Below are 72,089 nucleotides of genomic sequence, written 5' to 3'. Positions count from 1 at the left end.
GCAAGACACCCCAATAAAGGAGTGGTTCTGCAGGTGGTGACCACAGACCACTTCTCAGTTCCTATGCTTCCTGGCTGATGTTTTGGTCACTTTTGAATGCTGGCGGTGCTTTCACTCTAGTGGTAGCATGAGACGGAGTCTACAACCCACACAAGTGGCTCAGGTAGTGCAGCTCATCCAGGATGGCACATCAATGCGAGCTGTGGCAAGAAGCTTTGCTGTGTCTGTCAGCGTTAATGTCCAGAGCATGGAGGCGCTACCAGGAGACAGGCAAGTACATCAGGAGACGTGGAAGAGGTCGTAGGAGGGCAACAACCCAGCAGCAGGACCGCTACCTCCGCCTTTGTGCAAGAAGAAGCAGGAGGAGCACTGCCAGAGCCCTGCAAAATGACCTCCAGCAGGCCACAAATGTGCATGTGTCTGCTCAAACGGTCAGAAACAGACTCCATGAGGGTGGTATGAGGGCCCAATGTCCACAGGTGGGGGTTGTGCTTACAGCCCAACACCGTGCAGGACGTTTGGCATTTGCCAGAGAACACCAAAATTGGCAAATTCGCCACTGGCGGCCTGTGCTCATCACAGATGAAAGCAGGTTCACACTGAGCACTTGACAGACGTGACAGAGTCTGGAAACGCCGTGGAGAACGTTCTGCTGCCTGCAACATCCCCCAGCATGACCGGCAATTTGCAATTTGGGGCACAGACATTGACTCTCTCCCATGTGTATTAGGATTGTATTACAGCAGCCTCACTCAACCTCCTAAAGACAATGACAACAGCATTGTTCCAATGCTGAGAGAAAATAGGGATTTTAGATCATCTCAAAACACAGAGCCCCCACAGAGCTACCTTCATCTTGATCTTTGGAATCTTGCCAATTTTGGGTAGGAAGCACCACTTCCTGTTCTTCTTAGTCTCTTCCCCTCTGGCAGAGGGAAGGCGGGCCATGCTGTCAGCCTTTACATCAGCAGGGCTTAAGGCCCCTGGCAGGGAATTCCTCAGTAGCATTAAGGTCAGCCACAGCACCATGAGTGATGTCACTTGCGGCATTGCTGGTGTCTAAGTAAGAAGAGCAAGCTGGTGTGACCGACCTGCGTACAATAACTGGGAGAAGAGGGCGCAACAATGGAAATCAGTCACTGTGTCCCAAAAGGCATTCTCTTCCCTTTATAGTGCACAACTTTTGAACAGGGCCCATAGGGTCTGGCTCTGGTCAAGTAGTGCACTAAATATGGAAGAAGGTGCCATTTTGGACGCAACCAGCAAAGTTCACATCATAAAACGCAATGTAGTGAGCATCATGTTACAATGAAGTCCTATGCAGATGAAGAGGTACTTTCACTTACCATCCTCCATTGCAGACTTGACAGATCAGTCAGGCTGTTTAAGGTTTAAGATCAGAAAAGCAGAAAAACAATATTCATGCCTTTTTTTTGTCTGTCATCAACTTGATGACCTGATCCAAAACCCTGTCAGTGGTGGGTGGCATAGGCCTACCCAAACACTGCCCCAGGAGTCTGCTAACAGAAGTCTGGGCAAAGCTGTAAACGAGCTCTTACGCATCGTCCTTTGACAGTTTCCTCAGTGCTGGTTTTGGCAGTGCTGGTTGAGAGAGGCTTCTGTGGCCTGTCATGGATTGAAGCTGGTGGCTTATGGTTATCTCCTGAATGAGACCAGGTTGCCAGGCTGACTGCCACTGTTCCATCTTGTAAAGCCACAAGAGGTTCACAACTTTCACTAAATCCACTACCATGGAGAGGCTCTCTTCAAACTGGTGTTTCTCACAACTGACATACTCCTGGTGGGCAGAGTGACATCCTCACTGCATGTGTCAATTACATGGTGGACTGTGGAAGAGCCACTCGAAGACACAAGGGCTTTAGACCTTTTAGTCAAACTGACTTCTGAAAATCGCTTCTCATTTCTCACAGACGGAGGGTGGCTCCTGTCCTTAACAAGAGCAGTGTCAGGAGACTTCGAGCATCTGAGTGTCTCCACAGGGGAGGAGTCCAGCACATCTTTGGCTGTGGTGACTGACACGGGTGGAAAATACAAAAATGCGTTCTATTCTTTACTCTGTGGTACATGGTTTGAGCAGCATCGAATAAGGTGTCAAAGACAACTCTGGGTTTGAGCTGGGACTGCAGCTTTTTCTCTCCTAGTGGGAAGGCGTCTGCGTCCTCCACTTTGTACGGGGATACACATTCAATGTCTTGCATGATCATATTCACTATATCTTCAGTTGTAGAAACCACATGGTGTGAGAAGGTGATGCTAGGCATGCTCTATGGCAAAGAACAGTTGGCTTCGAAGGCAGCTCTGATAATGGCCTCACGCACAATCTGTTTGGCTGTAGCTCGGAACTCAGCACTGTGAAAGCTCTGGATGGAAATGTTAGAGGTTCTGCTGGCTGCACTACGAGATTGCGTGAGCGTGGCAATCTCGGCTGATGTCACGTCACTCGAAATGGTGAGGTCCTCCAATTTCGAAATTATCGAAGTCCAACTTCTGGATGAAGTCAAAGGACGGATTTGACGTGCTCTCCCAACAGAAGCGAAGCAGTCTTCCTTTAAAGTCTCCTCCCTCAGCACCGAGATCACCTGTTTGATGACCCCTTTAGTGTAGGTGTTGAGGGTGAGCTGGTGGGCTGAGGCTGAGGACATTGAAGAGGTATTACTGTCTGTCTTCTGTACAGGAGATACCTCCACAGTGGTCTCAGTTACAAGTAGTCCAGTGTCATAGAGCTCGATTTGCACAAGAGTATTTTTTTCCCTCAGTGAGAAGGTGAGAGGTGAAAAGCATCCTTAGTTTGTCCAAGGTTTTGGTATAAATCTTCTGGGAAACTTAACTTACTTCCACCCAGAACATTTTGCGACCTGATTTTGTGAGCATGGGGGCCTTATTGACCTCAGATACCTCATGCAGGTCGGAAATAATTCCACCAAATAGATCAGAGGATGCCTCCTCAATATTCTCTGCGGAAAAACAGACAGACAGAATTTCCGACAGTTTCCCACAGTTTTATCCAGCACGCCAGTATATGTCACATATGCATCCTGAATGACCTGAGTGATGCATTGCTTAGCTTTGACGATATACTCCACTGGTTGACCATGGAGGATGTGAACTTTAACAGCAGGGAGCACCTTCTGAATACTCACATTCTCCTCTGATGGGCATGGGCTGTTGAAGATAATGCTCTCAGTGACCATGTTAGAGGAGACGAGAGATGAGTCGAGAAGCAGAGACCTGTATATTGTCGAGGTGGACATCTCTGGGTGCTTAATAATAGCAACCTCTTCCAAAATGGCCGACGGGCCCAGGAGGATGTCAGAGAGATCCATGTCCTCAATGTTCTCTACCAGAGACGATAGTAGGTCTCTGGCTGACAGGTTGGTAGGACTCTGGCTCTCGAGCTCTGTTTTAATTGCTTGACAGACAGTTGCTGCGGCAACAGCAGAGCTACAACACAACTGCTTCAAGGTGGAGTCAGAAATAGATGATGACTGATCTGTCATGGACATGGTGGAGAGTTGACTCTCAGAGACAAAAGGTCTGAGTCCCTTTGTCCCCAGCAAGAGCTCTCATATCTATTGCTCCACTAGATGAGTTGTAGGAGCAGGCACTCTGTTGCCTTGACGGGCTCCTGCTATCCAAAAATCCTGTTCTCAAAAACCTCAAGTACAAGATCCACAACATTGGATGACACTTCTGTCATTCTGTTGTCAGACAGAAATTTACTTGGATGAATGGTGCCTGCATTCAGAGTCCAGTCGCAAACAGAGTTGTTGGACTGACTTTGGACTAGTGGAACTAGACAGGTTTCACTTGAACCTTGGCCAAAGAGTTCTGCCATTTTGAGTAGAATTTATCTTAAGACCTTTGACTTGGAAATGTTCAGCAGTGGGTCGTTGTTGGACAGTCTGGTGGACGGTCTGCTAGCCAATCTCTGAGCAACTAGGCTTTGTATTTCTGCCGAAATGGCAGTGAGAAAATAGGTCAAGGGGCTGGTCGCTCGCCCCTTGTTTCCTTCGTTGGCTTTAGCCTTGAAGATGCTATCTATGATGATGACTATAACCTGTCCAGCCAGAGGACCCAATATGGCCTCAAGCTCCCTCTCTAACTCAAGGGGAGACTTGTGGCCGTGCGCAATATGCTCTATGGCATGGGAATACATCTTAGCAGACACCATGCTTAGCATCTCTTGGGCAAACTGCTGACTTGCTGAGATACTACCAGACAGCGGAACTAGAGTTCCCTGACTGAAACTTCGCATTAGCTCAGCCAATCTGGAGTTGAGAAGGTTCGTAACCAACTCTACAATACCCATCATAAACCTGGTGTCCGTTGGTATTTTGACAGGTCTGTAATTCTCCCGTCTACTCCGACTGGACGGCAGTACGATGTCACTCTGCGACTGGCCGCTCTGGACCATGTTGAAGACAGAGTCCTCAGAAATTCCAAACACAGATCTCAGTGGTGCTGAGTGGTGTGTCTCATCTCTCTATTGCCACTCTCAGGTGAGGAGACATATCGCTCTTCGTACTCACCCAGCAAAGAGGTCATGGACCTGCAGAATGCACAACAGAAATTAATAGCACATGGTAACAAAATACAAAATACGATCCAAGAATTTGGGAGTATCTAAGTAGTATTTTTTACTAAGTGGATCTGGAATGGATATTTGTACTTATAACAAGGGACATGGGAATAATGTATTTAGAAAGACCTACAAGAAGAGGAGGGGAAATTGGTAGGTACCTATGAGAGGAGGGGATAGGGGTAAGTACCTGTAAAGAGGAGGGGAAATTGGTAGGTACCTGTGAGAAAAGGGGATAAGGGTAAGTACCTGTAAAGAGGAGGGGATAGGTACCTGTGAGAAAAGGGGATAGGGGTAGGTACCTGTGAGAAAAGGGGATAGGGGTAGGTACCTGTGAGAAAAGGAGATAGGGGTAGGTACCTATGAGAAAAGGGGATAGGGGTACCTGTGAGAGGAGGGGATAGGGGTAGGTACCTGTGAGAAAAGGAGATAGGGGTAGGTACCTGTGAGAGGAGGGGATAGGGGTAGGTACCTGTGAGAGGAGGGGATAGGGGTAGGTACCTGTGAGAGGAGGGGATAGGGGTAGGTACCTGTGAGAAAAGGAGATAGGGGTAGGTACCTGTGAGAGGAGAGGATAGGGGTAGGTACCTGTGAGAGGAGAGGATAGGGGTAGGTACCTGTGAGAGGAGGGGATAGGGGTAGGTATCTGTGAGAGGAGGGGATAGGGGTAGGTACCTGTGAGAGGAGGGGAAAGACGTGGGAGTTTGTGTGGTGCATGCAGTTCTAGCGCTGGTGCGCCTACTGGGTCCTCCACTAAAGCTGAATCGGACTCTGCGGCCAAGAGAGGTCATTTCTCTTGCCTCATTACTTCCTGATCCAGAAGAGCTTGACGAATCAGAGAGCTCTATCTGCATGGTGAGGTCAAGGGCGGGAACGACCACAGTGGATGTAAACTCCATCACCCAATTTGTAATATCCATGCACCTGGCACTAAACTCATGTCTGCTCATCTGAAATGTTAAAAGACCATATAGAGTTAGTTTGTTAACGGAGCTGCACTGCTGCACCATGTGTTTACTCAAGCTAGTCAATTAAAGCAGTGGTTCAGGATGTTCCCCAATGCTGGAAGGGGGGCCTGAGTGAAAAAGTTTGGGAACCTCTGAATTAAAGATCCTGCACAATTTACACAAATAAGAGTTTGGAATGTTTGGTCCATCTTACCAACATTAACTACTATAACCCGGCACGCATATTCTCACTCAGCATATTCCAATGGCTGAAAAGTCAATAAATAAAGGTACAATTAAACTACATGACATTACCTCTATTCTCTTAGATTACGTTATGGATGGACCTCTAAGGAACTAGGCCACATCTAAACACATTATTTGGACAGTTGAGTCCTTGTATTTGCCCGAGACTCCTCACCTACTTCTCAAAACCCATTGGGCGAGAAGGTCAAAAGGGAGGGCTTTCTCATCCAATGGGTTTTGAGATGGAGGCGAGAAGAGAGAACGCGAGGAGTATGCAATTGAGATTGTCCCTATGGGTGCGTCCCAAATGGCCCCTATTCCTTAAATACTGAACTATTGTTGACAAAGACTCTAATAGGGAACATATCTAGGGGATGTATGGGGAAGCCAAAGAGCAACTTACCAATCCTTCATGTCCTGCACAAAGGTTTGTAGGTCTGGGTATCTTCTCTTTCCCCTGCTGAGGGTGAGGCTGGTCTGGGAGGCTGCAGCCTTGGGGGTCACAATAGCTGCCTGACGACAGAAAGCAGAGTTAGGCTGGAATTCAATCAAATTCGCCATAGGACTGTTAACGCAATGTCTGTTTACGAACTACTGTCTGCATGCACAAACAGACACAGACATGTACACACACACACACACACACACACACACACACACACACTGTTATCTGGAAGCATTTACCTTTGCCACTCGTTCAGTCTCCTGGGATTGAGATGGCCACGGATGTTTCTAGATCATCATTCTCCTGCATCACACTCTCTCCTTCGACCTCCAGTGTCAGAGTTGATGTGGCTGTCTTCAGATCAACCTGATTCAACTCACTCTCTCCTTTGGCCTCCTAGATTAGAAGACCTTTACTAGCTCAAGCTTGGAAAATTCATTTGGAATTTTAATCTTCACTGAATCATTAAAACACAAAACACAATACATCATACCTTTTGTGACTGAGATGGATGACAACGGCCTCGTCCAACTCACTCTCTCCTTCAACCTTCTTTGACTGAGATGGGATGACAACAGCCTTGTCCAATTCACTCTCTCCGTCAACCTTCTTTGACTGAGATGGGATGGCAAAAGCCTCATCCAACTCACTCTCTCCTTCAACCTCATGTGACAGATGTTTCTCAGCCTCTCTGATCTTTATTGGATCTAAATACAGAAAATAAATCTCTCCAAGGTCACTATAATGTGGTATAATGTGAGTGTGAGGATGTGTTCCAATTAAAGAATTATAATCATAGAAGTAGAATGAATCTTTCTAGAATTAGAATAGAATCAGTCTAATTCTATGGTTCCAATACTCTGAGATGACTCAGCCTATCCAGAGTCATTTATTTAGAGAATTTGGCCAGCTTTTAGAAAGGACTCCATGTTAGCGCCTTTGAGCCTTTCAATGATCCTTTCACTACAAGTCAGTTATAAAATAGATGTTCTGTTACATAGCATTGTTTAAAATGTCAATATTGCCCATGGGGAGCCAGCTGTCATATGGATATCTTTGATTATACTGTGCCATGTAATGCATACATATTGATGTAAATGCAACATAATGCAGATGTTCCATCTCTCTAAATACATGGCTCTGGACCTACCCCACCATAGGCGGTGACCTTTGACCTACGACAGTATCTGTATCTGTAGATCTATGTGATCTTGTAACCAGTTACAAATGTGTCCTTAGTGTAAATCACTTACCTGACTTCCTTCATAACATCAGCATCATTGATGGGGTCATCCAGGTCTATGAGGGTGAGGTCATTCCTACTGGCCTCTGACTCCTGAAAGACAGCACAAAGTCATGTTAAGATGTCACCTGCTGTGTCGTGTTTGGCAGTGTTCAAAACAACTGGGAACTGGGAAATCTCTGACTTCCGACTTCAGTGCGTTCAAAACAACCGGGGGGGGGGGGGGGGAATATGGAAAAATAGTTTGGATAAGATATGGAAAAATAGTTTTGAACAGTCATCCAACTCGGATTTCGAAGTCAGAAGCAGCGCGGCTTGGTGCGTCCGGTTGCAGACTCCTGACTCGACCTTTACCTCTCCCGAGCCCATTGGGAAGTTGCAGGGATGAGACTAGATCGTAACAAGATCGTAACTACCAATTTGATATCACAAAAAATGACAAAAAATGTAATTAAATAAATAAAGTCGGAAACTCTGCCATCTTTCTAGAGCTCCAACATTACGACCTGAAGATCACGGAAGTAATTTGACTGAGTTCAGTTGCCTTGAAAGCACCATTAACCCAACTCTCATTGTCACATCATATGCATAGAAATAGAATGTCAGGTGTACAGTTCAGTTTGCCAGACAAATTGTCATGGTCAGAGGCTCTATCCTTTCTAGTGATTGTATTTCTATGGTCACTTCATAATGCATCATATCTATGCTTGTGTCTGAAATAGCACCCTATTTCCAATATAGTGCACTTCTTTTGGCCAGAGCCCTATAGAGTGCCACAGTAATGAGTCATAATCCCCATAAACCCAGTAGTCAAACAGGGAAATGGTTCCAATCGTTTTTCCCCATAGTGGATTTTAGAAACACTTAAAATAAGGGCTGTGTTTCAGGTAGGCTTACCCTGGTGTGACATTTTGATAACTGTGTAAATCTCTCTAGGACAAGGTGACTTTTATCAATATATTTGCCTGTATTTTCCCCCCCAAAAAATGAAATGCTAATTAGCTGCTAATGTGGCTATCATAAAGAACTACAAATGTCACGACGATCATGCCGATCGAGGCAAAGGTAAGAATCTTTTGATTAACTATCTAATGTTAGCTAAATGTAGTAATTAATAAATTGGCTGCATTTCTTTAAAATTGACAATTCTGTGAACTGTTTAGTGCAAGTTTTAAATTGACTCAATACCTGTTCGCAAAGGTGTCAACTAGAAATGACGTGTAGGAGCTTGCAGGGATTTGTAGTTTTGCATGTCTACTTTGATGCTAATTAGCATTTTCGAATCTGAGAGTAAATAGAGCCGGATATATTGCTAAAAGTCACCTTGTCTGTGAGAGATTTACATGGTTATAAAAATTTCACACCAGGGTTAGCATACAGTGCCTTGCGAAAGTATTCGGCCCCCTTGAACTTTGCGACCTTTTGCCAGATAATATTGAAATGGAAGGAGTATCAGACCACTGCAAATCTACCAAGACCTGGGCGTCCCTCTAAACTTCCAGCTCATACAAGGAGAAGACTGATCAGAGAAGCAGCCAAGAGGCCCATGATCACTCTGGATGAACTGCAGAGATCTACAGCTGAGGTGGGAGACTCTGTCCATAGGACAACAATCAGTTGTATATTGCACAAATCTGGCCTTTATGGAAGAGTGGCAAGAAGAAAGCCATTTCTTAAAGATATCCATAAAAAGTGTCATTTAAAGTTTGCCACAAGCCACCTGGGAGACACACCAAACATGTGGAAGAAGGTGCTCTGGTCAGATGAAACCAAAATTGAACTTTTTGGCAACAATGCAAAACGTTATGTTTGGCGTAAAAGCAACACAGCTCATCACCCTGAACACACCATCCCCACTGTCAAACATGGTGGTGGCAGCATCATGGTTTGGGCCTGCTTTTCTTCAGCAGGGACAGGGAAGATGGTTAAAATTGATGGGAAGATGGATGGAGCCAAATACAGGACCATTCTGGAAGAAAACCTGATGGAGTCTGCAAAAGACCTGAGACTGGGATGGAGATTTGTCTTCCAACAAGACAATGATCCAAAACATAAAGCAAAATCTACAATGGAATGGTTCAAAAATAAACATATCCAGGTGTTAGAATGGCCAAGTCAAAGTCCAGACCTGAATCCAATATATATTATATATATATTATATTATAATATAGATATTACAGAATGAATAGCACATTATTTACTTTGTTAAACAATATTCAATCCACAGTAATTAATATAATTGAGGATTTAAAAATAATTATAAATTGGGTGGTTTGAGAACTGAATGCTGATTGGCTGAAAGCTGTGGTATATCAGACCATATACCATGGGTATGACAACATTTATTATTTAGTGCTCTAATTATGTTGGTAACCAGTTTATAATAGCAATAAAGCACCTCGGAGATTTTTGATATATGGCCAATATACCATGGCGAAGGGCTGTGTCCTAGCACTCCATGTTGCGTCGTGCGTAAGAACATCCCTTAGCCGTGGCATATTGACCATATACCACAACCCTTTGGGCCTTATTGCTTAAATAACATGCCTACCTCAAACTCTTTCTTCTCCATGTCCTTGCAAAATCAGCACATTTCCTTGCCAAAATGAATGCTCCTCCAGCACTAGCGAGAATCAGACTGAACTACTCCCGTGGTTTCTGATCAGTTTCAACATTTATCAGTGATGACGTAACAATGCTGTACAGATTTGACGCACTTCCAATCTCGTGCTGATGCAACGGTTGAAAGCTCAAGCATGGAAATCCTGCAAGTTGTAAACAAAGGTAGGCTATTATTGCCCTTAAAAATGTAATGTTGAGAAATTGTTATCTGTCTGTTGGCCGGACACTTTCTACCATTTTGGACCTTTGTGGGTAAAGATAAAGGTGGGGTATAGCAGCAGCAATTCCTCTGAAGCCCGGTATCTGTTGGAAAGACACCTGGTGGTACAAGAGGATGAGTGTGGGCCAGCCAGCCTGTTGTGCCCCCTCTCTCTCCCTCCTTTTTTTCTCTCTCAGTCTGCAGGACTCTTAAGGCTCCTGTGCGGACTGTCTCAGCTCGTGCCCTCCCGAAGCTGGCTGTGGTGATTTAAGACATGCTATGCTTATGTGTGTATTTGTTTGTGGCCTCTGGCTCACTTTGCTGTCCCTTCTCCCTGGCTCCCCTCCTGGGCAGCGACCACCACCACCCTCATAATCTCTGAGTTTGAGTTGTTGAGTTCCTCATCCTTGTAGAAGCCTTCGTCGTGGCCGCAGTGGCCAATGTTGTTGAAGCTGCAGTGTATGGGCTGTGCTCGCTGCGCAGCACGGGCAGGCTGTCGAAGGTAACACTCTTGGAGGGGCTAGTTGTGTAGTGGTTAATGGCATTGAAAGACAGGCTGGGTGCCGAGGTGCAGGGGGACACGGGCATAATCAGCGCCAGGCAATTTGTTGGGGGCGCAGGCCAAGGCAGGTGTGTAACCTGAGGGGTACAAACAGAACAGCAGAGGATAACTTCAGGAACATCACCGTTTACGCTTTTGGTGAAAAACATGAAATAACAGCAGGCTAGGAGAGGTTAAGAATAGTTCGTTTCTACAATCCCTCATCCAACCCCAGGTAATTTTCACGTTGTCATTGATCACAGCACAGTGAAGGGGGCTGAAGGAGTTGCCCTCGGTCTTGTGGAAAACCTCCTGTTCCATCAGCACCTCTACACACGTGTCATGGCCTAGTGGAAGATTGATTAATTTAATATAATTAAAAGTAATACGTTGCTCCAGCGGGAAACATTACATACAGGAAACAGATGACGTCACTGCAGACCACAACAATACCCTCAGAGAAAGCCAAGGATCTGACAATGGTGAAGTCACAAAAAACGCTTTAGCTACAACATATGCTATGTCAATCCCTGACAAACTCCTGTTTCAGTGTAAGCTCCTCCACTGAGAGTCATAACCCTACTTCTCCCACAGTGTTGTAGTCTTGTTCATTCTCCCACATTGCTCCATCCAGACCAATCTAATGCTTTTTAATCCACAAGAGGGAGTGAATGAGTGCATACTTCATGGAGGAGAAAAAGAGCTCCAGTCCAGTTAGTCCAGTACGTACCATTGTAAGACCTGCCTAATTCAGGGACATGTTTACAGTGTGGGAGAGTGAATCAGAAAAGATCTTCAGTCCAGTCAGTCCTGTACGTACCGTTGTAACAGGCCCAGTGTAGTGGCGTGTAGCCCTGGTTGTCTGTGATGACAGGGAGGGTCCACACTGACTGGGTGGCGTGTAGGAGCCACCCCAGCACCCCGATGTGACCGGATGCCGCCGCCAGGGGAACAGGGATCCGCCCCTTACTTTCCCGAACCAGGAAGCTGGCGCTGTGTTGCAGCAGGTCCTCCACACACTCCTCCTGACCCGTCACCGCCTGGTTAGGAAGGGAGGGGAGACAAGAATGGATTTGAATAATTCATAATCAATTAAATAATAAGGAAACATAATAGGCATATTTGGGCATAATTTATATTCAATGCTAGATCCCTCACCAAAGCCATCCCTAGTAGTTCAATTACCCCATCCCTAGATCAGAATAAGCCTCCCTCTCTCTCTCTGTGTGTGAGCGCGTACAGCCAGCTCTACTCACTACCCTTCTGTGTAGAGCAGTTCTGTGCCACTTGTCTTTGGCTTCTACACTGGCTCCCTTGTTGAGCAGTGATTACACACAGTCTGTGTGTCCCCAAAGCACCGACTGCATCAGACGGGTTCTGATACACAAGACAACAGGTCATATTACAAATTGGTAATAACCAACCTGAGTCCCAAATGGCAACCTATTCCCTATATCGTACACTACTTTTGACATGAGCCCATAGGGCTTTGGTTTAAAGTAATGCACCAAGTAGGGTATGGGTTGCCATTTGGGATGCATACCTAGTGTCAAAATCTCTTTATTTCAGGAATTGTATCCAAAACCCAATTCACTTACTGTCAATTCCCGTCTTGAACGTGTACTGCACTATCGAGGTCAGCATTCCAATCAGCAAATGCAAACACTCTGAATGACCGTTGGTAGCTAGAGGTAGATAAACAGAGAGGATATAAGAATGTGAGATGATTGACCTTCAATAGCTAGAGGAGGTTAAACGGAGAAGATATAAGAATGTGATATGATTGACCGTCGGTAGCTAGAGGAAGATAAACAGAGAGGATATAAGAATGTGAGATGATCGACATTCAGTAGCTAGAGGAGGAAAAACGGAGAAGATAAAAGAACGTCAGATTATTGACCATTGGTAGCTAGAGGAGGATAAACAGAGAGGATATAACAATGTCAGATGATTGACCGTTGGTTTAAAGTAGTGCACCAAGTAGGGTATAGGTTGCCATTTGGGATGCATACCTAGTGTCAAAATCTCTTTATTTCAGGAATTGTATCCAAAACCCAATTCACTTACTGTCCATTTCCGTCTTGAACGTGCACTGCACTATCGAGGTCATCATTTCCAATCAGCAAACGCAAACAATCCGAATGACCGTTGATAGCTAGAGGAAGATTCTAGTTTGTTGGTGATGTGGACACCAAGGAACTTGAAGCTCTCAACCTGCTCCACTATAGCCCCGTCGATGAGAATGGGGGTGTGCTCGGTCCTCCTTTTCCTGTAGTCCACAATCATCTCGTTCCAGTGTTGGATCAGAAGTGTTGCTACCTACCCTCACCACCTGGGGGCGGCCTGTCAGGAAGCCCAGGATCCAGTTGCAGATGGAGGTGTTTAGTCCCAGGATCCTTAGCTTAATGATGAGCTTTGAGGGTACTATGGTGTTGAACGCTGAGCTGTAGTCAATGAATAGCATTCTCACATATGTGTTCCTTTTGTCCAGGTGGGAAAGGGCAGTGTGGAGTGCAATAGAGATTGCATCATCTGTGGATCTGTTTGGGCAGTATGCAAATTGGAGTGGGTCTAGGGTTTCTGTGATAATGGTGTTGATGTGAGCCATTACCAGCCTTTCAAAGCACTTCATGGCTACAGACGTGAGTGCTACGGGTCTGTAGTCATTTAGGCAGGTTGCCTTCTATTTGGGTGGAATGCAAAATGGAGTGGGTCTAGGATTTCTGGGATAATGGTGTTGATGTGAGCCCTTACCAGCCTTTCAAAACACTTCATGGCTACGGATGTGAGTGCTAGTGGTCTGTAGTCAGTTAGGCAGGTTGACTTTGTGTTCTTGGGAACAGGGACTATGGTGGTCTGCTTGAAACATGTTAGTATTACAGACTCAATCAGGGACAAGTTGAAAATGTCAGTGAAGACACCTGTAAGTTGGTCAGCACATGTCCGGGGCACACGTCCTGATAATCCGTCGGGCTCCGCAGCCTTGTGAATGTTGACCTGTTTAAAGGTCTTACTCATGTCACCTCCATGCCCTTCCCACATACCTAAATTCATGCCGATCGTAAACACAGATCAGATACTGCGGCCGCACCCAAACGGCCCACAAATCTGTAGGCTCAGATTTTTGAACGAGTCACACAGGACAAGTTTGGATCAGGATAGAAAAAAACTACCATCAATCAATGGACCATTCTCTAAGTAAAAGAAAACAGCATACTATGTCTAATTAAACAGCATAGCATGTCTAATTAACTAATTTCCTCCACACTGTTCAAACAATGAACCCCAAATAAAATTGTAGCCTTATAGAGTCTCCCAAAAATGTATTTGTTTCGAAGTGATAATGTTAATCTAAGCTAAAACATACAGCCATGTCCTTTATTATACAATTGTATTTTTAACTGATATGGGAGCTAATATGGTGAAGCAGAATATCAAATTAGGATAATGTTGAAGTTTACACTGGCAAGTATAAGAATATTTGCCAGGGCATATAATTTAATTCAAAATCTGATGATTTCACATGAAGATGTGGCCCAAAGGCTAGCTATGAAGCCTAGCTAGCTTGCAGTGTTTAGGCAAATTGCAAGAGAAGACAAGAGACTCTTCTTTTGTTTTCACCACACATGTGAAGACAACAAGAAAATCTAAGAATCCACCCAAAAATCTATTGTTTAGAAGTAATAACTACTGATTACAGGTTATTGTTAAATGGTAGAACCTGCTTTAGCCAACTAGCTAGCCCTGTGGCATTTCCCAAAGTGAAAATGTACCATTTGTGGGGACATTTAAGGAGGCATTGCCCTGTGTGTTGATGGCATGGCAGTGGACAATCTCTGGGAGTGGACAATCTCTGGGATGCCTGGTTAGCTCTGTAGTGTCACCATGGTAACTGACCTAAACCTCTCCACCCTGGTACTGGGAAGAGGTTCGACTGGATGAGACCATTCCACCATGCCTGGACACTGATGAGAACAGTTTGAAGAGAACTGTCTTAATATTATATACACAGCAGTAGCTGTGGGCAGATGTGTGGACTCGAGTCACATGACGTGGAATCGAGTCAGTCACAAATATGATGACTTGCAACTCGACTTTGACTTTAACACCAATGACTCGTGACTCGACCTGACTTGATACCCTCCCCAAGCCCAAATATGAAAAATTATGCTATAAAAAAAGTGTGCAGCGCATCAACTCTTCATTTAACGGACTAACTTCTCTGGGATAGGTGGACATAATTTTCACGTCCGGATGAAAAGCGTGTCCAAAGTAAACTGCCTGCTACTCAGGCCCAGAAGCTAAGATATGCATATTATTAGTAGATTTGGATAAAAAACACTCTGACGTTTCTATGTCTGTGAGTATAACAGAACGTTTATGGCAGGCGAAACCCCGAGGACAAACCAGTCAGAATGATTTTCTTTGGAGGTCTCTCTCTTTTGAATGTGTTTTCATTGGGAATCCAGATTTCTAAGGGACCTTCTTGCAGTTCCTATCGCTTCCACTGGATGTCAACAGTCTTTAGAAATTATGTAACTTTTGTAGTCATGTTGCGCGAGTTGGAACCAGTGTTTTTCTGGATCAAACGCGCCCAAAAAATTGACATTTTGGAAAAAATATAGACGGAATTAATCGAACAAAAGGACCACTTGTGATGTTTATGGGACATATTGGAGTGCCAACAGAAGAAGCTTGTCAAAGGTAAGGCATGAATTATATCTTTATTTCTGCGTTTTGTGTTGTGCCTGGAGGGTTGAAATATGATTGTCTGTGTTTGTTTACTGGGGTGCTATCCTCAGATAATAGCATTGTTTGCTGTCGCCGAAAAGCCTTTTTGAAATCTTAGACGTTGGTTGGATTCACAACAAGTGTAGTTTTAATTTGGTGTCTTGCATGTGTGATTTCATGAAAGTTACATTTTTATAGTAATTTATTTGAATGATTTGAAAATCCATTTTCACTGGATTTTGGCCAGGTGGGACGCTCCCACATATCCCAGAGAGGTTAAAGTTTGAATCGGACAGCAGCCAATCAAATTGTGCCAGCGGAGACAAAGTTGCGCGTGGCAATGCAGAGGAACGTCGGCGGGTGAATTAAGATTGAGCCATTGGAAAGATGATACAAAATTATTATTTTCAGATACACAGACTACGCTGTAGTAAAAAAAAAAAACAGATTGCAACTTGCAAAACATGCGGGAAGAAAATGAGTTGCAACAATGTTATGGGTGTAAGATGGCACAGTGATGCCATCTGTTGGTAAATGTTCATTACTGCAACTCTTGTGTTTTACCGGGGTGCTTGAGATACCCGGATGTGTTGTGATGTACTGAACAAGACTGGTTACTCGCATCAATGCCTCTGTCTCGTCATTTAGCATTCAAACAAACAACTTCCACATTTTTTTGACATTTGAAGCTGCACAAAGAACGGTAAGTCGTGGCTAATATAGCCGACAGCTATATATAACTTTGTTAGTATAGCATGTAGGCTAACATAACATTAAATCAATGAGCCTCCACACAGTCAGACAGTGCGGGAACGTGATCATTGCACCGAAGATTGAGACCAGGCAAGATTGTGCTACTGCCCCACTCAATTTTTTTTTTTTATATGCTTTCAGATTTGAACAATACCAGATGAACAAAAGTGTCACAAGTGAACCACAACAGTCTCCAATCTCACAGTTCATGGAGAACCGTGTAGGGCAGTACAGCATGAATCATTCACAGCTAACTTCCGGCGCCGACAGAGATGGCCGCCTCGCTTCGCGTTCCTAGGAAACTATGCAGTTTTTAGTTTTTTACGTGTTATTTCTTACATTGGTACCCCAGGTCATCTTAGGTTTCATTACATACAGTTGAGAAGAACTACTGAACATAAGAGCAGCGTCAACTCACCATCAGTACGACCAAGAATATGACTTTCGCGAAGCGGATCCTGTGTTCTGCCTTTCACCCAGGACAACGGAATGGATCCCAGCCAGCGACCCAAAAAAACGACTTCGTAAAAGGGGGAAACGGAGCGGTCTTCTGGTCAGACTCCGGAGACGGGCACATCGTGCACCACTCCCTAGCATTCTTCTCGCCAATGTCCAGTCTCTTGACAACAAGGTTGATGAAATCCGAGCAAGGGTAGCATTCCAGAGGGACATCAGAGACTGTCACGTTCTTTGCTTCACGGAAACATGGCTCACTGGAGAGACGCTATCGGAGTCGGTGCAGCCAACTGGTTTCTCCACGCATCGCGCAGACAGAAACAAACATCTTTCTGGTAAGAAGAGGGGCGGGGGCGTATGCTTCATGGTTAACGTGACGTGGTGTGATCATAACAACATACAGGTACTCAAGTCCTTCTGTTCACCTGATTTAGAATTCCTCACAATAAAATATTGATCGCATTATCTACCAAGGGAATTCTCTTCGATTATAATCACAGCCATATATATTCCCCCCCAAGCAGACACATCGATGGCTCTGAACAAACTTTATTTGACTGTTTGCAAACTGGAATCCATACATCCTGAGGCTGCATTCATTGTAGCTGGGGATTTTAACAAGGCTAATCTGAAAACAAGACTCCCTAAATTTCATCAGCATATCGATTGCGCAACCAGGGCTGGAAAAACCTTGGATCACTGCTATTCTAACTTCCGCGACGCATATAAGGCCCTGCCCCGCCCTCCTTTCGGAAAAGCTGACCACGACTCCATTTTGTTGATCCCTGCCTACAGACAGAAACTAAAACAAGAAGCTCCCGCGCTGAGGTCTGTTCAACGCTGGTCCGACCAATCTGATTCCACACTCCAAGACTGCTTCCATCACGTGGACTGGGATATGTTTCGTATTGCGTCAGACAACAACATTGACGAATACGCTGATTCGGTGAGCGAGTTCATTAGAACGTGCGTTGAAGATGTCATTCCCATAGCAAAGATTAAAACATTCCCAAACCAGAAACCGTGGATTGATGGCAGCATTCGCGTGAAACTGAAAGCCCGAACCACTGCTTTTAATCAGGGCAAGGTGACCGGAAACATGACCGAATACAAACAGTGTAACTATTCCATCCGCAAGGCAATCAAACAAGCTAAGCGTCAGTATAGAGACAAAGTAGAATCTCAATTCAACGGCTCAGACATAAGAGGTATGTGGCAGGGTCTACAGTCAATCACGGATTACAAAAAGAAAACCAGCCCTGTCACGGACCAGGATGTCTTGCTCCCAGGCAGACTAAATTACTTTTTTGCCCGCTTTGAGGACAATACAGTGCCACTGACACGGCCCGCAACTAAAACATGCGGACTCTCCTTCACTGCAGCCGACGTGAGGAAAACACTTAAACGTGTCAACCCTCGCAAGGCTGCAGGCCCAGACGGCATCCCCAGCCGCGCCCTCAGAGCATGCGCAGACCAGCTGGCTGGTGTGTTTACGGACATATTCAATCAATCCCTATCCCAGTCTGTTGTTCCCACATGCTTCAAGAGGGCCACCATTGTTCCTGTTCCCAAGAAAGCTAAGGTAACTGAGCTAAACGACTACCACTTCCGTCATCATGAAGTGCTTTGAGAGACTAGTCAAGGACCATATCACCTCCACCCTACCTGACACCCTAGACCCACTCCAATTTGCTTACCGCCCAAATAGGTCCACAGACGATGCAATCTCAACCACACTGCACACTGCCCTAACCCCTCTGGACAAGAGGAATACCTATGTGAGAATGCTGTTCATCGACTACAGCTCGGCATTTAACACCATAGTGCCCTCCAAGCTCGTCATCAAGCTCGAGACCCTGGGTCTCGACCCCGCCCTGTGCAACTGGGTACTGGACTTCCTGACGGGCCGCCCCCAGGTGGTGAGGGTAGGCAACAACATTTCCACCCCGCTGATCCACAACACTGGGGCCCCACAAGGGTGCGTTCTGAGCCCTCTCCTGTACTCCCTGTTCACCCACGACTGCGTGGCCACGCACGCCTCCAACTCAATCATCAAGTTTGCGGACGACACAACAGTGGTAGGAGCAGCGCCTCTTCAACCTCAGGAGGCTGAAGAAATTCGGCTTGTCACCAAAAGCACTCACAAACTTCTACAGATGCAAATAAATAAAAACAGTATGGGGATGAGGTAGGTAAATTGGGGGGCTATTTACTGATGGACTATGTACAGCTGCAGCGATCGGTCAGCTGCTCAGATAGCAGATGTTTAAAGTTGGTGAGGGCGATAAAAGTCTCCAACGATTTTTGCAATTCGTTCCAGTCACGGGCAGCAGAGAACTGGAAGGAAAGGCGGCCAAGTGAGGTGTAGGCTTTAGGGATGATCAGTGAGATACACCTGCTGGAGCGAGTGCTACGGGTGGGTGTTGCCATCGTGATCAGTGAACTGAGATAAGGCGGAGCTTTACATAGCATGAACTTGTAGATGACCTGGAGCCAGTGGGTCTGGCGACGAATATGTAGCGAGGGCCAGCCGACTAGAGCATACAGGTCGCAGTGGTGGGTGGTATAAGGTGCTTTAGTAACAAAATGGATGGCACTGTGATAAACTGCATCCAGTTTTCTGAGTAGAGTATTGGAAGCTATTTTGTAGATGACGTCGCCAAAGTCGAGGATCGGTAGGATAGTCAGTTTTACTAGGCTAAGTTTGGCGGCGTGAGTGAAGGAGGCTTTGTTGCAGAATAGAAAGCCGACTCTAGATTTGATTTTAGATTTGAGATGTTTGATATGAGTCTGGAAGGAGAGTTTACAGTCTAGCCAGACACCTAGGTACTTATAGATGTCCACATATTCTAGGTCGGAACCATCCAGGGTGGTGATGCTAGTCGGCCGTGCGGGTGCAGGCAGCGAACGGTTGAAAAGCATGCATTTGGTTTCACTAGCGTTTAAGAGCAGTTGGAGGCCACGGAAGGAGTGTTGTATGACATTGAAGCTCGTTTGGAGGTTAGATAGCACAGTGTCCAAGGAAGGGCCAGAAGTATACAGAATGGTGTCGTCTGCGTAGAGGTGGATCAGGGAATCGCCCGCAGCAAGAGCAACATCATTGATATATACAGAGAAAAGAGTCTGACCGAGAATTGAACCCTGTGGCACTCCCATAGAGACTGCCAGAGGACCGGACAACATGCCCTCCGATTTGACACACTGAACACTGTCTGCAAAGTAGTTGATGAACCAGGCAAGGCAGTCATTAGAAAAACCGAGGCTACTGAGTCTGCCGATAAGAATATGGTGATTGACAGAGTCGCAAGCCTTGACCAGGTCGATGAAGACGGCTGCACAGTACTGTCTTTTATCGATGGCGGTTATGATATCGGTTAGTACCTTGAGCGTGGCGAAGGTGCACCCGTGACCGGCTCGGAAACCAGATTGCACAGCGGAGAAGGTACGGTGGGATTTGAGATGGTCAGTGATCTGTTTGTTGACTTGGCTTTCGAAGACCTTAGATAGGCAGGGCAGGATGGATATAGGTCTGTAACAGTTTGGGTCCAGGATGTCTCCCCCTTTGAAGAGCAAGGCCAAAAAGATCATCAAGGACAACAACCACCGAGCCACTACCTGTTCAACCCGCTATCATCTAGAAGGCGTGGTCATTACAGGTGCATTAAAGCTGGGACCGAGCTCCTATCTCAAGGCCAGAAGCCTGTTAAAACGTCTTACGCCTAGGCGTCCTGCTAGCGGGACAACTTCCTGTGAAACTGGAGGGCACACAATTCAAATAAATTATTATAAAAATGATGGATATTAAACATTTATGAACATACATATCTTAAATTGGTTAAAAGCTTAAATTCTTGTTAATCTAACTGCATTGTCCGATTTATGTCTTTGTGCTTGTCTCCACCCCCTCCAGGTGTCGACAATCTTCCCCATTATGCCAAGTGTATTTATACCTGTCTTCTCTCTTTGCCAGTTGCCAGTTGTTTCGTGAAACCTACCAGCGTTTTCCCTCTTGCTCCTGTCTCTTCTAGTTCCTGTTTTCTAGTTTTGACCATTCTACTTGCCCAGACTCTGAGCCTGCTTGCCGTTCTGAACCTAGCCACACAACACTGGATTATTGACCCCTGTCTGCTCTGACCCTGAGACTGCCTGCTGTTCTGGACCTTTTGAACCCTATCTGGATTACTGACCTCTGCCTGCCCTTGACCTGTCGGTTTGCCTGACCCTGTACTAGTAATACACTTTTGTTACTTTGACACTGTCTGCATCTGGGTCTTACCTGAAACGTGATAGTACGAACTGGCCATGACGGACCAATCAGATCTCAAGCATCTCCGCAATGCCATTTCCTCCCAAGGAGCCACCATTGGAAGGCATGAAGAGTTGCTTCATGTTCTTATGGAAGGGTTCGAGACCTTGGCCGAATGCCGTGATCAAGCGTTGAACACATTGCTGGAGCAATTCCGCAGGTTGTCTGATAGGCAGCCTATCATGACTCTCAGTAACCCGGCTGTTAGCAGCGCCGCCTCCCCGGTCACCCCGGTTTCACAGGAACCCTGCTTACCTCTTCTGTGTTCCAGGATCTGGTTAATGATGTTTTTTGCAACATGTTGTGCCGGTTCATTTTTGTCTAGCTCGATGACATCATCGTCATCGCCCGTTCCGCCCATGAACACATGCTCCATGTCCTACAGGTTCTCCAACGCCTCCTGGAGAACCATCTTTTGTAATAGCAGATAAATGTGAATTCCATTGCTCCATCATTGCTGCAGGGAGTGTACAGGTGAGAGCGGTGGTGGATTGGCCCCAGCCTACGTCCAGGGTGCAGCTGCAATGTTTCCTGGGATTTGCCAACTTTTATCGCTGCTTTAGCCGGGGTTACTGCACCCTTGCTTACCCCCATCTGCACTCACCTCTCCCAAGGTTCCGTTCACGTGGAACCCCAGCTGCTGACCCTGCATTCTGGGATCTCAAACATTGCTTCACCACAGCTCCCATCTTGGTTCATCCTGACCTGTCCTGACAGTTTGTGGTGGAGTCCGATGCTCTGGGTGTCGGAGTGGGCGCTCTCCTGTCCCAACGTTCTGCCCTGAACCTCAAGTTACATCCCTGCGCCTTCTCCCACCGCCTCAATGCCATGGAGAGGATCTACGATGTGGGTAATTGTGAGCTTCTTGCGGTGAAGATGGCGTTGGAGGAGTGGAGGCACTGGCTGGAGGGGGCGGAACATCCGTTCATTATGTGGACCGACCAAAAGAACCTGGAATATCTCCAAGTGCCTTAATTCCAGGCAAGCTTGGTGGGCCCTGCTGTTCACCCAGTTAAATTTCTCCATCTCATACCGGCCGTCAATGTATGGCCAGATGGGCTGTCACGCCACAATAGCCCCAAAGCTCCATCCCCAGAGCCCGTATAACCAAATGTTCATTCCTAAAGCATTCTGCTCCTCGGACCTGCAGTGGGCCTAGTCCTGAAGGCTTTCCTGCCACCCAGGCTCCGGTTGGACCCTGGCCTTTGTGCGACAACTCTTTTGGTGGCCTACCATGGTTTCTGACGTCTCCGTATTCGTCACTGCGTGCACGATCTGTGCACTGAACAACGCTCCTCAGCAAGCTCCGGCTGGTTTCCTTCAACCTCTGCCTATCCCTCACCATCCCTGGTCTCACATATCCCTGGTTCTCCACCCGGCCGATGACAACACCACCATCCTGACCATAGTGGATCGGTTTTCCAAAGCCAACAACTTCATTCCTCTCCCTAAGCTACCCTATGCCAAAGAGATGACCCAGCTCATGGTGCAGCACGTCTTCTGTATCCATGGACTGCCAGTCGTCATGGTCTCTGACCAGGGTCCTCATTTCTCGTCCCTGTTCTGGAAGGCATACTGCACACTCATTGAGTCATCGGCCAGCTTGTCCTCTGGGTTCCACCCCAAGTTTAACGACTAGTCGGAACAATCCAACCAAGACCCGTAGACGACTCTGCGCTGCCTGGTCTCTTCCAACCTCACCACCTGGAGCCCGCAACTAGTGTGGGTCGAATACGCCTGCAACACCCTTCCTTGCTCTGCCACGGGCCTATTGCCCTTTGAGTTTTCCCTGGGGTATCAGCTCCCACTCTTCCCAGAGGAAGAGGTCGGCATACCTTTGGCCCAGATGTTTGTCTGCCGCTGTCGTACCTGGAAGAGAGCCCGGTTGGCCCTCCAGGTATCGACGACAAACGTCTCGTTCAGAAGGTGTGGCTATCCATCCGGGATATGCCCCTCTGGGTGGAATCCCCCAAACTGTCCCCCTGCTTTATCGGCTCTTTCCCCATCTCCAAGGTCATTAGCCCCTCTACTGTTCAGCTTCTGTTGCCCCGAACCCTCCAAATACAGTGGGGCAAAAAAGTATTTAGTCAGCCACCAATTGTGCAAGTTCTCCCACTTAAAAAGATGAGAGAGGCCTGTAATTTTCATTATAGGTACACCTCAACTATGACAGACAAAATGAGAAAAAAAATCCAGAAAATCACATTGTAGGACTTTTCATGAATTTATTTACAAATGATGGTGGAAAATAAGTATTTGGTCACCTACAAACAAGCAAGATTTCTGGCTGTCACAGACCTGTAACTTCTTCTTTAAGAGGCTCCTTTGTCCTCTACTCATTACCTGTATTAATGGCAACTCTTTGAACTTGTTATCAGTATAAAAGACACCTGCCCACAACCTCAAACAGTCACACTCCAAACTCCACTATGGCCAAGACCAAAGAGCTGTCAAAGGACACCAGAAACAAAATTGACCTGCACCAGGCTGGGAAGACTGAATCTGCAATAGGTAAGCAGCTTGGTTTGAAGAAATCAACTATGGGAGCAGTTATTAGGAAATGGAAGACATACAAGACCACTGATAATCTCCCTCCATCTGAGGCTCCACGCAAGATCTCACCCCGTGGGGTCAAAATGATCACAAGAACGGTGAGCAAAAATCCCAGAACCACACAGGGGGACCTAGTGAATGACCTGCAGAGAGCTGGGACCAAAGTAACAAAGCCTACCATCAGTAACACACTACGCCGCCAGGGACTCAAATCCTGCAGTGCCAGACGTGTCCCCCTGCTTAAGCCAGTACATGTCCAGGCCCGTCTGAAGTTTGCTAGAGAGCATTTGGATGATCCAGAAGAAGATTGGGAGAATGTCATATGGTCAGATGAAACCAAAATAGAACATTTTGGTAAAAACTCAACTCGTCGTGTTTGGAGGACAAAGAATGCTGAGTTGCATCCAAAGAACACCATACCTACTGTGAAGCATGGGGGTGGAAACATCATGCTTTGGGGCTGTTTTTCTGCAAAGGGACCAGGACGACTGATCCGTGTAAAGGAAAGAATGAATGGGGCCATGTATCGTGAGATTTTGAGTGAAAACCTCCTTCCATCAGCAAGGGCATTGAAGATGAAACGTGGCTGGGTCTTTCAGCATGACAATGATCCCAAACACACCGCCCGGGCAAAGAAGAAGTGGCTTCGTAAGAAGCATTTCAAGGTCCTGGAGTGGCCTAGCCAGTCTCCAGATCTCAACCCCATAGAAAATCTTTGGAGGGAGTTGAAAGTCCGTGTTGCCCAGCAACAGCCCCAAAACATCACCGCTCTAGAGGAGATCTGCATGGAGGAATAGGCCAAAATACCAGCAAGAGTGTGAAAACCTTGTGAAGACTTACATAAAACATTTGACCCCTGTCATTGCCAACAAAGGGTATATAACAAAGTATTGAGATAAACTTTTGTTATTGACCAAATACTTATTTTCCACCATAATTTGCAAATAAATTAATGAAAAATCCTACAATGTGATTTTCTGGATTTTTTTTCCATTTTGTCTGTCATAGTTGAGGTGTACCTATAATGAACAGGCCTCTCTCATCTTTTTAAGTGGGAGAACTTGCACAATTGGTGGCTGACTAAATACTTTTTTGCCCCACTGTATACTCTATGCAGACACAGAATAAAATGAAAACACAAGAGCCAAGACATGTTGACATAAAAGTGACATAAAAAGGTTACCACTCCTGAAATCAATCACACACAATGCCTTTCCTGGCCTTAAACACTGGTACTGCTTGAACCTATTGAAAGATGCACAATAGCATAGAGATAGTGGGAGCCCATTAATCAAAAGACTTTAATCAGGAATGACACGTTGGTCTTTTTCTTGTGGGTGGTGGCCACAATGTAACAATTGTAATCAATGTAATCACGATTAAGAAGGGAGGTCAGCCATAGAGCCTTTCATATGGAGACTGAAGTGGAGGCAGGTACACTTGGTTAAGAATCACAGACCTAGTCTCACGCAATGTTCAGTATCAATATGAAAGAGCTACTGGTAAGTCACACGTCACAAAGGCTCTGAAAGGACTTTCATATGATTAGGAGACGACAGATGAGTGCTGCCCTGCCGCTCAATATAATTGACTGTTATCTGCTGCTTTTTATCATTCTTCCCCTCTAATCAGGGACTGATTTAAGACTTGTGACACCAAGTGGGTGCAATTAATGATCAGGTAAAACAGAAAAACAGCAATACTCCTTGTAGGGTCAGATTTGAATACCTCTGCTCTATACTGGGGTGGCAGGTAGCCTAGTGGTTAGAGTGCGGGGCCAATAACTGAAAGGTTGATGGATAAAATCCCTGAGCAGACAAGGTAAAAAGCTGTTCTGCCCCTGAACAAGGCAGTTAAACAACTGTAGACTTTCATTGTAAACAAGAATTTGTTCTTAATAACTGACTTGCCTAGTTAAATTTAAAAAACACTATACAGGTGTAGGATGCCAACCTGCTTTATGAAGGCTTCACCAGGTGTGGGTGTGGGTGTGCTGATTGTATTGTACTGATGATCAGAGAGCCTCATTGGCTCTTGGGCGGAAGCCGAATAGAATTTAAGGCTGAGCTACAAACACCCCATCACACCAGTTTTCCAGCTCAGGTAAGAGAATACTGAATTCCAGATAATTGGCATATATTGTTTTTTTATGACACAACCATACCTCGGATGATAATTTAAGAATATCCCTTTCATTGACATTATTCAATGTCCCCATTTCAACACAATTATTACTAATAGCAATGTATTTATTTATTATGATTAAATGTTGCTTTTCTACGTTGTGAAATGGGCATTAGTCTCATTTGACTCATCATTGTAGACACAGGCATTGCTGATGAGAGTGTATAGTTGTCCTTTGGGGTGTAAACTGTATTCTCTGATTTCAGCTATGTGGATGTTACTGTCTAGCTTTGTGGTGCTACTCCTGAGTGGTGAGTCCTGAAAGTCTGGGTTTTGTTTTCCTATTGTTTTCTTTTTTTACCAACGATAATCCTGAAGAACGTTGGTGTTTACCCATTAATTGTGGGTGGTTTCCCATTAAATGACTGGGAGCATACAGTGTTTAGAGTGTGTGACCATCTTTATTTTGTCCCCCAAAAATATTTTTCCAAATGTTAAGAGTAATAAAAACACAGAGAAAGGATAGTCTACAAAGAAATGGAAACCATTGATAAATGTGCAACCGTGAGGTTAATACAAAGGAGGTGCCATGCACACAAGATGCATTTAAATCAGTACTACAATAAAATATTGCATATCAAACCACTGTAAAAGGTTATTCCTACAGTGAGACTGATTCAGAAATTATAAATGGTTGCTGAGTACACGTTAGACTGTGTAAAATTGCAATTCTAAACTATATCCATATAATATTCATTATTATCTCTCTTACAGTTCTTATTTGAACAGCGGAAAATGAAAACACAGCAATATTGTGCTGTGGGTGACTATTAAATTGCAATCTGATAAGACCTGTGGAATATGGAAAGGCTATGGGCTCTATTTGAACAAACCTAACGCAATGGTAAATTTAAGCGCAGGCGGTAGATTTATGCTATTTTTCACTATCACAATTATCAGCGCACTTGCTGGCGTTGGTGCGAAAGGGCTGGGTTTGGATAAATAAACAAGTTGTAGGTGTGTCGAGGCTTGACCCCCCCTCACTGACCAATCTGAACATGCACCATGGCTAAATATGTGGTTGCTTCAAGTTGTGTATTTAAGGTCTTTTTTTGTATTGACTTGGAATCAACTGTAATTCCAAAGTTGGTCTGTTATAGTTTGTTAAATGGCTTACAGAAACAAAATAACAAAATGTAGACCTATCTTTACTAAATACCTTAACTTGAACCCATTTGCAGTCCACATTGTTCTACTGTAAGTAATTGCATGGCTTCAATAGCATTCACACGGATATAGGGGTAAGGCATACTGTAAATTGCATTATGGCTGAGCATGAACATTGTCAAAAAGCAATATTAAATTAATTATTGATAAGGCCTAACAAGAGAACAAATATTTTAAATCAAAACAACAACCTGTTTTAAATAGGCTGTCACACTTACAGGCACCATCATTTCTCTCCGTGGGCATATAATATTAAAACAACAACACCTAACCAACAATGCAGTTAAAAAAATACGGATAAGAATAAGATAAGAAAAGTAACAAGCAATTAAAGAGCAGCAGTAAAATAACAATAGCGAGATTATATAGTCTCTAAGAGACTAAATTAGTCGATGTAATTAAGGTAATATGTACATGCAGGTAGAGTTTTAAAGTGACAATGCGTATATAATAACAGAGAGTAGCAGGGGCATAAAAGAGAGGGTGTGGGGAGTGGACAATGCAAATAGTCTGGGTAGCCATTTGATGAGGTGTTCAGGAGTCTTATATCTTGGGGGTAGAAGCTGTTTAGAAGCCTCTTGGACCTAGACTTGGCAGTCTGGTACTGCTTGCCGTGCGGTAGCAGAGAGAACAGTCTATGACTAGGGTGGCTGGAGTAGTTGACAATTTTTAGGGCCTTCCTCTGACACCGCCTGGTATAGTGCTCGATCCTCTTTTATCTGTAGTCCACAATCATCTCCTTGGTCTTGATCACGTTGAGGGAGAGGTTGTTGTCCTGGCACCACATAGCCAGGTCTCTGACCTCCTCCCTATAGGCTGTTTCGTCATTGTCGGTGATCAGGCCAACCACTGTTGTGTCATCTGCAAACTTAATGATGGTGTTGGAGTCGTGACTGGCCGTGCAGTCATGAGTGAACAGGGAGTACAGGAGGGGCTGAGCATGCACCCCTGAGGTGCTCTTGTGTTGAGGATCAGCGTGGTGGATGTGTTGCTACCTACCCTCACCACCTGGGGGCGGCCCGTCAGGAAGTCCAGGATCCAGTTGCGGAGGGAGGTGTCTTGTCCCAGTGTCTTTAGCTTATTGATGAGCTTTGAGGGCACTATGGTGTTGAACTCTGAACTGTAGTCAATGAATAACATTCTCACATAGGTGTTCCTCTTGTCCAGGTGGGGAAGGGCAGTGTGTAGTGCACACATCTGTGGATGTGTTGGGTTGGTTTGCAAATCGGAGCAGGTCTAGGGTTTCTGGGATAATGGTGTTGATGTGAGCCATGACCAGCCTTTCAAAGCACTTCATGGCTACAGATGTGAGTGCTACGGGTCGGTAGTCATTTAGGTAGGTTACCTTAGTGTTCTTGGGCACAGGCCACTATGGTGGTCTTATTAATACATGTAATATATATAATATAATATATTAATACATGTTGGTATTACAGACTCAGACAGGGGAGAGGTTGAAAATATCAGTGAAGACACGTCCTGGCAATCCGTCTGGCCCTGCGGCCTTGTGAATGTTAACCTGTTTAAAGGTCTTACTCACATTGGCTGCAGAGAGCTTGATCACACAGTCTTCCGGAACAGCTGGTGCTCTAATGCATGTTTCAGTGAGCATAGAAATAGTTTAGCTCGTCTGGTAGGCTCGTGTCACTGGGCAGCTCATGGCTGTGCTTCCCTTTCAATCAAGTGTATTTATAAAGCCCTTCTTACGTCAGCTGATGTCACAAAGTGCTGTACAGAAACCCAGCCTAAAACCCCAAAAGCAAGCAATGCAGGTGTAGAAGCACGGTGGCTAAGAAAAACTCCCTAGAAAGGCCAGAACCTAGGAAGAAACCTAGAGAGGAACCAGGCTATGACGGGTGGCCAGTCCTCTTCTGGCTGTGCCGGGTGGAGATTATAACATAACATGGCCAAGATGTCCAAATGTTCATAGATGACCAGCAGGTTCAAATAAAAATAATCACAGTGGTTGTAGAGGGTGCAACAGGTCAGCACCTCAGGAGTAAATGTCAGTTGGCTTTTCATAGCTGATCATTCAGAGTATCTCTACCGCTCCTACTGTCTCTAGAGAGTTGAGAACAGCAGGTCTGGGACAAAGTAGCACGTCCAGTGAACAGGTCAGCGTTCCATAGCCGCAGGCAGAACAGTTGAAACTGGAGCTGCAGCACGACCAGGTGGACTGGGGACAGCAAGGAATCATCAGGAAAGGTAGTCCTGAGGAATGGTCCTAGGGCTCAGGTCATTCACACAGGACACCGGATAAGACAGAATAAATACTCCAGATATAACAGACTGACCCTAGCCCCCCAACACATAAACTATTGCAGCATAAATACTGAAGAATGAGACAGGAGGGGTCGGGAGACACTGTGGACCCATTCGACGGTACCCCCGGACAGGGCGAAACAGGCAGGATATAACCCCACCCACTTTGCCAAAGCACAGCCCCCACACCACTGGAGGGATATCTTCAACCACCAACTTACTGTCCTGAGACAAGGCTGAGAATGGCCCACAAAGATCTCCCCCACGGCACGAACCCAAGGGGGGGCATCAACCCAGACAGGTAGGTCACATCAGTGACTCAACCCACTCAAGTGACGCACCCCTCCTAGAGACGGCATGGAAGAGCACCAGTAAGCCTGTGACTCAGCCCCCGTAATAGGCTTTGAGGCAGAGAATCCCAGTGGAGTCAGGGGAACCGGCCAAGCAGAGACAGCAAGGGCGGTTCGTTGTTCCAGTGCCTTGCCGTTCACTTTCACACCCCTGGGCCAGATTACACTCAATCATAGGACCTACTGAAGAGATACGTCTTCAATAAAGACTTAAAGGTTGAGGCCGAGTCTGCGTCTCTCACATGGATAGGCAGACCGTTCCATAAAAATTGAGCTCTAGAAGAGAAAGCCCTGCCTCCAGCTGTTTGCTTAGAAATTGTATGGACAGTAAGGAGGCCTGCGTCTTGTGACCGTAGCGTACGTGTAGGTATGTACGACAGGACCAAATCGGAAAGATAGGTAGGAGCAAGCCCATGTAATTCTTTGTAGGTTAGCAGTAAAACTTGGAAATCAGCCCTAGCCTTAACAGGAAGTCAGTGTAGAGGGGCTAGCACTGGAGAAATATGATCACATTTTTTGGTTCTAGTCATGATTCCAGCAGCTGTGTTTAGCACTAACTGAAGTTTATTTAGTGCTTTATCCGGGTAGACGGAAAGTAAAGCATTGCAGTAGTCTAACCTAGAAGTGACAAAAGCATGGATAAATTATTCTGCATCATTTTTGGACATAAAGTTTCAGATTTTTGCAATTTTACGTAGATGGAAAAAGCTGTCCTTGAAACAGTCATGATATGTTCGTCAAAAGAGAGATCAGGGTCCAGAGTAACGCCAAGGCCCTTCACAGTTTTATTTGAGACGACTGTACAACCATCAAGATTAATTGTCAGATCCAACAGAAGATCTCTCTGTTTCTTGGGACCTAGAACTAGCATGTCTGTATTGTCCGAGTTTGAAAGTAGAACATTTGCAGCCATCCACTTCCTTATGTCTGAAACACAGGGAGGGCAATTTTGGGGCTTCACCCTGTTTCATCAAAATGTACAGCTGTGTGTCATCCGAATAGCAGTGTAAGTTAACATTGTTTCCCGAATGACATCACCAAGAGGTAAAATAAATAGTGTAGACAATAGTGGTCCTAAATCTGAGCCTTGAGGAACACCGAAATTTACAGTTGATTTGTCAGATGACAAACCATCTACAGAGACAAACTGATATCTTTCCGACAGATAAGATCTAAACTAGGCCAGAACTTGTCCGTGTAGACTAATTTGGGTTTCCAATCTCTCCAAAAGAATGTGGTGATTGATGGTATCAAAAGCAGCACTAAGGCCTAGGAAAGCGAGGACAGGTGCAGAGCCTTGGTCTGACGCCATTAAAAGGTAATTTACCACCTTTACAAGTGCAGTCTCAGTGCTATGATGTGGTCTAAAACCAGACTGAAGCGTTTCGTACATTGTTTGTCTTCAGGAAGGCAGTGAGTATTGTATATATTGTATACATTGTTGCTTTGGCAATATTGACACAATGTTTTTCATGCCAATAAAGCAGCTTGAATTTGAATTTGAATTTGAATTTGAGTTGCCGTGCAACATTTATTTATTTTTTTGAGAGTAATGGGATTTTCAATATTTTTTTATTTCACTTTATTTAACTAGGTAGGCTAGTTGAGAACAAGTTCTCATTTACAACTGCGACCTGGCCAAGATAAAGCATAGCAGTGTGAACAGACAACACAGAGTTACACATGGAGAAAACAATTAACAAGTCAATAACACAGTAGAAAAAAAAGGCCGATTAGTTATTTTATATTTTCTGGGTCAAGGTTTGGCTTTTTCAAGAGAGGCTTTATTACTTCCACTTTTAGTGAGTTTGGTCCACATCCGGTGGATAGAGAGCCGTTTATTATGTTCAACATAGGAGGGCCAAGCACAGGAAGCAGCTCTTTCAGTAGTTTAGTTGGAATAGGGTCCAGCATGCAGCTTAAAGATTTAGAGGCCATGATTATTTTCATCAATGTGTCAAGAGATATAGTATTAAAAAACCTGAGTGTCTCCCTTGATCCTAGGTCCTGCCAGTTTTGTGCATACTCAGGACATGTGAGCTTTGGAGGAATACACAGATTTAAAGAGGAGCCCGTGATTTGCTTTGTAATGATCATGATCTTTTCGTCAAATTTATCACTGCTGAAGTGAAAGCCTTCCTCTCTTGGGGAATGTTGTTTTTTAGTTAGCTTTGCGACAGTATCAAAAATACATTTTGAATTGTTCTTATTTTCCTCAATTAAGAAAAATACATGTAGTATGATCGAGCAGCAATGAGGGCTCTTCGATACTGCACGTTACGGTCTTTCCAAGCTAGGCGGAAGACTTCTAGTTAGGTGTAGCTCCATTTCCGTTCCAATTTTCCGGAAGCTTGCTTCAGAGCTCGGGTATATTCTGTATACCAGGGAGCTAGTTTCTTATGACAAATGTTTTTTGTTTTTAGGGGTGAGACTGCATCTAGAGTATTACGCAAGGTTAAATTGAGTTCCTCTAGGTGGTTAACTGATTTTTGTACTCTGACGTCCTTGGGTAGATGGAGGGAGTCTGGAAGGGCATCTAGGAATCTTTGGGTTGTCTGAGAATTTATAGCACGGCTTTTGATGATCCTTGGTTGGGGTCTGAGCAGATTATTTGTTGCGATTGCAAATGTAATAAAATGGTGGTCCGATAGTCCAGGATTATGAGGAAAAACAATAAGATCCACAACATTTATTCCACGGGACAAAACTAGGTCCAGAGTATGACTGTGGCAGTGAGTAGGTCCGGAGACATATTGGACAAAATCCACAGAGTCGATGATGGCTCCGAAAGGCTTTTGGACTGGGTCTGTGGACTTTTCCATGGGAATATTAAAATCACCAAAGATTTGAACATTATCTGCCATGACTACAAAGTCTGATAGGAATTCAGGGAACTCAGAGAGGATTGCTGTATATGGCCCAGGAGGCCTGTAAACAGTAACTATACAAAGTGATTGAGTAGGCTGCATAAATTTCATGACTAGAAGCTCAAAAGACGAAAATGCAGTCGTTTATTTTTTGCAAATTGAAATTTGCTATCGTAAATGTTAGCAACCCCTCCCCCTTTGCCGGATGCGCGGAGAATATGGTCACTATTGTAACCAGGAGGTGTGGCCTCATTTAACACAGTAAATTCATCAGGCTTAAGCCATGTTTCAGTCAGGCCAATCACATCAAGATTATGATCAGTGATTAGTTCATTGACTATTACTGCCTTGGAAGTGAGGGATCTAACATTAAATAGCCCTATATTGAGATAACACAATCTCTTTCAATAATGACAGGAATGGAGGAGGTCTTTATTCCACTGAGATTGCTAAGGCAAACACCACCGTGTTTAGTTTTGCCCAACCTAGATCGAGACACAGACACGGTCTCAATGTGTCCAGCTGAGCTGACTACACTGACTGTGCTAGTGGCAGACTCCACTAAGCTGGTAGGCTGGCTAACAGCCTACTGCCTGGCTTGCACCCTATCTCATTGTGGAGCTAGAGGAGTTAGAGCCCTGTCTATGTTTGTAGATAAGATGTGAGCACCTCTCCAGCTAGGATGGAGTCCGTCACTCCTCAGCAGGCCAGGCTTGGTCCTGTTTGTGAGTGAGTCACAGAAAGAGGGCCAATTATCTACAAATTCTCATGATTCATTTTAAGTCTAATACTGCGGGTAATGGAGTCGCCAATGACTAGGGTTATCAATCTGTCAGAGCTAATGGTGGGAGGCTTTGGCGTCTCAGACCCCGTAACGGTAGTAGGAGAGACCAAATAAGGCTCGGCCTCTGACTCCGACCAATTGCTTAATGGGGAGAACTGGTTGAAAGTTTCTGTCGTCTGAATGAGCGACACCAGTTGAATATTCCTACAGCATTTCCTTCCAGAAGCAATGAGAAAATTATCCAGCTGCAGGGACTGTGCGAGGAGATTCATACTACTATCTGTACTTATTGGTGGCACAGACGCTGTTTCATCCTTTCTTACACTTAAATTACCCTTGCCTAACGATTGCGTCTGAAGCTGGGCTTGCAGCACAGCTATCCTCGCCATAAGGTGATCTTTCTTCAGTATATTATGAGTACGGTGACTTTAATTAGAAGGCATAATGTTAATGTTACTGCTTAGCTTTGGCTGGTGGAGGTCCTGACAAACCACGTCCAGATAAATCCTCCGGGGTGAAAAAGTTGAATGAAAAAAGTCGAGCGAGGGCAAAAATAATAATATAAAAGGTAATTAAAAAGTAAAAACCGTAAATTTGGCAGGTAGCAAAGTAAGGTTAACAACAAACCGCACAGCAGCACGTAAACAAGTCTACAAGTTGTGACCGGAAATAGTCTGTAATGGTAGTCTGTAGTGATTTGCAAGCCCTGCCACATCTGACTCGCATCAGAACCGGTGTAGTACAACTCGATCTTAGTCCTGTATTGAAGCTTTGCCTGTTTGATGGTTCATCACAGGGCATAGCGGGATTTCTTATAAGCTTCCGGGTTAGAGTCCCACTCTTTGAAAGCGGCAGCTCTAGCTTTTAGCTCAGTGCGGATGTTGCCTGTGATCCATGGCTTCTGGTTGGGGTATGTTCGTACGGTCACTGTGGGGATGACATTATCGATGCGCTTATTGATGAAGCCAATAACTGATGCGGTGTACTCCTCAATGCAATCGGAGGAATCCCGGAACATATTCCAGTCTGTGCTAGCAAAACAGTCCTGTGGCTTAGCATCTGCTTCATCTGACCACTTTGTTATTGATCTAGTCACTGGTGCTTCCTGCTTTAATTTTAGCTTGTAACCAAGAATCAGGAGGATATAATTGTGGTCAGATTTGCTGAATGGAGGACGAGGAAGAGCTTTGTATTCATCTCTGTGTGTGGAGTAAAGGTGGTCTTGAGTTTTTTTCCCTCTGGTTGCACATTTAACATGTTGATAGAAATTTGGTAAACCTGATTTAAGTTTCCCTGCGTTAAAGACCCCGGCTTCTAGGAGCGCCGCCTCCGGGTGAGAGCGTTTTCTTGTGTATAGCTCATTCAATGCTGTCTTAGTGCCAGCCTCTGACTGTGGTGGTATGTAAACTTCAATAAAATATAACAAAATGGAAAAAAACACATTAGTTTTTCATGTTTCTAAATATGAAGTATACAGGAACCAATAGCACATTAGGCTACTCTTGTTCTGTGCACAAAAGGGCAGTGTGCGTCACGGCAGGATAAGCTGCGTTTCCACAGTTAAAATTCATACCATAGCCAATTGCGTTACCACTAAAACCAGCTTTTCGTTGGTCTTAAATATCCCTATCAGCGCTGCCTGAAATTAGCACTTGGATCATGTTTTTAAGGACACACCTCAAATATTTCAACACAGCCACTCTGAGCTTAAGTGAGCTGATACAGTGCATTCGGAAAGTATTCAGACCCCCAATCAAGCTGTAGAAACATCTCAAGGATGATCAATGGAAACAGGATGCGCCTGAGTTCAATTTTGGGTCTCATAGCAAAGGGTCTGAATACATATGTTTTTTATTTTTAATAAATATGCAATATTTCTAAAAACCTGTTTTTGCTTGGCCATTATGGGGTATTTTGTATAGAAAATAATATGGCTGTAACATAACAAAATGTGGAAAAATCAAGCGGTCTGAATACTTTCGGAATGCAATGTATAAGACAGTCAAACCTGGCGTTAGGGCTGGAAAATGCCAGTGAGCCTGTTTTTACATGATGAAATTGCAAACCAATGTGCGTTTGACACTAGCGCTGCCTTAACGCCACCCCAGAACAAAGCCCTCTAGATAAAACAAAGGGTATTTGCTATGCTGACACTGATAACTTACAATATAAAATGTGTGTGTTAGGTACATATTAGCCCTGCAAATCCACAATGACAGAGATTGTGTTCTATTGACTATCACAAAAAGTGTTCAGCTGACCAAATCTGTGCCAATGGCATAGTATAAAAGTTGCATAATTGCTACAGCTGAACAAAGGACATACAATTATGTTATCTAGACAGATCAAATCAATTATAGGGATTTTCTGTCCACTTTGAGGAACATAACATTTACCATTAGAGCACTTTGTAGGACTCTGCTCTGCAGGACCAGCTACTGTCCCACCAAAGATAGGCACCTGCTGGGCAATGGGCGACCCCCACTACCGCACGTTCGACGGCCACTACTACAGCTTCATGGGCAACTGCACCTACATCATGACTAAGAACTGCCATGTTGACAAGGACCACCCAGCCTTTGAGGTGCAGACCAAGAATGTGGAGGATCGTGCAAACTCGCAGCTTACCTCAGTGGGAATGGTCACCGTCAAGGTTTACGGAGTCAACATTGACATTGTCAACTCTGAATTTGGTCTTGTCCGGGTGAGTGGAGTCACAAGTTTTCCATCTGTGTTATCTGTTCAACAATCCTTGTCTTAGTTTGGTGTATATGGGTGTACTGTATCTGCATGTACCGTGTGTAAATTATTTTTCTAATGTGGTTTGATTTCCTTGCAGATTAACTTCCAGTTGTGGAATCTTCCCATCAGCTTAGACAATGGCAAATTGAAACTCTCCCAGAGTGGATTTTCAGTTGTCCTGGAGACAGACTTTGGTCTGATGGTGCAGTATGATTGGCTGAAGTACCTGGTGGTGACTATGCCCGGGAGCCTGGCAGGCAAGGTGTGTGGCATGTGCGGCAACTTTAATGGCAAACAGGATGACGAACTCACCACTCCCAGTGGCTCCCTTGCCAGTAATGTTGTGACCCTAGGCAAGAGCTGGAGGGTATCAGACAAGGGAGGTGATGCCTACTGCATTGATGAGTGCACAGGCCAATGTGAGAACTGTGAGAGCGGCTTGGTTAAGCACTTAGAAAGGGAGATCTTTTGCACCTTTCTCACAGAGATAATGAATGGACCCTTCAAAAACTGCAATGCCGCCATTGACTACAAGATCTTCCAGGAGAACTGCTTGTATGACCTTTGTCGGGGCGAGATCATGAAGACGTACATGTGTGACACCCTGCAGGTGTACACCGATGCCTGCCAGAGGGCTGGGATCAGAGTGTACAACTGGAGGGGCATTGCCCATTGCCGTGAGTGACTTGCAAAGACAACTGATCATTTTCAGGAGGATTCGAGCATAAAGGACTGCAAATACTTTATTTCCCATTTCAAATGTTGTAAAACTGAGTGTGTTTTGTGATCTTTTCCCCCAGCCAAGCCTGAATGCCCAGAGCACAGTCACTATGAGTTCTGTGGAAGCGCCTGCCCTGCCACCTGTGAAGACCCAAATTCTCCCTCAAAATGCAAAGCCAGCTGTGTGGAGGCCTGTATCTGTGACGAGGGCCACCTGCGCAGTGGGAACAAGTGTGTGCCGAAGTCCCAATGTGGCTGCCAGTACAAAGGCCACTATGTCGAAGCCGGAACATCTTTCTGGGGGGATGATAGCTGTACCAAACGCTGTAACTGCAGCTCCACTGGTGGGAGTGTTGAGAGCCAGGTGGCCAGTTGTCCACTTGGACAGCAGTGCAAGGTGGTTGATGGCATAAGAGGCTGCTACCCTACAACCGTTTCCTCATGCATGGTGTCTGGTGATCCACATTACCACACCTTCGATGGACAACTCTACAACTTCCAGGGCACCTGTGTGTATCAGATGGCTAGTGTCTGCTCCAATGACACCAGCCTGGAGCACTTTAGTGTTGCCATACAGAACGATGGGCGAGATAAAAAGGTGGGGTCCATCACCAAGCTGGTAGAGGTCAAGGTCTATGGGTACACGATTGTCATCAGTAAAGAGCACCCAGGATTTGTGATGGTAAGAAATTACTTGTAATAAAAATCGCACAGTTTTGATTACAATGCCGTCAGAAAATACTCATACCCTTTCATTTATTCCACATTGATTAAATAGTGTACTCCATAATGACAAAGTGAAAACATGTTTTCAGAATTCATTGCAAATTTCTTAAATTAAGTACAGAAATATCTGATTTACATAAGTATTCACATGCGTGAGTCAATACATGTTAGAATTACCATTGGGAGCGATTACAGCCGTGAGTATTTCTGGGTAAGTCTCTAAGAGCTTTGCACACCTGATTGTACAATAATTGCAATAATATTTTTGAAATTCTTCATGCTCTGTCAAATTGGATGTTGAGCATTGCTAGACAGCCATTTTCAAGTCTTGCTGTAGATTTTGAAGTCGATATAAGTCCAAACTGAAGCCACTCAGGAACATTCAATGTTGCCTTGGTAAGCAACTCCAATATAAATTCAGCAAAAAAAGAAACGCCCCTTTTTCAGGACCCTGTCTTTCAAAGATAATTCGTAAAAATCCAAATAACTTCACAGATCTTCATTGCAAAGGGTTTAAACACTGTTTCACATGCTTGTTCAATGAACCATAAACAATGAATGAACATGCACCTGTGGAAAGGTCGTTAAGACACTAACAGCTTACAGATGGTAGGAAATTAAGGTCACAGTTGTGAAAGCTTAGGACACTAAAGAGGCCTTTCTAATGACTCTGAAAAACACCAAAAGAAAGATGCCCAGGGTCCCTGCTCATCTGCGTGAACGTGCCTTAGGCATGCTGCAAGGAGGCATGAGGACTGCAGAAAGTTGCCAGGGCAATAAATTGCAATGTCCATACTGTGACATGCCTAAGACAGCGCTACAAGGAAACAGGACGGACAGTTGATTGTCCTCACAGTGGCAGACCACGTGTAACAACACCTACACAGGATCGGTACATCCGAACATCACACCTGCTGGACAGGTATAGGATGGCAACAACAACTGCCCGAGTTACACTAGAAATGCACAATCCCTCCATCAGTGCTCAGACTGTCCGCAATAGGAGAGAGGCTGGACTGAGGGTTGTAGGCCTGTTGTAAGGCAGGTGGCCAGGGCAATAACCGGCAATAACATTGCCTATGGGCACACCGTTGCTGGACCAGACAGGACTGGCAAAAGTGCTCTTCACTGACGAGTCACAGTTTTGTCTCACCAGGGGTGATGGCGGATTCGCAATTATCGTCAAAGTAATGAGCGTTACACCTAGGCCTGTACTCTGGACCGGGATCGATTTGGAGGTGGAGGGTCCGTCATGGTCTGGGCTTGTGTGCCACAGCATCATCGGACTGAGCTTGTTGTCATTGCAGGCAATCTCAACGCTGTGCGTTACAGGGAAGACATCATCCTCCCTCATGTGGTACCCTTCCTGCAGGTTCATCCTGACATGACCCTCTAGCATGACAATGCCACCAGCCATACTGCTAGTTCTGTGCGTGATTTCCTGCAAGACAGGAATGTCAGTGTTCTGCCATGGCCAGCGAAGATCCCATTGAGCACGTCTGGGACCTGTTGGATTGGAGGGTGAGGGCTAGGGCCATTCCCCCCAGAAGTGTCTGAAAACTTGCAGGTTCCTTGGTGGAAGAGTGGGGTAACAGCTATAACTGGCAAATCTGATGCAGTCCATGAGGAAGAGATGCACTGCAGTAATTAATGCAGCTGGTGGCCACAACAGATACTGACTGTCACTTTTGATTTAGACTCCCCCTTTGTTCAGGGACACATTATTCCATTTATGTTAGTCACATGTCTGTGGAACTTGTTCAGTTTATGTCTCAGTTGTTGAATCTTGTTATGTTCATACAAATATATACACGTTAAGTTTACTGAAAATAAACGCAGTTGACAGTGAGAGGACGTTTATTTTTTTGCTGAGTTTATATTTGGCCTTGTGTTTTAGGTTATTGTCCTGCTGAAAGGTGAATTTCTCTCCCAGGGTCTATTGAAAAGCAGACTGAACCAGGTTTTCTAGGATTTTGGCCTAGCTTAGCTCTATTCTGTTTTTTTTATATAAAAACTCGCTAGTCCTTGCAGATGAAAAGCATACCCATATGATGCCGTCACCACCATGCTTGAAAATATGAAGTATCAGTATCAAATATCAATGATGTGTTGTGTTGGATTTGCCTCAAACAAAACACTTTGTTTGCAGGGCATAAAGTTAATTTCTTTGGCACGTTTTGCTGTTTTACTTTAGTGTATTATTGCAAACAGGATGCATGTTTTGCTATATTTGTATTCTGTACAGGCTTCTTTCTTTTCACTCTGTCAATTAGGTTAGTATTGTGAAGTACTGTAACTACAATGCTGTTGATCCCTCCTCAGTTGTCTCCTATCACAGCATGTTTAACCTCTACAAGGGTCCACAGGAAAAGTTCTGACACTTCATCTAAAAATAACAGTTCAATTATTATATATTATGTTAATACAAGTTTATAAGGGTTTACACTCAATTACAGAAAGGCAGGCCCTATTTGTCTGTCATTCATCCTCCCTACCGTGCCATGTTACAGATAGTTGTATGTGTGGGGTAGAGATAAGGTAGTCTTTCAAGAATCATGTTAAAACATTCCATATGTTAGCTTAGTAGAAGCCTTTTAGAGGTTAAACACTATTATTTCACTATCTGTGAAACTTAGTGGCGCAGAGGTCTAAGGCACTGCACCTCAGTGCTAGAGGTGTCACTACAGACCCTGGTTCGATTCCAGGCTGTATCACAACTGCCTGTGATTAGGAGTCCCATAGGGCGGTTCACAATTGGCCCAGTGTTGTCTGGGTATGGCCGGTGTAGGTCATTGTAAATAAGAATTTGTTCTTAACTGACTTGCCTAGTTAAATAAAAAAATATTTATTTAATCCATTTTAAATTCAGGCTGTAACACAACAAAATGTGGAAAAGTCAAGGGGTGTGAGTACTTTTTGAAGGCACTGTATATGTTAAAAAGGTCAACACTGAGGTTAACTGAACCATTCCTCTACTTTTTTGTTTCCTTCAAAGGTGAATGGTGAACTTGTGAATCTTCCTGTAAAGCTCAATAAACTGCACATATACAAGAGCGGTTGGTTTGCTGTGATCAAAACTGACTTTGGGGTGGAAGTGTCCTATGACTGGAACAGCATAGCGACAGTCACCGTCCCCAACACTTATGCAAATGCAATGTGCGGCCTGTGTGGCAACTACAACCACAATCCAAACGACGACATGCAGATGAAGGATGGAAAGCAGGCTGCCACTGCAGAGGAGTTCGGTCAGAGCTGGATATTAACAAAGATCCCTGGTTGTGTGAACGGCTGCAAAGGCCCCTGTCCTGACTGTAGCATCGCCCAGAGGGATCAGTACATGACAAACAAGTACTGTGGCCTCATCAGTGACCCAACAGGCCCCTTTCGTGACTGTCACTCCAAGGTGGAACCCATGGGTTTCGTTCAAGACTGTCTGTATGATGTCTGTCTGTACCAGGGAAACAGGAACATGCAGTGCAATACCCTAACTGCCTACACAGCTGCCTGCCAGGATAAAGGGGCCATGGTCTACTCCTGGAGGTCAGATCAATTCTGTGGTATGGATGTTTATAAGATTATTTATTTATTTTTTTTACAAATTACATGTCAGGTAATTTAGATGGTGACTACGCATTTACATTTTGCAATTGTCAATTCTCGTAGATGCCCAGTGCCCTGCGAACAGCCACTATAGGCTTTGTGCCCCGGGCTGTTCAGCCACATGTCAGAGCCTGTCAGCACCCACTGGCTGTGAAGCTCTGTGCAAAGAGGGATGTGCTTGTGATACTGGCTTCCTTCTCAGCGGAGACCAATGTGTTAATCTCTCCCAGTGTGGTTGTCTTCACGAAGGAAGATACTACAAAAATGGACAAGTCTTCTACCCCAATGGACTCTGTCAGCAAGAATGCACATGCAATGGCACGGTAGGGATGATGAATGACAGAAAAATAGGACCTACCTTTCTGCAATTGAGTGTAATCCCTTATAAACTTGTATTAACATCTTGTGTACAAAATAATGGAACTGTTATTTTTAGATGAAGTGTCAGAGCTTTTCCTGTGGACCCAATGAGAAGTGTGAGGTGAAGAACGGCGTCAGGGCTTGCCAGCCTGTTGGAAAAGGAGTTTGTTCCATCTCAGGCGACCCACATTACAACACCTTTGACAACAGCACCTATGACTTCCAAGGCACCTGCACCTACACTGCAGCTCAAGGCTGCCTTCTGGAAGGCACACACCTCAACCCCTTCTCTGTGGTGGTGGAGAACGAGAAGTGGTATGCTATGTCATCAGCTCCAAAAGTGTCCGTTGCCAAGCTTTTAGCTGTAGAAGTCTATGGTAACATTCTAATTCTACGCAGGAACCAAATCGGAATGATCATGGTATGTATATGATTTTTTAAAATAATGTGTCTGTGTTCCGTTAATGATCTTAAAAAAAAAAAAAAAAAAAAATTGTCATTCATATTGATGACTGAAACATCCACACAAAAAAAATCATTCGGATTGAGTTTAATTGCAGCCCAGAAGTGAGTGAGAATCAAACACAACATGTCTTCCCCAGGTGAACGGCATCCTGACTAACCTCCCATTGAGCCTACACAACGGTGCAGTGCAGATTTATCAGGATGGCTCAAATGATGTCATATTGACAGACTTTGGCCTAAGAGTTACCTATGACCTTGTGTACCACGTCACCGTCACTGTCCCTGGCAACTACAGAGGCAAGACCTGTGGTCTGTGTGGCAATTTCAATGGTAACAAGAATGATGAGTTCCTGCTACCTGGTGGACAGATGGCCAAAGACGTCAACTCTTTTGGGGCGGCCTGGAAGGTCAGCATGCCTGGGGTGGTGTGTGAGGACGGTTGCAGCGGAGACTTCTGTCCGAAGTGTAACTCTAAGAAGAAAGCCGTGTTTGGTGCTGACTGTGGTATCATTACGGATCCTAAAGGACCCTTTGCCGCCTGCCACCATGAGATAGACCCAGCCTCTTACTTCAGAGACTGCCTCTTTGATGTCTGTATGGCTGAGGGAGATCAAAAAATGCTTTGCCGCAGTGTTGCTGCTTACATGTTAGACTGTCAGGACTTTGGTGTAAAGATCGAAAGCTGGAGATCACCAACATTTTGCCGTGAGTAGTTTAGGGTTTTTTCTGACACTAGACCAATTTTTCTATAACTCTTTCAGGCTGGTCTCATAGAGTAGATGTAACGTAGTAAAGGAAAATCCAGGACACTCAAATTTTTATGATTTTTATGAAGAAAAAAAACTTTATTTAACTAGGCAAGTCAGTTAAGAGCAAATTCTTATTTTCAATGACAGCCTAGGAACAGTGGGTTAAATGTCTTCTTCAGGGGCAGAACGACAGACTTTTACCTTGTCAGCTCAGGGATTCGATCTTGCAGCTTTTCAGTTACTAGTGCAACACTCTAACCACTAGGCTACCTGCCGCCCCAACCATACAAAACAAAAGGACGGTGGTTGGTTGGGTTAGATGGGTGGGCGTATAACGCTAACGTCCAGCATGCATGTTCTTGTTGGAGTTCGTTCCTTGTCAATCATTGGCTCATTGGTGAAATTAGCATTCTGACAATATCTTTAATTAAATCATTCAAAAACCTTTATTAATGCAATTGCAGACAGAAGTTAACAGGAACATAGCACGCATGTTTCCGAGTAAGTTCTGCAAAATAGAAAAGTTCCAAAGTTGCTTTTATCATGCTTGTAGTCAACCCCCTGTGATGTAACTGCCTACGTCATTAACTTCTACTCATGAGACCAAAACCATGCCTACACATAAACAAGAGTTTTAGTGTTATCTAAAAGCTTAGCAGTAAATGTCCAAGTTGATTTATAGTGGAATGTCTGACTAGTCTCTTATCGCTTACACTCCCCTGCAGAGTTCTGTCTTCACAGTCACACATTTCTCAGACAGTTTCTTTATAAGAGGCAGAGATTAGAAAAGACTGTGGAACAATATTAAACCTTTATAATGAATATATATATATATTGTTAATCTGTAGTCTAGGTCCCTATAAATGTAAGGAGGGAGGGGTATTATAACCCCTCCCCTTCTATAAATACAACATAAGCATATTAAATTATTATAATACATCAAACATTTGGTCCAGCCCCTATCAGGACCCCAAGGTGAACCCCTGACATTCTCATCACAGAAAACTTTTGCATTTTAGCTAATTAGCAACTTTGCAATTACTTACTACTTTTGAGCTACTTTGCAACTACTTAGCATGTTAGCTAACCCTTCCCCTAACCTTAACCCTTTAACCTAACTCCTAGCCCTAACTTTAACCCCTATCCCTAACCCCTAGCTAAGCTAACATTAGCCACCTAGCTAACCTTAGCCATGACAAATTGGAATTTGTAACATATCATATGTATTGCAAATTCTTAACATAATGTATGAATTGCAGTTCGCAAAATATCATGCGAATTGTCATTCGTAACATATCATACGAAATGGGTGGTGGACATCCACAAATTAATTACATACCATACCAAACGTACTAAATTTGAGTGTCCCTTATTTTCGTTTACTATGTTACGGCTACCCGAGTCCAGATTGACTCTGCAAATCAGTCCAACATAACTTTCTTTTGGGTTTCACATTCGGATAACCTAATATTTAAAGTCATAACTAAAAGTAATGTTCATGCAAAAGGACTAAACAATAGTTATTTTCTCATATGTCCACAGCATTCTCCTGTCCTGCCAACAGCCACTACCAAACCTGTGCTGAAACCTGTGCAACTCCATGTCCCGGCCTATCTGACACCATCAACTGTCCCACCACCTGTGTTGAGGGATGTGCCTGCGACAAAGACTTCTACTTCAATGGTACTGGCTGTGTTAGCTGGGACCAGTGCAGCTGCTATACTAGTGGACACACCCTTAAGGTAGGGGCACTGCAAGCTGGATACTAAAAGCATACTTTAAGCATTATTTGAAATATGTGAAAAATTATTTTACATTTTCAGCTGAAACTGAACCTGGCCATGAAATTAAGAGCTATGTATTTTGGAGCGCTGTCTGTGATTCAAATTTGGATGTGTAAAAGTCTCACTATTATGTGTCTGGGATGTTTTTAGATAGGGGAATCCCTGATTTCAGACAACTGCTTTGCAGTCCACATCTGCCAAAAATCTGGAGTTGTTCTGTCACAGTCTATGGTGTGCCAGAGTGAAGAGAGCTGTCAGGTCAAGGATGGTCTACGGGGATGTTATCCTATCCCGTCACTTAATGCAGGGGTACATGACTGAGTAAGTAGCCTCTGACTTCCCCCATTGGTGAGCCACTTCACCATAATGTCATATGATTGTGAACCTAACCATCAATATATGAGACTGTGTGTCAAATAATGGTGTTTGTAGGGTATTGGACTTGAAACTTGTGATTTTAACTTAATGAGGATTTGAAAGTTAAAGTCCACAGTGTCTTTTGAAAACATAACAGCAGGTGTTAGCATTCATTCTTACATGATAGGTTCCAGTGGAGAAGGAAATTATATTCACTCAAAACATCTCTCCCCTTCTCTTTTACAGTGATATGTGAGACAACAGAAGGACATTCTGCTATTGGAGAATCCCAGAAAAAATACATATTCCTTAAATGCCTTTGATCATTCGTCAATGATTTGTAACAAACAGTAATTAAAATAATTTAGAGGGAATGCCATCAATACATTTAGAAGGAATGCCATTTTCTGCCAAACCCTAGCCTCATATTTTTAAAACAAGTGATTTGGAATGGTCAAATAATTTCAATTGTAATCAAGTCAACCAAATGCTTATCTCATTATAGGTTAGAAATTAGATGTTAAATATTTACTATGTAATAGAAAGGGCTCCCGAGTGGCGCAGTCACCACAGACCCTGGTTCAATTCCAGGCTGTATCACTACCGGCCGTAATTGGGAGTCCCATAGGGTGGTGCACAATTGGCCCAGCTTCGTCCGGGTTAGGGTTTGGCCGGGATAGGCCATCATTGTAAATAAGAAATTGTTTTTAACTGACTTGCCTAGTTAAATAAAGGTAAAAAATATATATATATATATTATCTCCATGTAATTTGCTATCTAAATTATACTGAAAAGTATCGTTCCGAATATGCATTCTTGTTAATAAAAAATACAATGAAATATCCATTCATAAACGTGTACAGTGCATTCAGAAAGTATTCAGACCCCTTCCCCTTTTCCACATTTTGTTACGTTACAGCCTTATTCTAAAATTGATTAAATATTTTCTCATCAATCAACACACAATGCCCCATAACGACAAAGAAAAAAGGTTTTTAGAAATGTTTGCAAATTTATAAATTATACACTACCATTCAAAAGTTTGGGGTCATATATAAATGTTGTTGTTTTTTTGTCCAAACACTAGTCTCAACCTCAACAGCAAAGAGGCAACTCTGGGATGCTGGCCTTCCAGGCAGAGTTGCAAAGAAAAAAGCCATATCTCAGACTGGCCAATAAAAAGAAAAGATTAAGATGGGCAATAGAACACAGACACAGGACAGAGGAACTCTGCCTAGAAGGCCAGCATCCCGGAGTCGCCTCTTCACTGTTGACGTTGAGACTAGTGTTTTGCAGGTACTATTTAATGAAGCTGCCAGTTGAGGACTTGTCAGGCATCTGTTTCTCAAACTAGACACTAATGTACTTGTCCTCTTGCTCAGTTGTGCAGCGGGGCCTCCCACTCCTCTTTCTATTCTGGTTAGAGACAGATTGCGCTCTTCTGTGAAGGGAGTAGTACACAGCGTTGTACGAGATCTTCAGTTTCTTGGCAATTTCCCGCATGGAATAGCATTCATTTCTCAGAACAAAAATAGACTAACAAGTTTCAGAAGAAAGTTCTTTGTTTCTGGCTATTTTGAGCCTGTATTCAAACCCACAAATGTTGATGCTCCAGATACTCAACTAGCCTAAAGAAGGCCAGTTGTATTGCTTCTTTAATAAGCACAACAGTTTTCAGCTGTGCTAACATGATTGCAAAAGGGTTTTCTAATGATCAAATAGTGTTTTAAAATGATAAACTTGGATTAGCTAACACAACATGTCATTGGAATACAGGAGTGATGGTTGCTGAGAATGGGCCTCTGTACGCCTATGTAGATATTCCATTAAAATAAAATCTGCCGTTTCCAGCTACAATAGTCATTTACACCATTAACAATGTCTACACTGTATTTCTGATCAATTTGATGTTATTTTCATGCACAGAAAATGTGCTTTTCTTTAAAAAAACAAGGAAATGTCTAAGTGACCCCAAACTTTTGAAAGGTAGTATATATATATATAATCCCCGCCATGACCGTGAGTTCCATAGGGCGGCGCACAATTGGCCCAGCGCTGTCTGGGTTAGGGGAGGGTTTGGCCGAGGAGGCTTGACTTGGCTCATCGTGCTCTAGCGACTCCTTGGGGCGGGTGCCTGCAGGCTGACTTCGATCATCAGTTGAACGGTGTTTCCTCCGACACATTAGTGCAGCTGGCTTCCGGGTTAAGCGAGTGGGTGTTAAGAAGCGCGTTTTGGAGGACGCATGACTTGACCTTTGCATCTTCCGAGCCTGTTGGGGAGTTGCAGCGATGAGCGATTTTACGGACACAGTATATTTTACATTCGTTTTCTTGTCATTTTTAGTCCCAACCTTCAGCTCCACTCAACTATCGTTGAACACCGTCCAGTTTTCATTTCTATTTGCCATTTATTTTTCAACTGTGCTGTATCACAAAAGTTCAACCTGTATATTCTCTTGTATCTAAAGATTGTAAATTAAAAATAAACATTTTTGCAAAAAGTATTATGATATTATTGATCGATTTAAGTATGACTTTTCAAATCACCCAGCAGGCTCCAGGCAAATGTTGCAATTTTTTCCTGAACCTGCAACCAAAAACAAGCCACAAATGGACAGTACAAAAACAGATTATCCAAATGATTCTGTCTGTTCGCAGCAAAATCTGCAGAGCTGGGATGGTTGTAAACCCCATAAATATATATATATATATAACATTCAATTGGTTGCAAGAATTTTGTATAATAATTTAAATTTAATAACTCAAAGTTTTGAATCCAGCATTGTTTTGTGTATCAGTTACCATGTGCCATGGAATCGGTACATCGAAAATCTCTTCACAACTATTTTGCAATCTATTTGGCCCAGCTGTCATTTTTTGGTACACATGTGGGCACCTAAAACCGCGAGCAACTGCGGCCCCTCACGAGGAGTTCAGATTTTTTGTGGCCCCCACCCCCATCCAAGTTCCTCATCCCTGGTGTACAGTGAATTCGGAAAGTATTCAGGCCCCTTGACTTTTTCCACATTTGGTTACGTAAAAATTAAATCAAATTTTATTTGTCACATACACATGTTTAGCAGATGCTACTGCGGTTGTAGCAAAATGCTTGTGTTTCTAGCTCAAAAAGTGCAGTAATCTCTAACAATTTCACAACAATACACACAAATTTAAAGGAATGGAATTAAGAATATCTAAATATTTGGGTGAGCAATGTCAGAGCGGCATAGACTAAGTTACAGCAGAATAGGATAGCATACAGTATTTACATATGAGATGAATAACGCAAAATATTTAAACATTATTAAAGTTACTAGTGTTCCATTATTAAAGTGGCCAGTGACAATTTCAAGTCTATGTATATAGGCAGCAGCCTTGAATATGCTAGTGATGGCTGTTTAACAGTCTGATGGCCTTGAGAGAGAAGCTGTTTTTCAGTCTCTAGGTCCAAGCTTTAATGCACCTGTACTGACCTCGCCTTCTGGATGGTAGTGAGGTGAACAGGCAGTGGCTTTGGTGGTTGTTATCCTTGATCTTTTTGGCCTCCTTTGACATCGGGTGCTGTAGGTGTCCTGGAGGGCATGTTTGCTCCCGGTGATGCATTGTGCAGACCGTACCACCCTCTGGAAAGCCCTGCAATTGCGGGTGGTGCTGTTGCCGTACCAGGCGGTGATACAGCCCGACAGGATGCTCTCAATTGTGCATCTGTAAAAGTTTGAGGGTTTTAGGTGCCAAGACAAATTTCTTTAGCCTCCTCCTCCTCCTTCTTCACCACACTGTGTGGATGGGCCATATCAGTTTGTCAGTGATGTGTACCCCATGGAACTTGAAGCTTTCCACTTTCTCCACTGCAGTCCTGTTGATGTGGATAGAGGGGTGCTGTTTCCTGGCGTCCATTAACAGCTCCTTTGTTTTGTTGACTTTGGGTGAGAGGTTGTTTTCCTGGCACCACACTCCCAGGGTCCTCACCTTCTCCCTGTAGGCAGTCTCGTGACTGTTGGTAATCAGGCCTACTACTGTTGTGCCGTCTATAAACTTGATGATTGAGTTGGAGGCGTACATGAGGGGCTGAGCAAGCATCCTTGTGGGGCACCAGTGCTGAGGATCAGCAAAGTGGAGGTGTTGTTTCCTACCTTCACCACCTGGGTAACAGCCTTATTCTAAAATGGATTACATCATTTTTCCCTCATCAAGCTACCCATAATGGCAAAGCAAAAACAGGTTTAAGAAATGTTAACAAATGTATAAAAAATAAAAAATAAACTGATATCACATTTATATAAGTATTCAGACCCTATAATCACTACTTTGGTGAAGCACCTATGGCAGCTATTATAAAACAGATTTTTTGAATTTTTGAAAATGTATAAAAATAAAAAACCTGAAATATCACATTTACATAAGTATTCAGACCCTTTGACAGCGATTACAGCCTTGAGTCTTCTTGGGTATGGCGCTACAAGCTTAGCACAGCTGTATTTGGAGAGTTTCTCCCATTCTTCTCTGCAGATCCTCTCAAACTCTGTCAGGTTGGATGGGGAGCTTCGCTGCACAGATATTTTCAGGTCTTCCTGACCAAGGCCCTTCTCCCCCAATTTCTCAGTTTGGCTGGGCGGCCAGCTCTAGGAAGAGTCCTGGTGGTTCCAAACTTCTTCCATTTAAAAATAATGGAGAGAGGGGGACCTTCAATGCTGCAGAAATATTTTGGTACCCTTCCCCAGATCTGTGCTTCAACCCAATTCTGTCTCGGAGCTCTACGGACAATTCCTTTGACCACATGGCTTGGTTTTTGCTCTGACATGCACTGTCAACTGTGGGACCTTATAAAGACAGGTTTGTGCCTTTCCAAATCATGTTCAATCAATTGAATTTACCGAAGGTAGACTCCAATCAAGTTGTAGATACATCTCAAGGATGATGAATGGAAAAAAGATGCACTTGAGCTCAATTTCAAGTCTGAATATGTAAATAAGGTATTTCTGTTTTTCCACCAAAATTCTAAAAACCTGTTTTTGCTTTGTCATTATGGGGTATTATGTGTAGATTGATGAGGATTTTTATAAATATTTATAAATCAATTTTAGAATAGGCCTGTAACATACAAAATGTGGAAAAAGGGAAGGGGTCTGAATACTTTCCTAATGCACTGTACATAATCAACTATTTTCTATAACCTGTCTCTAATGTAATCCCCTATGCAGAACATATTAAAAGACCATGGAGTGAATTATCATCTGGAAAAGTACAATAGAGAGGCTATATTAATTTGATGCTTTTCTTGTAGACATTTTAATGTTTGTTTTTTTACAGAATAATTTCACAAAAAAAGTAATTGTTTGGTAAGAATATAATTAAAGACTGATTCTCTATCAGATGCAGATTAATATGTTTTAGTTAAAGTGGAACTGACAGCGTTAACTACTTTGTAGATAAGAAACAAACAGACAATCATAATATCAGTAAAACATATCAAATTCACAGTTTATGCTACAAAAAAAACAACCTTATTATTAGGTTTTAAAGATTCTATTTGACTCAACTTTCCATGACATACACGAGGGCACTGTTGGCAGAATAGATGGATAGAGTTCAATGCATGATTCATCAATACATTTCCTGGTACATTGTTTGCTGCCTCCATTCAGAATGCACTGTTTCAGTTTCAATAACTCAATATTTTGGACAAAAACAAAATAATGTAGCTCAGGCTGGGAATGTCAATACAATCAAACTAGCAAGGGCAATGATCACAAGTCAGTCATAACGTGGCTAATAGGCTAGCGTATCTTTTTATGTAGCAAGCAAAAAACACGGAGCCTAACGTTAGCTAGCTAGCTGCTAGAATGATGTCATGTCATTGGAGGAGTGGGTGAGTGACTGACTTTTCCCCTCATATCATTTTTCGGTGGCTATACACAGCTAGAGAGGTAGGTGTCATTTGGTTAGCTAGCAACGACTTATCTTGTTAGTGTATCTCTTAAGTTCGCAAATTCATTCTGGCTATCTACTCCGATTTCAGAGCACTCTCATCTGAATGTTCCAGAGTGTAGAATAACTGATGAATTTACGAACGCGCAACACCTGCTGAATATTACTGGTATCAGTAAATGTAGGCAAAAAAGTAAGTCATGGACGCTCTAGATAACATGCAAACAGCCTAGCTAACCAGCTCTGCTAGGGCGAATAAAATGGTCAGAGTGAGGTGTTCTCTCATTTGTGTCTGGGAGTAGCAAGCTGTGCTTGGTTGCAGGCAAGCTGCAGAAGGATGAGTAGGCTACAATTCCCCATCAGCAATTTTGACGGCCAACTAGTTGAAAGGGTTTAAGAGGATTTATCTAATGTTCTTCGTTAGATTTTAGTTGATCTTGCTTTGGCTAGCATTAGTTGTTGATGTGCATAACTGAGGGAGAGAGAGCCTACCTTTTCATGGTTGTTAGATCAATAGGACTGTAAGAGGACTCCCACGATATTGACATGTTTGCAGAAATCTATTCAAGTTTATTTTGTGGCTTTTGGCAAATGCAATCTAATAATCTGAAGTTGCGCTGTTGCAACTGCCTGTAAACACACAGTCCAGTTCAAAGTGAATGATGGCAGGCCTGTGTGGCAAATGGCTTGTTTGCATAAAGCCCCCTATTGTAGCCCAGGTTGGCTATGGTGCACCGGTCAGAGTAGAAGCAGATGTTTTATTTACTGCCATGTTTATTAATTGTCCTAACTCACAGCCGCTTTCCCACTCTTTATTACTATAGAATTTTCACAAATGTTTTTGTATACGTAATTCTCAAACATTCTAAGAATTTATGAAAACGTGGAAATGACCATATCTACAGTGGCAAGAAAAAGTATGTGAACCTTTTGGAATTACCTGGATTTCTGCATAAATTGGTCATAAAATTTGATCTGATCTTCATCTTAGTCACAAAAATAGACAAACAGTCTGCTCAAACTAATAACACACAAACAATTATAAATGTTAATGTCTTTATTGAACACACCGTGTAAACATTCACAGTATAGGGTGGGAAAAGTATGTGAACCCTTGGATTTAATAACTGGTTGACCCTCCTTTGGCAGCAATAACCTCAACCAAAAGTTTTCTGTAGCTGCGGATCAGACCTGCACAACGGTCAGGGGGACTTTTGGACCATTCGTCTTTAAAACTGTTTCAGTTCAGCAATATTCTTAGGATGTCTGGTGTGAACCGCTCTCAAGGTCATGCCACAGCATCTCATTCGGGTTGAGGTCAGGACTCTAGAAGATGTATTTTCTTCTGTTGAAGCCATTCTGTTGTTGATTTACTTCTGTTTTGGGTCGTTGTCCTGTTAAATCACCCAACTTCTTTTGAGCTTCAATTGGCGGACAGATAGCCTTGCATTCTCCTGCAAAATGTCTTGATAAACTTGGGAATTCATTTTTCGGCAATGACAGCAAGCTGTCCAGGCCCTGAGGCAGCAAAGCAGCCCCAAACCATTAGGCTCCCTCCACCATTCTTTACAGTTGGCATGAGGTTTTGATGTTGGTGTGCTGTACCTTTTTTCTCTCCACACATAGTGTTGTTTGTGTTCCTTCCAAACAAGTCAACTTTAGTTTAATCTGTCCACAGAATATTTTGCCAGAAGCGCTGTGGAACAACCAGGTGCTCTTTTGCAAACTTCAGACGTGCAGCAATATTTTTTTTGGACAGCAGTGGCTTCGTGTTTTACGTATCGCAGACTCATCAACAGAGATGTTAGCATGTTCCAGAGATTTCTGTAAGTCTTTAGTTGACGCTTTAGGATTCTTCTTAACCTCATTGAGCATTCTGCACTGTGCTCTTGCAGTCATCTTTGCAGGACGTCCACTCCTAGGGAGTGTAGCAACAGTGCTGAACTTTCTCCATTTATAGGTAATTTGTAGGTAATTATAGGTAATTTGACTGATGAACATCAAGGCTTTTAGAGATACTTTTGTAACCCTTTCCAGTCAACAATTCTTAATATTAGATCTTCTGAGATCTCTTTCATTAGAGGCATGGTTCACATCAGACAATGCTTCTTGTGAATAGCAAACTCACAATTTGTGAGTATTTTTTTTACAGTGCAGGGAAGCTCTAACCAACACCTCCAATCTCGTCTCATTGATTGGACTCCAGGTTAGCTGACGCCAATTCGCTTTTGGAAAAGTCATTAGCCTAGGGGTTCACATACCTTTTCCAACCTACACTGTGGATGTTTAAATTATGTTTTCAATATGGACAAGAAAAATACAATTATTTGTGTGTTATTAGTTTAAGCACACTGTGTTTGTCTATTGGTGTGACTAAGATGAAGATCAGAACAAATTTGATGACTAATTTATGCAGAAATCCAGGTAATTCCAAAGAGTTTACATACTTTTTCTTGCCACTGTACGTGCTAGGGGTGTATGTGAATAGATTTCAGGTTGCTAAAATGCTGTCAGTTCCCCTTTAAATTGTCTTGTGGATGAAAGAACGGTCCAAGGTGTTCACAGGCCACCACTGAAACAAGATACACAATTTATTAAGATGAGAACTGAGAGCACTGCATTTATCACTTTGTCACCACACGCAGCGCACAGAATGAAATTGAGGAGCACAGCGAGGAAGTAAAATGTTAAATCACAACGCTTGGAGAGAGAATTTTTCACATACTGTAGCTTTACGGAAAAACATACATTTCAAGTGATTTTCCACATGAAATTATGGGATTTTTCTGTAAAGGGTCAGAGAGCATAAATGGAGGTAGCTTTACCCCAAATTAAGCATACATTTTCACAACTTCAATGTTATTGATTGCTTTTCAGATTTGAATCCGTTTCAGATTGATAACCCACCTGCAGGTGGAAAGGCCGGTGCGATAATGCCGTACATATATTCCTGCATAGTCAGGTGGAGACTATTGTCTCCTGAAGAATCCAGTCTTCCACAAGCTCCACACACCTTGTCAGCCATGTGGGCACTCACTGTCACTGTGACCTCCTGAGAGAGGCTGCATGACACCTGAAGGCCTGACATCCTCTCAATCATCACTGTCTTGTCAGAGACCTTCACTGAGACCTCATTACTCAGCAGGCGGGGAACTCACCTTATTCCCGTTGATCTGTGAACAACATTGAAAAAGTATGGATGGAATAGTATACAATCTCACAATCCTAGATACCGAAGGGAACTGGTGTCATCCATAAACAATCTTTAATAATCTATAAATAAATATACAGCATCTATGAACTCTCCCAAGTGTCATGCTTGCTGTTGACAGTGATGATCAGGTCAAGTAGATGTACACAGCAGCAACGCTCTTGAGGCCAGTCTTCCCACAGGCCTGCAACTTCCCCACCACTCTGAACCACTCTTCCGCCAGAGAATTTTCATCATCTATTAGGTCCCATGGCTGTGATTTCACCACCACTTCCATTGAACAGGGTGAAGGCGCCATCAGTCTCCATCAAACACTTTTTGAGATAGCAGCCCCGGTGACCATTCGTGACCTGGCATCTCTCGTCAGCATTGCACTTGGTCACTTCACATCACCAGAGGCAGTACAGGTACAGAGCTCCTGGCAAATCCTCTGACAACACAGACTCACCAATCTGAGGGAGAGAAATAGGTACAGTACATTGTTATTGTGGCAGCGTTATAATGAGGAAGTTCTTATAATATAGGGACATACAGTATATCTATGAATTTACATTGGATAGTAACTTCTTGGACTAAACATTTACAATAAAATACTGTACATTACAGTATACAAGTATTTTCTGAATTATATACCTGACAATAATGTGTATTGGTGGTACATATTCTTCTTTGGGTAATGTAAACACAACACATTGTTTGTGTATGTTCTAGGGAAACCCCACCTTGTAGGTGTGTTCTTTGTGGTAACAGCTGCACAAGTCCCACTTAAGCCTGTCCCATTGAAGTAGTAGTCTGCATTGCATGCACAACCCTCGGCACCGGTGGTGGGGGAGGTGATCATGTCAGAGAGGCTGGACCATGGGGTGGCGCAGCTCTGGTAGTGGCTGTTGGCAGGACAGTCCAGGGCTGCAAAGGAATAGATTAAGTGATTAGACATGCGATATTGTGTACAGCCTTAACACTCAATACTCCAGACTGCAGGAATCAAAATCACCTTTATTCACCAAGTACATTTGTATGTACCAGGAATTTGACCTGATGAAAAAGTCCTGACAACAATAGTCAGAATATACAGACAGAATATATAGAAAAAAGAAAGCCGAAGAAAGAAATCGGTCCCAATCCACAGATTACTGAATAATTATGACAGAAGGTTGGTGTTCTCCAGTTATAGATGTTCACCCCAAAGTCCTGGCAGTCGATCATGTATGCTGATATGCTTTCACAGAGAACCTTACAGTTCAGACAAGCAGACATCATAGACACAATCTCTGAAGTAAGAGGCGGGGTCTATCACATTGTGGCAGGAGGCGAAAGGACCTTTAGGGTTTGTGATGAGACTACACTCAGCCTCAAATATATATTTTTTCTTAGCGTCACACTTGGGGCAGACTGATCTTCCAGGCTGCCCCAAAGGTCATGAGGTCCATGGTTATTTTCCCATTAGTCAGTTAGAACTCATTTTTTTGGGGGGGAGTTCAAATTGCCACACAGACCACAGGTCTTGTCCCGGTAGTTGCCAGGACAAGACAGTGACGTGGTACACAAGGTCATAGGTGACTCTCAGGCTGAAGTCTGTTGTGATGACATCATAGGTGCCCTCTTGGTAGGCCTTCACTGCTCTGTTGTTTAGATTCACAGGGAGGCTCATCATAATTCCATTTACCTGGATGAATGACATATTAAGTATGACAATGACAACGGGTCAGTATCAAGCCTTACCTAATTATATGCAATAGGTTAGTTAGAAAGTAAAGTTTTACTTTTATTATCCTAAAATTACGATGGAATTGTCTCATTCATTCATCAAAAACAAAAATGGTATGCATACATTTGTCATACCAGTTAAATGGAATTACTAGCCATTTTCATTTCCACTTGATTTTTCCTTAGAACCATGTTCTAAGCCACAAGCTTGGCCACGGATGCCTTTGGATTATTTTACGTGTCGTACCACCACCACAGAGAAGGGCTTGAGGTGTGTGCCCTCTTGATGGCAGCCTTGAGCTGCAGTGTAGGTGCAGCTGCCTTGGAAGTCATAGGTGCTGTTGTCAAAGGTGAAGTAATGTGGGTCGCCTGATATGGAACAAACTCCTTTTCCAACAGGCTGGCAAGCCCTGACGCCCTTCTTCACCTCACACTTCTCATTGGGTCCACAGATGAACTTCACACACTTCACCTGATAAATAACATAAATATTTAATTAAGCTATGAAAATAGCCTTCACATAAAAACATGTATTGTTTGGATGTATGGATTAACACTTGATTTGATCAATATTTTAGTAATTTAGCAGACACTCTTATCCAGAGCAAAGTGCCTTGCTCAAGGATCAGCAGATTTTCCACCTATTCTGCTCAGGGATTTGAAGCAGCAAACCTTTGGTTACTGCTCTTAACGGCTAGGCTACCTGCCGCCCAAGGTCCAAAAAATGTGTTCCTTTGCTAAAACATTTGAATTGACAAACTAAATCATGCATCCATCGATCCAAAATGTTAATACACATACAATTTGAAGTATTTACTGAATGCATGGACATGCTTTACTAATACCAATGCAAACCTACCTTGCCATTGCATGTGCGCTCCTCCTGGCAAGAGTCCATTGGGATGGAAGACTTCTCCATTTTTGTAGTATCTATCGTTGTAAAGACAACCACATTGGGAGAGGGGCACACATTGGTCTCCACTGAGAATTAAACCAAAATCACAAGCCCATCCTTCCTGACACAGAGCCGTTGGGGGCAAACAGGCAAGTAGCAGGGCAACAAATCGCATAGTGACTGGGAGTTTGCAGGGAGTTTGAACTCTGGAGTCAAATAGAATTGATGAAAGCTTGATTAATGAATGTTGGGGGACTCTGAAAAATAATATTGATCAATATGAAATGTCTGACATACAGCAGAAGTCTTTTTTTCTTTTTTTTTCTCCCCCCAATTTCGTGGTATCCAATTGTTGTAGTAGCTACTATCTTGTCTCATTGCTACAACTCCCGTACGGGCTCGGGAGAGACGAAGGCTGAATGTCATGCGTCCTCCGATACACAGCGTGCATCCAACCCAGAAGCCACACCGTGCACCTGGCAACCTTGGCTAGCGTGCACTGCGCCCGGCCCGCCACAGGAGTCGCTGGTGCGCGATGAGACAAGGAGATCCAGCCGTACTGCTTCTTAACACAGCGCGCATCCAACCCAGAAGCCACACCGTGCACCTGGCAACCTTGGCTAGCGCGCACTGCGCCCGGCCCGCCACAGGAGTCGCTGGTGCGCGATGAGACAAGGAGATCCCTACCGACCAATCCCTCCCTAACCCGGACGACGCTAGGCCAATTGTGCGTCTCCCCACGGACCTCCCGGTCGCGGCCGGTTACGACAGAGCCTGGGCGCGAACCCAGGGACTCTGATGGCACAGCTGGCGCTGCAGTACAGCGCCCTTAACCACTGCGCCACCCGGGAGGCCCACAGCAGAAGTCTTTGGGCCTCCATGCAAAGACCACAGCTCTTTTCTGCTGGCATGCTGCAGTGTACGTTTGGAGGCTACTGCATAGTGTGTTCTTGTTACCATCGTATACACAGTCATCAAAGAAGCTGTTGGGATCCACCTTGGCGTGGCAGTTACGGAAGTGATTTTACCACAGAACTCATTGGTCTCAAAGTTATATTTCTGAGTGACAGTTAGGACAATGGTTATTGTCTTTACAGCCATGGACACAACCAGGGATCTCTGCAACTCTCCAGCTCTGACCAAGTTCCCCTGGTGTGGCGACCTGCTTTCCATTCTTCATCTGCATTTCAATGTTGAGTTTGAGGTTGTAGTTTCCACACATGCCACACATTACACCAGCGTAAGTGTGGGGGATGGTGACAAATGACATGGAGTGCCAGTCGTAAAGATACTTTCACTCCAAAGTCAGTGTGAACCACTGCAAAGCCACTACTCAGGTACACTTACACCTTACCTTTGAGCAGTTTCACTGGGAGGTTGGTAATCTCTTCATCTACCTGTAGAAAAAATGTAGAATGTTTTAATATGGGGTGGAATGGATGAATAAATAAGAAATATAGATTTATCTATTTACAACAAACAGTGAATAAAAGTGATTATAAACTGGTGGTTCGAACCCTGAATGCTGATTGGCTCGGGTACGACAAAACATAAATTTTTACTGCTCTAATTACATTGGTAACCAGTTTATAAAAGCAATAAGGCACCTCTGAGGGTTGTGGTATATGGCGTTGCGTCGTGCATAAGAACAGGCCAACGCCGTGGTATATTGGTCATATACCACACCCCCTTGTGCATTGTTGCTTAAATATATCCCAGCATACCTCACCAGAACTAAACCTTTGTTTTCTTTGCTGAGGATAATGGTGTGTCCATAAACAACGACCTCCACCAACTTAGTGCTGTAGCCCCTGGGTCTCAACCTCGCCCTGTGCAATTGGGTCCTCGAATTTCTGACTGGCCACCCCAAGATGGTGAAAGTAGGAAACAACATATCCACTTCATTGATCCTCAACAGTGGGACCCCACAAGGGTGCGTGCTCAGACCTCTACTGTACTCCCTGTTCACCCAAAATTGCGTGGCCATGCACGCCTCAAACTCAATCGTCAAGTTTGCAGATGACACAACAGTAGTAGGCTTGATCACCAACAACAACGAAACAGCCTACAGGGAGCAGGAGAAGGCACTCGTAGTGTGGTGTCAGGAAAACAACCTCTCGCTCAACATCAACATAACAAAGGAGATCATGGAGGACTTCAGGAAACAGCATAGGGAGCACCTCCCTATACACATCGAAGGGAAAGCAGTGGAGAAGGTGTAAAGTTAAGTTCCTCGGCGTACACATCATGGACAAACTGAAATGGTCAACCCACACAGACGATGCAACAGCGCCTGTTCAACCTCGGGAGGCTGAAGAAATTCAGCTTGTCACCTAAAACCCACACAAACGTTTACAGATGCACAATTGAGCGCATCCTGTCGGGTTGTATCACCACCTGGTATATGGCAACTGCACCACCCACAACCACAGGGCTCTCCAGAGGGTGGTGCGTTCTGCACAACGCATCACGGGGGGCAAACTACCTGCCCTCCAGGACACCTACAGCACCCATTGTCACAGGAAGGCCAAAAAGATAATCAAGGACAACAACCACCCGAGCCAAATAGCTTCTATCTCAAGGCCACCAGACTGTTAAACAGCCTTCACTAACACAGAGAGGCTGCTGCCTACATACAGACTGTAGCTGCTGCCTACATACAGAAATCATTGGCCACTTTAATAAATAAATCATTAGTCACTTTAATAATGCCACTTTAATAATGTTTTCATATCTTGCATTACCCATCTCATATGTAGTGGGGCAAAAAAAGTATTTAGCCACCAACTGTGCAAGTTCTCCCACTTAAAAAGATGAGAGAGGCCTGTAATTTATCATAGGTACACTTCAACTATGACAGACAAAATGAGAAAAAAAATCCCAGAACCACACGGGGGACCTAGTGAATTACCTGCAGAGAGCTGGGACCAAAGTAACAAAGCCTACCATCAGTAACACACTACGCCGCCAGGGACTCAAATCCTGCAGTGCCAGACGTGTCCCCCTGCTTAAGCCAGTACATGTCCAGGCCCGTCTGAAGTTTGCTAGAGAGCATTTGGATGATCCAGAAGAAGTTTTGTGAGAATGTCATATGGTCAGATGAAACCAAAATATAACTTTTTGGTAAAAACTCAACTCGTCGTGTTTGGAGGACAAAGAATGCTGAGTTGCATCCAAAGAACACCATACCTACTGTGAAGCATGGGGGTGGAAACATCATGCTTTGGGGCTGTTTTTCTGCAAAGGGACCAGGACGACTGATCCGTGTAAAGGAAAGAATGAATGGGGCCATGTATCGTGAGATTTTGAGTGAAAACCTCCTTCCATCAGCAAGGGCATTGAAGATGAAACATGGCTGGGTCTTTCAGCATGACAATGATCCCAAACACACCGCCCGGGCAACGAAGGAGTGGCTTTGTAAGAAGCATTTCAAGGTCCTGGAGTGGCCTAGCCAGTCTCCAGATCTCAACCCCATAGAAAATCTTTGGAGGGAGTTGAAAGTCTGTGTTGCCCAGCAACAGCCCCAAAACATCACTGCTCTAGAGGAGATCTGCATGGAATGGGCCAAAACACCAGCAACAGTGTGTGAAAACCTTGTGAAGACTTACAGAAAACGTTTGACCTCTGTCATTGCCAACAAAGGGTATATAACAAAGTATTGAGATAAACTTTTGTTATTGACCAAATACTTATTTTCCACCATAATTTGCAAATAAATTCATAAAAAATCCTACAATGTGATTTCCTGGATTTTTTTCCCTAATTTTGTCTGTCATAGTTGAAGTGTATCTATGATGAAAATTACAGGCCTCTCATCTTTTTAAGTGGGAGAACTTGCACAATTGGCGGCTGACTAAATACTTTTTTGCCCCACTGTATATACTGTATTTTTATAACCTGCCCAGGGACTGCGGTTGAAAATTAGCCGGCTGGCTAAAACCGGCACTTTTACTGAAACGTTGGTTAATGTGCACTGTCCCTGTAAAAATAAACTAAACTCCAACAAACTATTGCATCTTGCCTATACCGCTCGGTCATCGCTCATCCATATATGTATATATTCTTATTCCATCCCCTTACTTAGATTTTTGTGTATTAGGTAGTTGTTGTGGAATTGTTAGACTACTTTTTAGATGTTACTGTACTGTCAGAACTAGCCCAAGCACTTCGCTACACTAGCAATAACATCTGCTAACCATTTGTATATGACCAATACAATTTGGTTTAATTTGAATGTTCAATAGTCACCCTTGGGAGAATCGCTGTTGCTTGATACACAATATGACACATTTGATTGACATACCTGGGTTAGGAGAAGCAGGGGATCTGTAGCCATTGGCATAAGCTCCAACAATGTTGTAGATAGCCCACGCTATCCCCCATTCGCTATCTTTATGTAGTGTTGTGTTTCAAAAGGCCTTTTGCCTTTCGGTAGGCTGTCATTGTCAATAAGAATGTGTTCTTAACTGACTTGCCTAGTTAAATAAATGAAATAAATAAAGATCTCAGCCCATGAGTACTCGGTTACGTCCACTTTTTGCCACTCGATGTTAATGGGGATTGGAAACTTGTCCACCGTGAACCCACCAAGGTCCTTAGTGCAAGCCATCATTACGAGTATGTTGTTGAAGCCAGCTTGCCCCTCTAGAAAGCATGAAGTGCTGAATTGATCAGTTGGTAGAATGGTGAACAGAAAAGGGTCGTAGTATTGCTCCTTTCCTACCTCACCTCCGTTGAACTCATACAGGATCTGAATGCCTTTGTTAGCGCTCAAGTAATAGGAATTTGGCCAGGTGACAAACGTTTGTCCTGGGAACATTGGTAGCATAATGGAATCTAGACCAGTTTGACTCAATTTAACTTGAGCGAACTGAGATGTTTGGATGTTAAGGCTATAATATCTGTTGATGTCTTTATGGAAAAGTAGGGGTCCAACAATGACTTAATTCCCCCAACTGTTAATGAGCTGGAGCTGCTCATAGACGGGGTTGCATCCAGTATATTTCTCAGTACAGCTGTGTCCTGATACAACTCCTACTGGGAGCTTAGAGATCACGTTGGAGCCACTCCGATCAAACTGGCTCTGAATCTGTACACTCTCAAAGGGCTTAAGGTCGATTGTCAGCTTGCTGCCTGCATGATACTTTTGCCTTGGAATGTCACCAGGGCAGTCAGATAAACCTCAACCCCAAAGTTATTCTCTTTGTAGTTGGTGATGGAAAACTCTTTGGAGAATGTATCACCAGTGATGTCCTTCACAGGGTAAACGTCCGTGGTGTTAGCTGTTTCCTTCTTGTAGTTGAAGGACAACACTGTGACCTCCTGGGAAGCTTCGATCAGGACAGTGGGGAGGTTCTTCTTGCTGCCAATCAATGTCCACACATTCGGATAGGTCAAAGATCACGCCTTTACCATGGTCAACTGTCTTCTCATAGACCTTCCCAAGGGCAGTTATCTTGACCTTAGTGGGGTGGAGGGAGGTGGGGGGAGCTACCACTTCAATATTAAAGCTTGAGCCTTTATGGTCTTCCAAATAATTTTGCATGAAAGCTGTGGCAAACTCTTTCCCTGCTGGCCCATCAGAGCAGACTCCCAAAATCTTTTTTTTCTTCAAAAATCCTATCTATGGAAAACATGTCTAGTTGACTTAGGATAAGAACCAAGCAAGCCACCAACATAAAACAATATCTATTTCTAATGCAACATAAATTCTGAAGGTAAACTTGATAGTGCATTTAAGGTACTGCTAGATAATGACAATATTATGATTTGGTGAGGGAGAAAAACATTTATCTGCCTTAGTTTAGTCTGTAGACAAAGACGAACCTTGGTAAATTTCATGGAAAAAACACTCCACATGAAAAAATACTACAGTTTACTACAGTACTGTATACTATAGAATTGTAAAGCATTCTGTAGTAAAGTGTAGTATAATGTAGAATACTATAATACACTCTTGTATCCCTCAATCATGTAGTGCTTACTATATCATGTTGTTGAATACTGTAGAATACTTTACTAAATACTGTACTATCCCTCGATCATGTGTAGTACTTAGAATTTAGTATACTACAATATTATTCACAAAAAACACTGTAGTAAATACTATAGTAATGTCCACAAAAACACTAGTGTCTGCAAAAACTCTACAGTTTTTTTAAAACTATAGTAATACTACAGTATTTAATTTACATATACCCCACCCATTCCCCTCCGCCATATCTCAATTTGTGCCACCCATGAGTGAGAAAGCTACATGCCAAGTATCCGTTCAGATGCCAGTCCTATGCCAGGTTATGGAAAATGTGCTCTTTTAGTGAGTTTCCTCAAGGAGAAAGCCTCCACTTCTATGTCAAAGATAATAAAACAAAAACACTATAGTATTTACCACAGTCATGCCTGCAAAAACACTACAGTAAATACTAGTGTAGTACTACTGCCAAGTCGGCAAAATCACCACAGTAAATACTACAATATACTGTATAAATATAATAATATTTATACTATATTATACTATATTATGTTATATTATGTTTTCAAACTCTCACTCAGTGCAATTAATTGTTATTCCTGACAATAACAGGACCTGACCTTACTCTCCTCCAGTTTTGTCTACACAAAATAGTTTGGTCGCAATAAGATTTTTTTTTTGCTTGCTCACTATCTAGTACTTTCCACCAAGCAGGAGAACTGTGAATCATTGCAGTGACCCCTTCATCCTTATGGCAAAAAAAGTATGATTATCCCCGACACCATACAACAGCCTCTCTTTGAAAAGAACAGGAACTAATAAGCACTAAAACACATCTAAAAGCCATGCCAAATGGATTCTAATTTCAGACCTACAGGACTAGACCTACTAGTCAACAAACATACAAAAACTCTGAAATCGCTTACTTGAATGACTGGCTACTGGCACCATTGTCAGGTGCCACCTGCCAGGACAGGTGTCACCTCTGTACATGGCAAACCCTTCTGTCCAGATGTTATCACATCTCATATCGACTGGGTGGGGTTCGGGGAATACATCAACACAATCCAGATGCTTGGTTGCTGTTTATGTGTATTCTGTTCCATAGTAACTCAAAACCATTTGCTATATCCACACCAATGCAGAGGTTAAAGGTCCAATGCAGCAGTTTTTACCTCAATATCAAATAATTTCTGGGCAACAATTAAGTACCTTACTGTGATTGTTTTCAATTAAAACAAAAATACAAACAAAAATAGCTTGTTAGCAAAGAATTTTGCCTGGATTATGTGGGAGTGGTTCAAGTGGGGAAGGGAAAACTAGCCATTATTGGCAGAGAGATTTGGAACTCTTTCCTATTGGTCTAATAACCCCATCCCATCAAAACAGACTGTAATTTCAGGCGGTCTTTTCAAACAGCTCTTACACTAAAATAGCATTATAATAATTTTCACAGTTTTATTCCAATCTCATTGTGTGGAAATCTACACTAAGTGTACAAAACATTAGGAACACCTGCTCTTTCCATGCCATATAGACTTACCAGACGAATCCAGGTGATAGCTATGATCCCTTATTGACGGCACTTGTTAAATCCACTATAATCAGTGTAGATGAAGGGGATGAGACCAGTTAAAGGATTTTTAAGCTTTGAGACAGTTGAGACATGGATTGTGTATGTGTGCCATTCAGAAGGTGAATGGGAAAGACAAAAGATTTAAGTGCCTTTGAACGAGGTATGGTAGTAAATGCCAGGCGCACCGGTTTGAGTGTGTCAAGAACTGCAATGCTGCTGGGTTTTTCACCCTCAACAGTTTCCTGTGTGTATCAAGAATGATCCACCACTCAAAGAACATCCAGCCAACTGTGGAACGCTTTCGACGCCTTTTAGAGTCCATTCACTGACGAAGTGAGGCTGTTCTGAGGACAAAGGAGTGTTCCTAATGTTTTGTACACTCAGTATATATAAAAACACAAGAATATCACATTTTTGACTGCACCTGGCCTTTAAGAAAAGCATACTGATGCATATGAAAAATAGATACACTGATTACATTTGGTAGCTTCAGAAAATGTGTATTGTAATATTCAGTAGATGTTATATCTAATGGCATACAATCCCTAACAAATATATTGCAGTTAAGTTGGTCTTTCAAAGCACAACAAAATGCGAGTGTCCAATAGCTAAATGTCCAGCAGCTAAAATGGTGAGGAAACTCCTCTCTGTGCAAAAGGTAAATTTCAGAATATTGGATGTTGTGTATTCCTGGAAATAATCAGAAATCTTGCCTTGCCAAATGTCACAATTAATTAATTAATGGAACGACATCAAACATATGGAAACCAGTTGTTTGACTCCATTCCATTAATACCATTCCATCCATTACAATGAGCCCATCCTCCCATAGCTCCTCCCACCAGCCACCTCTGCTTTTGTGCTAGGTTTAGGACATCATATTGTAGCTTATAGAGATCCCAACTAATGAATAAAACAGTCTTAAAACTATGTACTTTGGTTGAGATACAAAACCTCTAACACAATACAATAATTTGACTAGGTTAAATCAGTTTTTTGGACCTAACAATGCTTACAACATTTTCCATGTGGTTTCTGCCTTTACAGACTCAATGCAAATATGGTGACATTATTCATTTTGTGTATGGTTTCCTAGAAACAAGGGGTGGCTCAACTAACCTTTTTCACCTCTAACCTATTGGTTTACAGAGCTGGTGAGTCATGGTTTTTAGCTGATTCGCTGCTGAGGAAATTGTATGCAATGCTATTGAATAACAGTATTTATGTTCAGGGTGGTGAATAAAAACATTGCTTTAGTCATACCCTACAGGAACTTTAAACCCAACACACTCAAGACATTGTTTGACATCTTCTGCTTCACAGAGTCGTGGCTGAACGACGACAATAACAACATACAGCTGGCTGAGTATACGATGTACCGGCAGGATAGAACAGCGGCATCTGGTAAGACGAGGGGTGGCGGTCTATGCATTTTTGTAAACAACAGATGGTGCACAATATCTAAGGAAGTCTCGAGCCATTGCTCACCTGAGGTAGAGTTTCTCATGATAAGCTGCAGACCACATTATCTACTGAGACAGTTCTCATTTATATTCTTTGTAGCTGTTTACATACCACCACAGTCAGAGGCTGGCACCAAGATAACATTTAATGAGCTGTATTCTGCCATAAGCAAACAAGAAAATGTTCACCCAGAGGCAACGCTCCTAGTAGCCAGGGACTTTAATGCAGGCGAACTTAAATCAGTTTTACCTAATTTCTATCAACATATTAAACGTGCAACCAGAGGGAAAAGAACTCTGGACCACCTATACCCCACACACAGAGATGCATACAAAGCTCTCCCTCGCCCTCCACAAATTAGCACAAATTAAAGCAGGAAGCACGGTGGCTAGGAAAAACTCCCTAGAAAGGCCAAAACCTAGGAAGAAACCTAGAGAGGAACCAGGCTATGAGGGGTGGCCAGTCCTCTTCTGGCTGTGCCGGGTGGAGATTATAACAGAACATGGCCAAGATGTTCAAATGTTCATAAATGACCAGCATGGTCAAATAATAATAATCACAGGCAGAACAGTTGAAACTGGAGCAGCAGCACAGCCCAGGTGGACTGGAGACAGCAAGGAGTCATCATGCCAGGTAGTCCTGAGGCATGGTCCTAGGGCTCAGGTCCTCCGAGAGAGAGAAAGAAAGAGAGAGTTAGAGAGAGCATACTTAAATTCCCACAGGACACCGGATAAGACAGGAGAAGTACTCCAGATATAACAAACTGACCCTAGCCCCTCGACACAAACTACTGCAGCATAAATACTGGAGGCTGAGACAGGAGGGGTAAGGAGACACTGTGGCCCCATCCGATGATACCCCCGGACAGGGCCAAACAGGAAGGATATAACCCCACCCACTTTGACAAAGCACAGCCCCCACACCACTAGAGGGATATCTTCAACCACCAACTTACCATCCTGAGACAAGGCCGAGTATAGCCCACAAAGATCTCCGCCACGGCACAACCCAAGGGGGGGCGCCAACCTAAACAGGAAGATCACGTCAGTGACTCAAACCACTCAAGTGATGCACCCCTCCTAGGGACAGCATGGAAGAGCACCAGTAAGCCAGTGACTCAGCCCCTGTGTCTTCACTGACATTTTCAACCTCCCCCTACAAGAGTCTGTAATACCAACATGTTTTAAGCAGATAGTGCCTGTGCCCAAGAACACTAAGGTAACCTGCCTAAATGTCTACCTACCCGTAGCACTCACATATGTAGCCATGAAGTGCTTTGAAAGGCTTGTCATGGCTCACATCAACACCATCATCCCAGAAACCCTAGACCCACTCCATTTTGCATACCGCCTGTCATGTATTGTCATGTTGTGTCTTGTTCCTGTTCTTTCTCTTCACCCTGTCTCCCTCTGCTGGTTGTATTGGGTTGCCTTCTCTTCCCCTCCTTCCCCCAGCTGTTCCTTGTCTTCTCTAACTACCTCGTTCACCCTTTTCCCACCTGTTCCCTTTTTCCCTCTGATTGGGTCTCTATTTCTCTCTCTGTTCCTGCTTCTGTCTTTGTCAGATTCTCGTTTGAGTTTCTCATGCCAGAACCAAACTATCGTCTTGTTTGCTTCAACCTTGTCCTGTCCTGTCGGAATCTGCCTGTTCATCTGAGTCTACGTGTGATCAGGTACCTCTGTCCTCTACAACCCAGCTAATCCCCTCTGCTGCTAGAATAGGACTCTAACCCAGCTATTCTCCTCTGCTGCTAGAAGGGGAACTCTTCTGTGATATTCAGAAGGACTTTATGTTTCATTTGTCGCCCTCTCTGCGGGTTGTTTATTTTGCCATCATATCCATTTGAAGAGGATCTATGTCTTACCTGTGTTTCGACATTAAAGAACTCTGTTTTTGTTAAACCGCTTTTGGGTCCTCTATCACGTGCATGACAGAAGAATCTGACCAAGAATGGACCCAGCGACTTCGGATCCTCTCCACTCAGCCGTCGAGATCCAGGGAGCGATGCTAGGCAGACACGAGCAGGAATTGCCTGCTGCTCGACATACCGTTGAGACCCTGGCCGCCCAAGTCTCCAACCTCACAGAACAGATTCACCATCTCTGCCTCGATCCACCGGCCACTTCCAGGGCTTTCGAATCTACGGAGCCCAGAATCAATAACCCGCCGTGTTACTCTGGGGAGCCCACTGAATGTCGCTCGTTCCTCACCCAGTGTGATATTGTGTTTTCTCTCCAGCCCAACACTTACTCCAGGAGCACATCTCGTATCGCCTACGTCATATCTCTCCTTACTGGACGGGCTCGTGAGTGGGGCACGGCAATCTGGGAGGCAAGGGCTGAGTGTACTAACCAGTATCAGGACTTTAAGGAGGAGATGATACGGGTTTTTGATCGTTCTGTTTTTGGGGAGGAAGCTTCCAGGGCCCTGTCTTCCCTATGTCAAGGTAATCGATCCATAACAGACTACTCTATTGAGTTTCGCACTCTTGCTGCCTCCAGTGACTGGAACGAGCCGGCTTTGCTCGCTCGTTTTCTGGAGGGTCTCCGCGCGGAGGTAAAGGATGAGATTCTCTCCCGGGAGGTTCCTTCCAGCGTGGATTCCTTGATTGAACTCGCTATTCGCATAGAGCGACGGGTTGATCTTCGTCACCGAGCTCGTGGAAAGGAGCTCGCGTTCTCCGTTGCCCCCCTCTCCGCATCACTACCATCTTCCTCTGCCGGCTCGGGTGCTGAGCCTATGCAGCTGGGAGGTATCCGCATCTCGACTAAGGAGAGGGAACGGAGAATCACCAACCGCCTCTGTCTCTATTGCGGTTCTGCTGGTCATTTTGTCACTTCATGTCCAGTAAAAGCCAGAGCTCATCAGTAAGCGGAGGGCTACTGGTGAGCGCTACTACTCCTGTCTCTCCTTCAAGATCCTGCACTACCTTGTCGGTCCATCTACGCTGAACCGGTTCGTCAGCTTCCTGCAGTGCCTTGATAGACTCTGGGGCGGAGGGCTGTTTTATGGACGAGACCTGGGCTCGGGAACATGACATTCCTCTCAGACAGTTAAGGGAGCCCACGGCCTTGTTCGCTTTGGATGGTAGTCCTCTCCCCAGGATTCAGCGTGAGACGCTACCTTTAACCCTCACTGTCTCTGGTAATCATAGCGAAACCCTTTCTTTTTTAATTTTTCGTTCACCTTTTACACCTGTTGTTTTGGGCCATCCCTGGCTAGTTTGTCATAATCCTTCTATTAATTGGTCTAGTAATTCTATCCTCTCCTGGAACGTCTCTTGTCATGTGAAATGTTTAATGTCTGCTATCCCTCCTGTTTCCTCTGTCTCTTCTTCACAGGAGGAGCCTGGTGATTTGACAGGGGTGCCGGAGGAATATCACGATCTGCGCACGGTGTTCAGTCGGTCCAGGGCCACCTCTCTTCCTCCACACCGGTCGTATGATAGTAGTATTGATCTCCTTCCGGGAACCACTCCCCCCCGGGGTAGACTATACTCTCTGTCGGCTCCCGAACGTAAGGCTCTCGAAGATTATTTGTCTGTAGCTCTTGACGCCGGTACCATAGTCCCCTCCTCCTCTCCCGCCGGAGCGGGGGTTTTTTTTGTCAAAAAGAAGGACGGGTCTCTGCGCCCCTGCATAGATTATCGAGGGCTGAATGACATAACAGTGAAGAATCGTTATCCACTTCCTCTTATGTCTTCAGCCTTCGAGATCCTGCAGGGAGCCAGATTTTTCACTAAGTTGGACCTTCGTAACGCTTACCATCTCGTGCGCATCAGGGAAGGGGACGAGTGGAAGACGGCGTTTAACACTCCGTTAGGGCACTTTGAATACCGGGTTCTTCCTTTCGGCCTCGCTAACGCTCCAGCTGTCTTTCAGGCATTAGTCAATGACGTCCTGAGAGACATGCTGAACATCTTTGTTTTCGTTTACCTTGACGATATCCTGATTTTTTCACCGTCACTCCAGATTCATGTTCAGCACGTTCGACGTGTCCTCCAGCGCCTTTTAGAGAATTGTCTTATTGTGAAGGCTGAGAAGTGCACTTTTCATGCCTCCTCCGTCACATTTCTCGGTTCTGTTATTTCCGCTGAAGGCATTAAGATGGATCCCGCTAAGGTCCAAGCTGTCATTGATTGGCCCGTCCCTAAGTCACGCGTCGAGCTGCAGCGCTTTCTCGGCTTCGCGAACTTCTATCGTTGTTTCATCCGTAATTTCGGTCAGGTGGCAGCTCCTCTCACAGCCCTTACTTCTGTCAAGACGTGCTTTAAGTGGTCCGTTTCCGCCCAGGGAGCTTTTGATCTCGTCAAGAATCGTTTTACATCCGCACCTATCCTTGTTACACCTGACGTCTCTAGACAGTTCGTTGTCGAGGTTGACGCGTCAGAGGTGGGCGTGGGAGCCATTCTTTCTCAGCGCTCCCTCTCTGACGACAAGGTCCACCCTTGCGCGTATTTTTCTCATCGCCTGTCGCCGTCGGAACGTAACTATGATGTGGGAAACCGCGAACTGCTCGCCATCCGCTTAGCCCTAGGCGAATGGCGACAGTGGTTGGAGGGGGCGACCGTTCCTTTTGTCGTTTGGACTGACCATAGGAACCTTGAGTACATCCGTTCTGCCAAACGACTTAATGCGCGTCAGGCTCGTTGGGCGCTGTTTTTCGCTCGTTTCGAGTTCGTGATTTCTTATCGTCCGGGCTCTAAGAACACCAAGCCTGATGCTTTATCTCGTCTCTTCAGTTCTTCAGTAGCCTCCACTGACCCCGAGGGGATTCTCCCTGAGGGGCGTGTTGTCGGGTTGACTGTCTGGGGAATTGAGAGGCAGGTAAAGCAAGCACTCACTCACACTCCGTCGCCGCGCGCTTGTCCTAGGAACCTTCTTTTCGTTCCCGTTCCTACTCGTCTGGCCGTTCTTCAGTGGGCTCACTCTGCCAAGTTAGTCGGCCACCCTGGCGTTCGGGGTACGCTTGCTTCCATTCGCCAGCGTTTTTGGTGGCCCACCCGGGAGCATGACACGCGTCGTTTCGTGGCTGCTTGTTCGGTCTGCGCGCAGACTATGTCCGGTAACTCCCCTCCTGCCGGCCGTCTCAGGCCGCTTCCCATTCCCTCTCGACCGTGGTCTCACATCGCCTTAGATTTTATCACCGGACTGCCATCGTCAGCGGGGAAGACTGTTATTCTTACGGTTGTCGATAGGTTCTCTAAGGCGGCTCATTTTATTCCCCTTGCTAAGCTCCCTTCTGCTAAAGAAACGGCACAAATCATCATCGAGAATGTTTTCAGAATTCATGGCCTTCCGTCAGACGTCGTTTCGGACAGGGGTCCGCAATTCACGTCTCAATTTTGGAGGGAGTTTTGCCGTTTGATTGGGGCTTCCGTCAGTCTCTCTTCCGGCTTTCACCCCCAGTCTAACGGTCAAGCAGAACGGGCCAATCAGACTATTGGTCGCATCTTACGCAGTCTTTCTTTTCGTAACCCTGCGTCTTGGTCAGAACAGCTCCCCTGGGCAGAATACGCCCACAACTCGCTTCCTTCGTCTGCGACCGGGCTATCTCCTTTTCAGAGTAGCCTCGGGTACCAGCCTCCGCTGTTCTCGTCTCAGTTCGCCGAGTCCAGCGTCCCCTCCGCTCAGGCTTTTGTCCAACGTTGCGAGCGCACCTGGAAGAGGGTCAGGTCTGCACTTTGCCGTTATAGGGCGCAGACTGTGAGAGCCGCTAATAAGCGTAGAACTAAGAGTCCTAGATATTGTCGCGGTCAGAGAGTTTGGCTCTCCACTCAGAACCTTCCCCTTAAGACAGCTTCTCGCAAGTTGACCCCGCGGTTCATTGGTCCGTTCCGTATTTCTCAGATCATTAATCCTGTCGCAGTGCGACTTCTTCTTCCGCGATATCTTCGTCGCGTCCACCCGGTCTTCCATGTCTCCTGTGTTAAGCCCGTTCTTCGCGCCCCCGCTCGTCTTCCCCCCCCCCCATCCTTGTCGAGGGCGCACCTATCTACAGGGTCCGTAAGATTTTGGACATGCGTCCTCGGGCCGTGGTCATCAGTACCTAGTGGATTGGGAGGGGTACGGTCCTGAGGAAAGGAGTTGGGTTCCCTCTCGGGACGTGCTGGACCGTTCGCTGATCGATGATTTCCTCCGTTGCCGCCAGGTTTCCTCCTCGAGTGCGCCAGGAGGCGCTCGGTGAGTGGGGGGGTACTGTCATGTATTGTCATGTTGTGTCTTGTTCCTGTTCTTTCTCTTCACCCTGTCTCCCTCTGCTGGTCGTATTGGGTTGCCTTCTCTTCCCCTCCTTCCCCCAGCTGTTCCTTGTCTTCTCTAACTACCTCGTTCACCCTTTTCCCACCTGTTCCCTTTTTCCCTCTGATTGGGTCTCTATTTCTCTCTCTGTTCCTGCTTCTGTCTTTGTCAGATTCTCGTTTGAGTTTCTCATGCCAGAACCAAACTATCGTCTTGTTTGCTTCAACCTTGTCCTGTCCTGTCGGAATCTGCCTGTTCATCTGAGTCTACGTGTGATCAGGTACCTCTGTCCTCTACAACCCAGCTAATCCCCTCTGCTGCTAGAATAGGACTCTAAC

At 44.3% G+C, this 72,089-nt stretch overlaps 1 protein-coding gene and 1 pseudogene across 1 annotated transcript; one reads left to right on the top strand and one right to left on the bottom strand.

The window, feature by feature from the left end:
* Window positions 1-10,615: 10,615 nt before the first annotated feature.
* LOC110511529 lies at window positions 10,616-12,210 on the bottom strand (annotated as a pseudogene).
* Window positions 12,211-25,659: 13,449 nt separating this feature from the next.
* On the top strand, window positions 25,660-45,645 carry LOC110511528 (IgGFc-binding protein). The gene is made up of 12 exons (XM_036971475.1): window positions 25,660-25,745; window positions 26,033-26,077; window positions 35,671-35,960; window positions 36,096-36,675; window positions 36,799-37,400; window positions 40,440-41,001; window positions 41,108-41,367; window positions 41,481-41,825; window positions 42,007-42,574; window positions 44,161-44,360; window positions 44,553-44,723; window positions 45,006-45,645. Exons 2-11 carry the CDS (start codon window positions 26,035-26,037, stop codon window positions 44,721-44,723), a joined length of 3,621 nt encoding a protein of 1,206 aa, XP_036827370.1. The 5' UTR covers window positions 25,660-25,745; window positions 26,033-26,034; the 3' UTR covers window positions 45,006-45,645.
* Window positions 45,646-72,089: the final 26,444 nt, after the last annotated feature.

Source organism: Oncorhynchus mykiss, chromosome 32 (genome assembly GCF_013265735.2).
Source record: "Oncorhynchus mykiss isolate Arlee chromosome 32, USDA_OmykA_1.1, whole genome shotgun sequence".
Taxonomy (NCBI): domain Eukaryota; kingdom Metazoa; phylum Chordata; class Actinopteri; order Salmoniformes; family Salmonidae; genus Oncorhynchus; species Oncorhynchus mykiss.
Note: the sequence above shows the minus strand (reverse complement) of the source record. Positions and strands in the feature narration are given on the sequence as shown.

Excerpts from the sequence above, each read along its gene's own strand:
- LOC110511528 (XM_036971475.1), top strand. The coding sequence starts at position 26,035 with ATGTGGATGTTACTGTCTAGCTTTGTGGTGCTACTCCTGAGTG. Across the intron at positions 36,676-36,798 it reads GAGGGGCATTGCCCATTGCC|CCAAGCCTGAATGCCCAGAG; the intron begins GTGAGTGACTTG and ends CTTTTCCCCCAG. Across the intron at positions 37,401-40,439 it reads AGCACCCAGGATTTGTGATG|GTGAATGGTGAACTTGTGAA; the intron begins GTAAGAAATTAC and ends TTTCCTTCAAAG.